The sequence below is a fragment of the Callospermophilus lateralis genome, chromosome 13 (genome assembly GCF_048772815.1).
Source record: "Callospermophilus lateralis isolate mCalLat2 chromosome 13, mCalLat2.hap1, whole genome shotgun sequence".
NCBI classification, from domain to species: domain Eukaryota; kingdom Metazoa; phylum Chordata; class Mammalia; order Rodentia; family Sciuridae; genus Callospermophilus; species Callospermophilus lateralis.
Window position 1 is genome coordinate 75,080,889 of NC_135317.1, and position 72,089 is coordinate 75,152,977.

Here is a 72,089-nt window from a genome sequence, read left to right on the forward strand (position 1 = left end):
TAACATTGTATTCATAAAGAGCAGAATATATTTTTGAAATGAAGGAAACATTTCAGTTAATAAAATGATTAAAAAACCACAAAGACAGGAAATAGTCTCAAAGGACATGGAGGAGAATGAGACAAATATGATGATATACGAAGCAGAGAAAAGTGTAGAAAAATTAGAAGATTGACAAAGAGGTCCAATAACTGACCAGTATAACTTTTTAAATAAAAGAAAAAAGAACTAATAGGCTGGGTTGTGGCTCAGTGGTAGAGTGCTTGCCTAGCATGTGTGAGGCACTGGGTTCAATCCTCAACATCACATAAAAATAAATAAATAAAGGTTAAAAACCCTGATAATTCTTCTTTGAGTACTTGGTAGAATTCAGCAGTGCATCCATCTGGTTCTCGTTTTGTGAAAAGATTTTTGGTTGCTTCTTTGGTTTCTTTGTTAGTGGTCTGTTCATGCTTTCTGTTTTCTCCTGATTCAGTCTTGGTAGGTTTTATTTTTTCTAGGAATTTACCAATTTCCTTTGTTAACCAGATATTTGGCAAGTAATTGTTCATAATTGTACCTTATGTTTTTTTTTTTTATTTCTGAGGCATTTATTGTAATGCCTCACTTTTATTTCTGATTTTGAGTCTTCTCTATTTATTTTTTAGTTTAGGTAGGAGTTTGTCAATTTTGTTTGCTTTTTGAAAGAAACAATTCTTAGCTTTATCAATTTTTTGGTTTATTTTTGCAAATGCTTTATTTGACATTTAAAAAATGTATTCTTAGTTTTCAGGATACAAAGTTTGACAAATGTCAACTATATATTTATTATTTGTTCTCGGTTTTCTTTTTTCTAAATTTTTATTCTAATTTGTTATTATATAACAGCAGAATGCATTACAATTCATATTACACATAGAGAGCACAATTTTTCATATCTCTGGTTGTATACAACATATATTCACACCATTCATGTCTTCATACATGTGCTTAGGGTAATGATGTTCGTCTCATTCCACCATCTTTTTAGGCTTTATCAATTTTTTATGTTTTTTCTCTACTTGATTTATTTCTGTTCTAATATTCTCAATTTCCTTCCTTTATTTTATTAAGTTTGAGTGTAGTTTGCTTCTTTCTTTCCTAGATCCTTGAAGCATAATGTTAGGCTAACTACTTGGGTTCTTTCTCCTTTTTAATATATACATTTATTGTTATTAGCTTCACTTTTAGAACTATTTTTACTGCATCTTAAAAGTTTTTAAATTTGTTTTTTAGTTTTAGATGGAAAAATACCGTTATTTTGTGTATTTATTTTTATGTGGTGCTGAGGATCGAACCCAGTGACTCACAATGTGAGACTAGTGCTCTATCGCTGAGCCACAACCCCAGCCCTCTCATCTTGTAAGTTTTGACATTTTCATTTGTCTCAAGATATTTCATAATTTCCTGTTTAATTTCTCCTTTTATCTAAACACTGATTATTTGGAGCTTGTTGGTTTATTTCGGCATATTTGTGAATGTTCCAAGATTTTTCCTGCAGTAGATTTAGTTTGAATTTGTTAAGACTTGTTTTTTGGGCTAATGTATGGTTTATCCTGAAGAATGATCCTTGCATGCTAGAAAAGAATGTATATTCTGCTATTTTTGGATGAAAAGTTTTTTTTAGAGAGAGAGAGAGAGAGAGAGAGAGAGAGAGAGAGAGAGAATTTTTTAATATTTATTTTTTAGTTTTCGGCAGACATAACATCTTTATTTGTATGTGGTGTTAAGGATCAAACCCAGTGCCGCACGCATGCCAGGCAAGCACGCTACCGCTTGAGCCACATCCCCAGCCCAGATGGATGGAAAGTTTTACATAACCTTGTTAGGTTCATTTGATCTAAAGTGTGGATCTAGCCTAATGGTGATACATTCTCTCAACTTTTGCTTGTCTGGGAAAGACTATTTTTCCTTCATTTCTGAAAGATAGCTTAGCTGGGTATAATATCTAGGCTGGAAATTCATCTTCTTTTTATACCCTTGAATATATCATTGCATTTTCTACTCAACTGCTAAGTTTCTGTTGTGGCTTTTCAGCCCAGAAGACGGGATGATACAGATCATCCAAGGCTATGTTTTCTTGGGAGAAAGGGGAGGCACCATGTAAATTGAGCACTAGGGTCATAGGTATTGCCATTGGCAAAATCTTTAGTTTCCTGAAACCAAGGCACCAAATCATTCAAGTAATAAGTGTCCATCGTTTCTCTGCTAAACTAGAGTACATAGTCTCAGAGGCAGGGCATTATGATCATGGTTAATCCTTCAACCCAAGCTCAGTTACTCTTGAAGCAGTGTACCAGGCTGATACAAGCATGAGTGGGCTTGGCTACTCCACCTGCTTGAGTGCAGTCTTCATGCAAAGGCAGAGTCTCTGTTCCTTGGGTATGATAGCATCATGTAAATATGAGTACTAGGGTCACAACCATTTCACTGGACTCTCTGGACAGGGCACAGAAGTCATTGCTATGGGAAAGATGTTATGCGTCCCAAGCAGCTTTTTGGAGCAAAGACCAACAAATAGGAAACAATAACAAATCTAAAGACTAATGAAACAATGCAGAGCCCAGAAATAAATCCAAGCCTAACTTTCAACAAGGACATTAAGAAGGAAGAGGGCACAATGGGGCAATGGTAGTCTCTTTCATTAATGGTGTTGGAAAACAGGTTTTCCATATGCAAAGGAATGAAACTGGACGCTTACCTTACCACATACACAAAAAATCAATTCAAAATAAATAACATATCTAAATGAAAGATCTGAAACTATAAAAATCCTAGAAGATACCATGTGTTAAAATCTTCCCAATATTGGCTTTAACAATGATTTCTGGATATCATACCAAAAGCACAAGCTACAAAAAGCAAAAATAAGTAAAGAGGACTACCTCAAACTAAAAATTTTTCTGTATAGCAAAGGAAATAATGAAAAAAGAAAAGGCAACATATAGACTAGGAAAAATATTTGCAAACTACATATCTGATAAGAGGTCAGTACCTAAAATTTATATTAGAGAACTCTTACAACTCAACACAGAAAGACAAATAGGCTAACTGAAAAATGGGCAAAGAATCTGAATAGCCATTTCTCCAAAGAAGACCAAAAATATCCTAAATAAAAAAGTACTCAAAATAACTCTCATCACCAGGCATGGTGGCACACACCTATAATCTCAGCAACTCAGGAGGCTAAAGCAGCAGGATCAAAAATTCAAGTTCAGCTTCAGCAACATAGCTAGGCCTTAAGCAACTTAGTGAGCACCTGTCTCAAAATAAATAATAGAAAGGTCTGGGGATGTGACTTAGTGGTTAAGTGCCCATGGATTCATTTCCTGGTACCTGGGACCAAAAAGAAGAAGAAGAATAGGAAGAAGAAGAATACGAAGAAGAATATGAAGAAGAGGAGGAGGAGGAGGAGGGGGAAGGAGTTCAATACCTGGTACTCCCCCCACACAACAACACAACAAGAAATTGTGTTATAATCTATGTTTTTATTAAATAAGTAGATTTGAGCTGTTCTTGTCACACACCAAAAGTAACTATATGAGAAGACAAGCGTGTTATTCTGCTTCATTATAGTAAATATTTTGCTATGTATATGTATTTCAAAGTATGTTGTAAACCTCAAACATACACAACAAAAAATGCTTTATAATAGAAAAAAACATTTCAAAATAAATAAGAACCTGAAGAGAAAATGACTGAACAAACTATAGCATCAAAATTTCTCAGAATAAGATGCTTCAGCTTCTTTGTTCAAGAGAAGGGATTTAAACACTCTTATGCAATCAAGAATTAAAATGGCTTCTGACTCTTCCATTGAGATATTAGAAACCATAAAACAAAGATGTTCTGTAAAAGAAAATTATTTTAACTCAGTTTTCTACACCCAGCCATTATTATCAGTCAGGTGTGAGGACTAAGAGAGTTTCAAATATGCACAAGTTCAATATTTTACTTCCTGTGCATCATTTCTTAGGCAACTCCTGCTCCAATAAAATAAGGAAATAAATCAAGAAAGAGGAGAACAATATCCTAGAAACAAAGACAGAATACTATGCTGAGTTTACAGACCCAAGAGCATCCACTGCATGGTGTGTGGCATGGTGCGTGGCATAGAAGACACTCCCAATGTCCTGTCAGTGTCACTGGGGCCCCTCCACTTCAGCACCCCTGGGCAACCTCCCCTCCTCACTCTTTGCTGTTTTGCCCAGGTTTTTAACCAGAACCAGGGACAGCTACTCTGACCTCTTACAGAGTCCCGGAAGTAAGGTAATTAACACCACCCAGAAGACCTCACTTTCCCTGGATGATGGAAAGTGTTTATCAGTATCACAGATCTTTTGCCCTTTGGATGACATAACTGTCCCATGTCCGTATGATACCTCTTTATAGCTTCCCTCATGAGATCTTCTTCTCCTTCTCCTTCCCCCCTCCTCCTCCTTCTCCTTTTCTTCTTCTTCCCTTCTCTTCCTCCTCCTTCTTCCTCTTCTTCTTCTTCTTCCTCTTCCTCTTCCTCCCCCTCCTCCTTCTCTTCCTCCTTCTCTTTTTTCTTCTTCCCCCACTTGATTAATCACATATCTGCAAAAATTTTTGAATATACACACAACAATCCACCAAGGATGTCTGAATATATAACATGCTTAAAATATCAATGATCTTGTTACCTCACCCCAAGGAACTCAGTGAGTTTTTGCATGCAAAAGATAATGATATGGTAATATAAATTACAAATTAGGTTTTCATTCCACTCTTGGAAAAACATTTATTCTAATGTAAATGAGCACTGAAATACTTAAAGATTACTAAAGATATAAAACCAATTCTATTAGCACTTAAAAAGGAGGTAAAAAAGAAGTTAACATTTAAAATTTTTATTTAATGAATGAAGACTTTCCTTGGTGAGGTGTGGTGATAGAAGAGGGAGAAGAGTGGGTGGTCACTCTTGGAGGAAGAAGGTGAGTAAGAATTAGTAAGAGTGATTGAGGGGAACAGCAACCCTGATTAACTGGCCAGTGTCCTCTCCTCCAGTCACTGGAAGCAGATAAGGACAAGCACTGCAAGAAGCCACAGACACAGGCACAGTGGATACAAATTTCACAGCCTTTGTTTACAACTGTGCAGTTCCTGCTATTGGAAATCTGTGATGGCAATTCAGTTTTTTGAAAGTAGTATATCTGCCCACCTCCTGGTGAAGCTAATGGTGATTGTTTTTCTGTACATTCTAAAATTTATTCAAAAATTTTAGTGTAAAATCTCCAGAACCACCTCCTTCCTTCTATTAATGAGCAATAAGATGAACAATTTCCTCCACCGTTAATAGTTTCATCCACTCTTGGTTTTTTTTTTTTTAATTTTTTTTTAGTTGCAGCTGGACACATTACCTTTATTTATTTAACTTTATGTGGTGCTGAGGATTGAACCCAGGGCCTCACATGTGCTAGGCAAGCACTCTACCACTGAGCCACAACCCCAGCCTCCATTCACTTTTTTATATCATATTTTTGATATATAATGTTCAAAGGGTGAAAACTACACTTCACAAGGCATTTAAACATTGAGAAGAAATGAAGATCCTAATAAGAGAAAGTCTGAAGTCAGGTGTGATGGCGCAGGCCTGTATCTCAGCAGCTTGGGAGGCTGAGACAGGAGGATCAAGAGTTCAAAGCCAGCCTCAGAAAAAGCAAGGCATTAAGCAACTCAGTGAGACCCTTTCTTTAAGTAAAATACTGGCTCAGTGGTGAAGGGCCCCTAGTTCAATCTCGGGTACTGCCCCCACCCCCAAATAAGGAGGAGGTCTGAGGTGCCAAGGAGGCTCATGATACATCCTCTTGCTCAGGAAAAAAATAAAAAAGCAAAGATGGGGGAATCAAGTTTATTACAGTAGACTGTTGACTTGTCAGTACATTTTAATTAAGTTGTTTTGTAGGCCTCTTTAATAAATTTTTTATTTGGGCCCAGAGCACAATGTGAGATGAGAAACTACACAGCTCACTCTACAAAGTGAAGCAATTGTGTCAGGGGAAAGAAAAGGCATAACGACCCCAGGATCTGACAAGGGAAATAAGATCTGTGCAGGGAGAGTGTGGTGGGCAGGAACAGCATTTCCATAAATAGACCACACAGAAAAGGCGACTGTAGAGGAGGCCCTCTCTGCCCTGCCCCTGGGCCCTTGGCCTACCCTGGAGGTCACTGCATATAGCCATGGGCACCACTGGCTCTCAGTGCCTCTGCCTGAGGGTGATCCCTGTTCCCAGAGCCTGCTCTGCTGGTGCACAGTGTGAGTCCCCTGTGCCTGTGGGTCAAGGCTGTTGGAGCAGCTCTTCTCCAGTCAGGGAGGGAAACACCCAGATCCTCAAGCTCAGGAGGGCAACTTGGGATGGATGCACACACTCCCTGAGGGCTGACAGCATGACCCAGCCTCTGTTAGCAACAGCAGCAGCCCCCTCCATAGCGGTTTCTTGTTAGCTTTCCGTCTTTCCCTGCTATCCAGTCACTCTGGTGCTTTCTAGAGCCACTTTCCAAAGAAACCAGTGGCCCATTCATTATTGTCTCAGGAAAACCCAAAGATGAACATCAAAGGCATTCCTGTAGCCTCGCAGGTAGTGGCTCTTAAGATCATGGGTTGATACCTTCCATGGTGGGTGGGATTCTCTAGCCCTTCAAGCCACAACATCACATCTGAAGTTCAGTGAAGCCTGCGAAACCATGGCCCCCTTTTACTATGCTTGGGGAAATTAAGTCAAAGAGGCTGATGATCTCCAGATTTCTGCATAAAGGAGAGAAGAGGCAGCAGGAGGTGCTGGCACAGGAATGCAAAGAGACTTCAGAGGCAGCAAGAGGCAGAGGGAGTGATGCCTGGAACAAATAGAAGTCTCCAGGGTACCCAGAGACATGAAGGAGGTTGGCACCAGGTTGGGGTTTCTCCTCATGTGTGCAAAGATTGCTCAAGAATACATTTTATTATTAAGGCAAGTGGTGACCAATTGGGATGGAAGATTTGGGAACAGGAGGTGGCTGACCTGTGGGCTTCACACCTACCTGTCCTTTGGAGTTTCCTCCCTGGGGTGGGAAGAAGGAGGTCAGACCCAGATGCAAATCCCAATTTTGGAAGTTGAGATGTGGTGGGAGTGAAAGAGGCGGCGTGAGTTCAAGGGGGGTATGACTCTCTAAAGTGGGGAGGAGTGGACACGGGTTAGGGTGCGTTGACATTCAATCTGTGTCCTGGAGGCCTGAGTGATGAGCACCTGTGGAACTGTGGAGTCTAGGGTCACATAGGTGTGACCCCAATTACATACTTCTTAAGTCTACGCAAGAAATAAAAACGTTAAGCTATATAATGGGATTGTTTGGGATAATCATTTGTTGGGATCTTAAATGACCACAAAGATAAAGTAGTTCTGACATATGAATATTTAATTTCTTGAATATTGGTGTCAAAGACATAGTAGGATTGCTAAACTGAAGTGATTCACATTGAATTGACAGGCAGCAAGTCAGTCAGCCATCTTTTTTTCTATTTATTTTGGGAAAATTACAGCGGTGTCTCCAGAATAGATTGTCTTGCTTTGTATCTCTGTAACTCTAGTAGTTCCGTCTCCAGAGACAGCTTATACATTTCCAGGGCCACTTTCACATCCTCTGGGCTTGGGAGACGCTGCATGAGTTTTCTGCCAGAAAGTACTTGCTCGCAGCCTTCAGGGACCTCCTGAAAGAGACAGAGATGGTGGGCGTGGTAAAGAATCATCTCACCAAACCATGAGGAGATACATCCTGATGGTCAGAACCGAGACCAATCCCAGACCTGTGGTAGAGCAGGGAAAACCAGAAATCCTGTTGGGGCCCACCAAAGTCTTCCCAGAAAACACAGGTACATTCTGAGATTGCTGCCCACATAAAAGGGGCAGAGGCTATTTCTGCTGACCATCCAGAAGGAGAACAATAGTATATTGTGTGGTCTCTAGAAAGTCCATAGGAATGGAGTCAGTACTTTTGGGTCCATGAGCCCTGCTCTTTATGGGGTTTAGTGTTTCCCATTCTCAAGGACTGGAAAACTTACCACTCCTAAAGGTGCTTCAAGGAAAAAACAAAGAGCTTTTTGAATGACTCAGAAAGGAATCCTAAAAAGCCAGATATTAGCATTACTGGCTGGGAGAGAGCTTGGTGGGGACCACCATTTCTATAGTTTGACAGCACAGAATTTCCTTGAATTGTGCCACTTACCCACTCACACTCAGGCACCTCCGGGTGCCAGGTTCTATTTTGTGAGCAGGTGATCCTTTGGCTACCCACCACTCGAAAGCCAGAATCACACTGGATGGTGACACTTTCCATTTCAAGAAACTGATTCTTATCCACAGACAGCTTCCCATTTTCAATCTCTGGTTTCAAACAGAGTGCTATAATGGAAACACATTTTTAGGCAATCTGTAAATCTAAGAAAAAAGATATAATAATAACAATGGTAGACAATAATAAGAATGAACTTTGTTTAGGTGCTAATTGTTCTTTTTTTCCATTTTTGTAACAATGATATTATTGTTATTAAGCATGGCTACCTATCAGATTCAGGTTAAGTACCTTATGTGACTGTTTCATTTAGGTCTCACAATAACCCTATAAATGAGTACTGTTATATTTCCATTGTTATCTAGGAGAAAATTGAAATACAGAGAGGGTAAGAAACTTTCCCTAAGTCATAGAGATTTTTAATAAAGGGATGGAAGGTAAATAAATGTATTTGACCCCAGGTTCTTAACTATCAAAGTAACTCTCCCTCACAGCCTATGTTTCAAATTTCCCCTCTTGTTTCTTATTCCATGTGCATTGGAGACAATGCTGGCCAATAAGTGATGCCTGCAAAAGTCAGACTCCATCGTGACTTCTCCTAACCCCCAATAAGCTGTGAACCAGAAGTCCCTCTCTCACATACACACCTGCATCATAGCAGGTGGTATCCTGCGTATAACTCCGATGGAAATATCTATCGCTTCATGAAATTTGGAATTATTCTAGGAGAGTCTACATTCATGTTTGAACAAGTTTCCTTGAAGATTTTTCCCAGGACCACAGGTACATTCGCATAAAAACTGATGCTTCTGAAATCAGGAAATATATAAGAGAAACCAAGAGCAAGAGCCATCTCGAGGTTCAACTTTGTGACTTGGAGAAAGAAGTAGAGGGGAGGCATATTTGTGTAGGTTCTTTGTGCTTTGTGCATGGTGTACCGTATGCATATATTATTTTAAATAAATCAAATCAAATCAAATGTTTTCATAGCTGCCTCTCATAGGAAGGGCTTTCATCTTGATTGTCTCACGACAGCTCCACCAGCATCTGTTATGGGCTGAGGAGAGAGCTGAGTTACCTTTACACTGAGGGGCTTCAGGAGACCACTGAGAAGAACTGCAGGAGAGTTTTGCTGGTCCAACCAGTCGGTATCCTTTATCACATTCATACGCAATCTCATATTTGAAGAAATTGTATGAAATAACTCGTTTGTGACGTCCGTGGGCAATGCTAGGTGGAAAATTGCAACCTGATGATGAGACATGAAAGTGAGAGAGTGTGAATTTCTAGAATATGCAAAACAGCACATCCCAGGGTTTGTGTAGTTCCTAGAAGGCTTCACTTTGTCCTTCCAACTTCCCCACCTATAAGATCACTTGGCCAAACCAGTACACTTGTGCTGCCCTCCTGTAAGCCTCGGGCTGAGGAACCAGCAAGGTTAGAGCTATGAGCCCTAAGGCTCCCTTTTGTTCAGTTGGTTCATGTATCTACCCAACTTCACCTTGTTTAGGAACCATTTTTAGCATGAAGGCTGGATTCAGCCCTAAGTCATATCCTACCAGGGGCATGGTTAATCTGTTTCAGGATAAAGGTAAAGTTGCTCATCCATAAGAAACTGTAAAGATGTTAAATCAATCCACAATGCCTGAGTCCTGGTTGCCCAATCAAAGCTGACCATGCACCTCCATCAAGAAGATTCTGGCTTTTAAAGGATAGCTCATAAGAGGAATAAAAATGGCAACCTGCACATTGGAATAATAAAGAAGACAAGGTGCAGAGCACCTCTCTGAAAGGGACCACTGTCAGGAGCCACAAACACTACATGAGAAAGCTAAGAAAACAGAGGAGTAGGAATGTCAGGTGAAGTATTTTGCAAGATTCCCTCTTAGAGTTGAAACCAAGTAACGATTGTTTCAGAAGTATAAATTTAGTAGAAACAAAAATTTAAAAACATTTTCCAGCACATTAATATTTATAAAAAACTTTCCTGGACTTTCTCATAGATACTTCAACCTTAAAGATCACTATTTTTATAGGTATCTTTTTCCTAGGTTAATTGATTCATCTAGCCATTGGTCCCAAGTATGTCATCAAATTCCCAAACCTCTACCTGTGCTCATATCTTCTCTCCTACCTAGATGCCTTTCTTCTTTCTTTATCTGCCCCTCAAGGCCCATTTATTCTATGAAGGGTTCTCTAACTTCTCCAGTAAACAGTCATCATTTATTTCTCCGAGCTTCTACAGAAGTTATTAGGAAGAGATTACATATTGTATCCAACTACTTATGACATCTCATATCCAACTACAGGGAGAACAGAGAATATGTGTCCAGTCTCTGTATATCTTTGTTCTTGACATTGAAGGTCCAAAATAAGTGCTCACCTATGTACCAGTCTCAGGTTCACAAATGGAATTTCCTAAACATCAAATGAAACACATTCAATAGAAAAGGCCTTTTTTTCTGAATTAATACAAAAAATATTTCTGTAATTCATCCACATAAGTCTGTTCAGCACTCAACAAGCCATACCCTTGCCATAATGTAAGAAAATAAGAAATGACCACATGAATAGTAAAACCACAATATGGGTCCAAAGACAAGGGTGGCCAGCAAGAAAAGTAGAAGGAAGGAAGGAAGGAAGGAAGGAAGGAAGGAAGGAAGGAAGGAAGGAAGGAAGGAGAAATAATGCACAAAGGGAGAAAAGGATAAGATAACATTTCCTAGAGGGGTCTGGAAGTATATTCTGAGGTTTAGATAAAACTGCTTAAATGGGTGAGATATGGCAGGTATTCATGCCTAGGTAGTAGTCTGAGCAAAGGCTTAGAGGCCACAGAAAGTTGGTATTGGTGCAAGAAAAGGAAGCAAGCTCAGAAACCAGATGGACACTGATTTGGGGATAACTTACACTGGTTATGGACCAGTGTAAGGTGGCACATTGAGGGAGTGGAAGGGTGAAGGATAAATGCAGAGAAATCTCAAGCATCACGCCACTCTGTGACCTGTTGGATGTATTCTGCCTTCCCTGACTTAGTAAGGAAGAGGAGCGCTGGAAAGTCAAGGGGTTGTTGCTCAGGGAAGACCACTAGGGTTAGACTGGATAAGGGTTTTGGAAGAATAGCAGATGCGGCCGTCTGAATTCCCAAGACAGCAGAATCATCCAAGGTAAAGGAATTATTTTACCTAACCTTAATTTTCCCTTAAAACAAAATTTATTTGGTTGTAAAAATCTTTCAAAGTAAAATATTCTTATGCCATCCTTAGGAAAATAGCTCTGAAGTCACTCTGTGATATTAGAAAAGTTCAAAGTCTGGACAACATAGAATTGTTCTGGGGCCCTAGAAATCCTGACAAGTTGTCTCTATGACAAAGAGACACAGAAAGACTCCAAAGGCTTGGCATTTAATTTTTGCATCATCAGAATTGGAAAATACCCTCTATTACTTGAATATGAATGGTAGTCTCCATAGGAACCAACACAGCTATTGATGCAATGTTTTCTTCTCTGTTGGGTGAGTTTGAAATCCAATATAAAATGATCTACTTTAAATGCTGTGATAGATAGCATTAGGGGTATGTATGTAAATATTTTTAATATGCTTAGTAATTTTTCTCTTAAAAAGAAATATCAGAAAAATAAAAATACTACTTTTTCTTATCATACTTCTATTTATAAATGAAAACAATTACATGTATTTATAACCAGTTCTATCCTCGTGGGACCTGTAGGTCCTCATAAACCCTTTCAGTATTTATCAGTTAGGGACAATTCTTCTCTAAATTATAACTCAATACCACACACTTAAACAATATAATCAGTTTATTCAGTGCCTTGTAATTTTACTCTAGTAAATGAACTAATTATTTATAATAACTTAAAATTTTACTTTCTCAATGATGAATATGTTCTGCACAATCCTTAATGTAAAAGAAATAGAGCCTACAGAAAAATTAACTTCTATATTTATGAGTATTCATTTAAATATCATACATTTACATAAAAATTATTTTTTTCTGCTATATCATTTCCTCAAGGATTTGTAAGCTTTTCAAGTAATTATAGCCTATACTGAAAGGACTAAAACTATTTAAATGCATTTCTTGATAATGTACTTCATTGTATTTATCCCAAATTGTACTGATTTAGAGCCATTTGGTTAATTCTTAATCAGAATTCTCCAGATATTGATTTAAACTATCTGCTCTTTCTCATTGTTCTGTACTCACCACACAGGACAGGTGGGCACCACAATAGAGACAGGACCCCAAGGAGCCATAGTGCTGAGAAAATTCTCTGGAATTTAGAGGGCATTATACAGAAACTCAGAGACAGAGAGCACCGGGGCTCAGCGTTCTCAGATGCCCTGAATCAGGCTAAAGTTGAAGCTCTAAACCACTAGCACATTGTTGCCTGAGTCAAGGAACTAAGTCCTGGCAAGGTCACAATAGTGAGTCACTGAAGAGGAGGGGCAGAATTGAGAAGACCAGGTACAAGACGGAACCCGATCCAAGCCATCCAATAAACCTAAGGGAGAATAATGTGAATTCGACTTGAGGGCTCTCTGGGATTCTGTGGCAATTGATACTCACACCCCCAAGATTTTCTCCCCTGGCAATATGAGCACTCATTGAGTTGTTATTTCCACATGTACCTCATTTCTCTCCAGGTAGTCGAGGCAGGGTGTGTGAGGCAGGTTCCTCAGGGAGGAGGCTGAGATGCTGAGGGAGACAGTTCTGCACCATTTCCTAGAGGTGTCAGCTCTTCAGTAGTGTGTGAATTCCCAGTAGGAAAATGGGATAGGAAAAGGTTCATAGCTAAGTGTGGCCCCTAAACATTTCACAGCCTAATTAGATTAGAGAATGCATACAAATTTAAAATTATGAAAAGGCAAAAGTTCAGTAAAAACAATTATTCTCTCAATATGTATGTGTTTCCTGAAGTACTTATTGCACCAAATTAATCAGCCTTGGGGCTACACTAGTTGGAAGGTAAAGGGAAATTTCTGAGAGTCAGATAAAGCATGCATGGAAAAGTAAAGAGGTAGAGTATGGCGCATAATTAATGGAGAAAGTTTCATGACAATTTTAAGAAATTTTCAGTAGTGCTGGGTCAGAGGGAAGAACCTTCCATACCAGACTTATTCCTCTGGTAAAAATATGAAGAGAGTTGTAGAAGACATATTTGTTAACCCCAAGTCTTAGTTCATTAATAACAATTTGTGTTAAAGCTGGTCTACTAAAGAGCTACCTGGGTCTTATGCCCAGATTATTTTAGTCGCCATGAAGCAGGAGAGGGAGTTATCAACCTGCACTTCATGTCTTGCTCTTTGAACATGCTATAGATATTGGTTACTTGGAAATACACAGATATTTATCCTGAGATGATGGTGAACACTAGAAAATGTCCGACAATGACCTTGACACCAAGTTGACCTGTCATGAGCGCAAAAGGGATATAACAACCAAATGCTTAGCTCTCAGAAATAAAGAGGAACATTCCCCATAAGTAAATGACTGGACTCCTCAGGAATATTGGTGACCGTGCAAATAAATTTCAAACTGTCTAGAGAAAAAGAAAAGCAATTAAACACATCATGTGGTCCCTTCATTTTATAAGGAAGAACTAAAATAAAAAAGAGTATGACATTTAAATAATTGTACAGAAAATCGTTTTAAAAACACAGTTTTTGCTTATTAATCATGTTCTAAACTTACTAAATCATTGCACTTAATTTCTTAAAACAAATTATAGCATCGGAATTACTAGTCACATTTTACAGATGAGGAAACTAATTCACAATGACTAAGTACACTTCCTAATATCTTTTTCATCAATGGCTAGGTCAGATTCTAAGTCTGGATCAAGTCCTAAATTCTTTCCATTATGAAAAACTGGTTTTCACTGAATCAGACTACAAAGGTTTCTTTTATGTGACCCTGAGCCTGTCACTTTCAAGAGTATATTCCTAGGAACATTCTGCTTCTAGTATGATGGGAAAGACTGTAGACTGCTCTATCAGGAAACCCAAACCACATAACATCTATCAGGAACCGTGTGGCTTAACCAGCAGTCCCAATAACTCAGGCTCTAGTATCCCCATAAATTAAACAGGGGTTTGAGACTACAATGATCGTTATGACATATTTACTTCAGAAATTCCTGCTCTGATACTTGAGTTGGAAACCTCCACAAAAAGAAATAATAATACTAATATTAGGGTTTTTTTTTTCTTAAAGTGCAGAAGGACAGGAATGGGGTTAAGATCTTGAGGGATGAAATGCTCTTCCAATAGCCCAACTCACCATAAAGGATCATATCAGGACTCATCTAAATGAGCAAAAGATATCAATGGAAAAGGTGCTGCTATTTGCTCTAGTCTGCCATCAAGCAGTTCTTGAAATGACTTGAATTCAAGAAATTTATCTGAGAGGTAATCCCAGAATGCACCATTAAAAGAAAAGGGATGAAAAAATGGAAGACAGAAAAATGAATGTGGTTTGGTAAGTTGCCTTTGCAGGAACTTATTGCTCAGGTAACCTCAGGCAGAGAGTGTAGAACATGTGACAGAGATATCTTTCCTGCTGGAAAAAAGAGCAGGCATTTTAATCTACTGAAATCCATTATTGCATCACATCCAAGGAGGCTGGTCAATCAGCTGATATCATGGCAGAAAGTGATTTGCCTTTGTAGAAGGAGGTTTTAGTCTGGATTTGGACTTACATCCTTGAGGCCAGGCTTCTTCCAGACATGCCAACTGTGAGCTTACTGAATGCCTGTTCCCTGTCATGGTAGAACAACAGCATTGCCTCTGATCAAGAAATTCACTTGACAAAAGCAAAAAGAAAGTCAATGGACAGGTGTTCAGGAGCTTCACTGGTCTTACCTGCTATCCCATACCTCAGAAGGAACTGACCTTAGAAGAGAGTGGGATGGCGTATTGAATGACCAGGCAACTGAGAAAGGATACCATGTGGATTGGAGTTTCAACTTATATAGACACTATATCTTCTAAAATAGTACCTGGTAGTAGGAGATCCCTGAAGTGGCCCAACTAGTGAGAACAAGGGCAGATGTCACATAAAGATGGAGATGGCTGTGGAGCCCTGGGGACTCTAGTCCACAGTTTGTGGAGTTTTCCAACTCAGGTATCAGATCTGCTAGTGAGTCATCCCATCTCTAGAAGATTCCATTCCCCAGTTTTGATAACACTGCAGATGATGCTGAGTAGAGCAAAGTCATCACCCACTAAGTGCTGCTCAAGTTTCATTTATGAGCAAAATAATAGTGTTACTATTTTAAGTCATAGTTTTGGGATTTACTATACAGCAACAAATAACATTAAAGCATTCTCTCCATGACCTGAAAAATGTTTTTGATCAATAGATGCAGAAGAAGCTTTTGATAAATCTCAACACACATTCATGAGAAAAGAAAAATCCTTTAAAAATTGTAAATGGAAGGGAACTTCTGCAATCTTATTAAGAGTTTCTACAAAGTACCTATAATAGACCTATAATAGACATCCTACATAAAGGTAAACGAGTAAAAGATTTCCTCATGAGATCAATAATAAGACAAGGGCTACTACAATCACCAATTCAATTTCATATGGAACTGTAGGTTCTATCCGTGGGAATAGAGTACCAATTTATAGGGAGAGATAGAAAAACAGACAGACACATAGAGAAATGAAGGGCAGAAATGGATTCTTGGTTGGCACCCATTTTCTTTCAGAGCTTGATATATGTTGTTCCAGGATCTTCTAACTTTCAGGGTCTGTTTGAAAAATCTGCACATGACCTAATTGGTTTCCTCCTCTCTCGTGGTTTTTAATATTCTATCCTTATTCTGTATGTTAAACATTTCATTATAATGTGCCTTGGTGTGGATCTATTTTGTATATTTGATGTCCTATAAGCCATTGAAGTTTGGTTTTCCAATTCATTCTTCATGTTTGGAAATTTTTCTGATATTATTTCATTGAATAGATTGTTCATTCCTTTGGTTTGGAACTCTATGTCTTCCTCTATCCCAATAGCTCTTAAATTTGGCCTTTTTATGCTATCCCATATTTCTGCAATGTTCTGCTCATGGTGTCTTACCATCTTCACTGTGTGGTCCACATTCTTTTCAAGATTATTTATTTTGTCTTCATTGTCTAAGGTCCTGTCTTCCAAGTGGTCTAATCTGTTGGTGATGCTTTCAATTGAACTTTTAATTTGGTTTATTGTTTCTTTCATTTCAAGGATTTCTGGTGTTTCTTTTTAGAGTCTCTATCTCCCTATTGAAGTAATCTTTTGCTTTCTTTATTTGTTTATGTAACTCTTTGTCGAAATAATCTTTTGCTGCCTGTATTTGCTCTCTTATATCATCCTTTAATTCACAGAACATTTTAATTATGTACATCCTGAACTCCTTTTCTATCATTTCTTCTGCTGTGTTGGCCATAGATTCTAATAATGTGGCATCTTGATTTGTTTGGGGAACTTTTCTCCCTTGTCTTTTCTGCCCTTCTAGCCCTGTGGATCCGAGGTGTTACTATTTTTACCCTAGAGACTTATAGTGTCCCTGTGGGTTTCCAATACCTCTCCTTTGAGGTATAGGACAATGTTAACAGATCCAAATATAAACAATATACAACCTTAAAAACAATTATTTGCAATTAAAATGTTTACAGTTTGATCGCATATACAGAAATGGTGAATTTAATTATTATCTATAATATACTCAGTAGGTTTATAAAAGGGTTTTCAGTTTCTGATGGTAGATGAAGAACTGGGGGTGAGATGTGGGATGATATGCTGAGGAGGTAGGAGGTGAGGACATAGAGTTATGATATCCCTGGAAGTGTGGAAGAAAAATCTAAAGAAGAAGGTTAATAGCAGGAGAATAGACAGGAAATAATTTTGGGTAGATAAGTAAGTGGGAAGACAGTAGAGTACATAAAACAAACACACATATATCTTAAAAAAATAAAAAATGTTATAATAGTAAAAATTGGAGGAAAACAAAAGAATATACAACACAACTGACATATACTATTCAGATGTCCCAGACCTCAAAATTCTAATTCACCAAAAGTACTTGGTTCCACATGTGTTGGAAATGTGGGGGCGGGAGAAAAGGAAGAAGGGGGGAAAAATCTCCAAGGAAGAAACAAGGATTGTTTTGGCTGGAGATCAGTATCTTTCCTGCTTCCCTTCTCATCCAGTAGGTGGGGTCCTCTGTTGTTAGCTGGTATCTCTGCCCTCAGGATGGTGAAGGTAACCAGGATGTCACTGTGCCAGGTTGGTGGCTTCTGGGGAGAAGGGGGAGTTAGAAATTGGGTACCTGGCCAGCTGGAATTCCAAACTGGGAGTGGCCCCCACCAAAGATGGTGATGAAGGTAGCCCCAAATGTAGGTGGCTGCTTTCAGCCATGGGGTGTCCTGTCAGGTGGCGGGGAGCTGGGTGATGGCTTTGGACATGGACAATGTGTTCAGAGAGAGCTCTGTGGCATGCAGTGTGTGGTTTCGGCTGTCTTCAGAGCCTGTGTGAGGTTCCCAGGTGCAGGCAGGCACTATGCATAGGGGACTATCTCTGTTGATGCAGAGTCCAAAATGGCAGCCACCAGGGGAGCCTCACATTGGTAGATGGGATCCACACAGGAATGCCGACCAGAGTTCCTGTGCATGGGTAGCTGCTGGGTGTCCTCAGCATGGGAGCGGCAACCGGGATTTCTGCTCAGGTGGGTGGCCAGAAGTTCTGCAGGTGCTAATGCAGTTGGTCTCGATCGGGCTCCTAGTAGTCCTGTGTGGGCCAGTAGTTGGGAGACTTAGTCTCATACCAAGGCCTGGAGCCCTGCATGGGCACGGTGGCCATGGTTCCTGCACAGGAGCAGGAATATCACTTGCAGAGAAACAATATTCTCACTGCTTTCATCCCAGGTCTTGAAGTGACACAGAATGCTGCCTTCCACTGGCCCGCCAACTTTGGCATTGTGGCATTTGTATAGCTAACCAAATTCATCAACAATTGACGATGCAGAATCAAAACCCCAATATATGTCCTCAATTGACTTATGACAAAGTGACTCCACAGAGCAATGACAATGGAAGGCCAAATCAATTGCATATTTGTAAGGAAGAAATGAATCTTGGTCCTTTGCTTCATACCATAGTAATTCCAGGTGGACCATAGACTGAAATGCAAAAGTAAAGTTATGAAATAATCCTAAAAGAAAACATGGGTAAATGTATGTGTTATATTTGAGTAAGTATAGATTTCTTTAATAGAATCCCCCAGAAAATATTAATCAAAGGGGAAACACTTGGCATTTTGTACAACATTAAAACTGGGAATTCGTGTTTATAAAACACGCACTATAAAAGTTGTATTGAAGTTAAAAAGCATGCCATAGGATTGTCAAAGGAATTTGCAATGCACATCTCACAAAGGAATTTAATCTAGACTGTATTAAAATTATGACAACTGAATTTGAGCGAGACAGATGCTGCACAAGAAAAATGTAAAAGATTGGAACTAGAAATTCACAGCAAAGAAATCTCTAAACAGTCAACGAATCTATGAAATATCATTCAACCTCACTTGTCATGGTGGAAGAACAAATTTAAAATACTGTTTGAAAACACTTCAATCCTTTCTAAGGAAGGAAAAGCATGAACAACAGCAAGTGTTGTATAGAATGCTCACTTTCAGCTTGTGCCGCCACACGCAACTGAATCAGAGTCACTCCAGGTGAATTGGTTTAGAGAGGAAAACCCACACAGACAAAGAAAATACATTTTTTGGAGTGCAGTGACGGCTCCTTGGCCTCAGCTCCCAAAAGGGAGGCAAGAAAGAGAGAGAGAGAGCACATTCCGAACCCTGGTTTTTACTGGGTAGAGCTGTTCAATAGAGCATTCCATCCAAATAGGACAAAGGGTCGGTTTTGGAGGGTGGAGTCTTGCTTGGTGATGTCTTGTGGTTAGCAGTTTGACTGACATCTTGGAAAGTCACACCCATCTCAGGTGCTGTGTGGGGATCCTAGGCTGAGGAGCAAAAAGGATACATATGTCGCACAGCCCAGTCAGAGCAGCAAGGTCAGTCCAGTCCCCTCTTGTGCTCAAATGCATATAGCTCACACACACAGCCCATGGATGGCTAGCGACATGCATGTGTGAGTGCAGTTTCCTGGAACCACTTTGCAATGTGCTGAACACATGCGTATGTGACCCAACCAGTTCATGCTTTATGTATGTAAATATATATGTTCAATAAAAGACATGTACAAAAATTTTCATAGAAGCACTATTAATAATATCCAAAACCACCCCTCAAATAACCCAAATGTCTATCACAATATTATAAGCAAGTAAATAGTGGCATATTCCAGATTGGAATGTTACATAAATAGAAATGGAGTGAATGCCTTTGAGTACATGCAATATGGATAATTCTCACAAATATAAGATTTAGAAAAAAGATATGAGTGAAAGGATGCATAATGTATGATTCCTTTTATATAAAGTGCAATAACATGTAAAACTGCTACAAGTGAGAATTCAAGTCTTGACAAGGGTGGATTAGAGTGACCACAAGGGGGCACCAAGTACCAATGCAATTTCAATGAGGTTCTTTTTCTCTGGTTTTTAATTACAAAGGCGTGTTTACTTTGAAAATCCATTGAATTTTGGGACCTTTTCCCTGAAGGCACAGACAGGCAGGTTCTGGACGGAAGAGATGTGCAGTAAAAGCACCAGGAGAAGGTGGTGGCTGGAACATTTTGAATTTTCTAGCTTTCATCCTTTCTGAAGGACATAAAGTTAATTATAGGCAATATAAGCAGCAGATTTGTGAACTGGGTGTGCGATATTTATGTGACATGCTAAGATGACAACACAGGCAAACTGATATTTGATGGATGATTATTTAACCAGCACAGTGAGTTAAGTAGACACTGGAGCCACAGCTGCAAGATAGTCAATAATTACCCATTTTCAGTGATGATAATCAATTAAATTCTCCAAGCCCAGAAACATGGTGCTCAAGGAAGAGTAGAATTGCTGAATGAAGTTTCCGTATAATGATTTAGAGGCAAAAATGACTCCTCTGCTTCCTCTTTCTTGGAAAATTTTGATTAGTATTCATCCACTTATTTTTTCGTATTCTAATTGTTCAATCTCTAGAGACAGTTTATATATTTCCAGGGCTATTTTCGTCTACTCTGGGTTTGGAGTTTTTGCATGAATTTTATGTTTATGACCACATGTTCACAGTCTTCTGAAAACTTCCTAAAGGGGACTGAAAGAAAGGAGTAGGGAGCCAGGCGCAGTGGCGCAAGCCTATAATCCCAGCAACTTGGTAGGCTGAGGCAGGATGGTCACAAGTTCAAAGCCAGCCTAAGCAAAAGTGAGGCATTAAGCAACTCAGTGAGACCCTGTCTCTAAATAAAATACAAAATACAGCTGGGGATATGGCTCAACGGTCAAGTGCCCCTGAGTTCAATCACTGATACCAAAAACAAAATAAACAAACAAAATCCCCAAAAACCTAGAGGAGGGGGTGCATTCTGAGAGGAATAACTGGCAAAAGTGAGATTCACCTGAGGACTGGTCTATGAAAAGGAATTGGGAGAGATTTTTCCTCTAGCAGGTGTTCACAGGCAGGCCAAACATTATGTCTTGGAATATGGCATCTCAGTGTTTGAATAGTAAGATTTTTACACCAAGGACTATGTTTTCCTCTTTCACATGCCTTCTCATTGTCCCCAGAGGTCAATGAATACAGTAAGTGATCACCAAAAAATTAATGACAATATCAAAAGTAATAAAAAAAGTCAAAGAAAATTATATCCATCCTTCCCTGAATAAATGATAATATGTCAAAAAATAGGTGAATAGAACGGAATTTCATTATTCTCTGATTGCCCACATCTGCCTACTCAGAATCCAGATGTCTATGTCATGCCATCTAACTTGCCTTAATCGAAACACTTGTTTTACTAATAAAAAGCATTATGTAAGATTAGATGCTTCAGGAGTCTGAGATTAAAAGAAGCCATTTTATTTTCAATTTTTGGATGTTTGGGGTTTGAATAGATTGCGTACTCAAAAATGAAGATTTTTTTCAAAAGCACCACATTGTGCCAAACTCTTGGGAAATAAAAATTTAATTTGACTTCCTTAGCAAGAATTAAAGTACTAAATTCCTTTTTAGAGGCCCCAGCAGATTTTCCCCACCTGTCCTACATTCTGCATACCCACACAAGTACTGAGCATTCTTGATGGTCAGACTGGCAGGTAATATATAGTTATTCCAAGTCATGATTGCTTTGAGGTTGAATTGTTTATAGATTGCTGGAGAGGAAGCTCTTAAAGAGAATATCAAAAACATCGATGAAGCAGCCTATTTGTGGGATTATAGCAAATTTCCCTAAACTCCAGGTCACACATATGCCCCACGGTGTACATGAAGGATATCTGTTAGGCATCTTTGAAAGTAGTTGTGCAACAAACTCATTGTGCTGTGACCGACTGGTGACCGTCTGGCCTGTCACCCCACTACTCACTAAGAACAGAATCCATCAGAGCAGCAACCAAGGTCATTTAGAAGCGAGTTGGGCCAGAGAACTTCCACAGCCCAGGGATGGGCCAGGCTGCCACTTTCCCTTTCTTGTGGAGAGCAGAGCTTTGGTGGAGCCCCCTTGGAACTCCTGGGGGAGTGTGTGATCTGACGTCTATTCAATGTTTTTCTGTTAAAAGAACTCAGCTTAGTAGCACAATTCACAATAGTTAAACTGTGGAGCCAACCTAGAGGCCCTTCAGTGGATGAATGGATTAAAAAATGTGGCATTTATATACAATGGAATTTTACTCAGCGATAAAAGAGAATGAAATCATGGAATTTGCAGGTAAATGGATGGCGCTGGAGAAGATAATGCTAAGTGAAGTTAGCCAATCCCCAAAAAACAAATGCTGAATGTTTTCTCTGATATAAGGAGAATGACTCATAGTGGGGTAGGGAGGGGGAGCATGGGAGGACTAGATGAATTCTAGATAAAGAAGAGGGGTGGGATGGAAAGGGAGGGGGCAAGGGATTAGCAAGTGTGGGAGACCAACCTTGCATGTGACTGGGTCACACTCCCAGGGTGGATGCTGAGGTGCTCAGTCACAGAAATGTGGCAGAGCTTTCCCCACCCTTCTTGGGTTCGAGGGTCCGGTGTCTTGTGCATGGGTGTGTCTTGCTACAGCCCATGGGTTAAGCTGTGCTCACATGTCCCTTTGTAATATAACCCCTTGCCCTGTTTAGGGTAGAATCTTCCATGGAAATATGTGTGTGTATATATATATATATATATACACACACACACACACACACACACACACATACACAACACGCTGTAATATACTATTCATCCCCTTCTTTTACTGCGCCCTTGGGTGTGACCTACCCAGATGTCTGTTTTTACCTTATAGGATTATAGTGCCCCTGTAGTGATCCAATACCTCTCCTTTGAGGTATAGAACAATGTTATCAGATCCCAATATTAACAGTATACACCCTAGAAACAAATGTTTGCTAGTAAGACATTTACAGTTTGGTCACAATATACAGAAATGGTAAACTCAATTATTATCTGCAATATATACAGTGGGTTTATAAAAGGGTTTACAATTTCTGATAGTAGAACTGGGGGTGAGGAGTAGGATGATATGCTGAGGAGGCAGTAGGTAAGGATATAGAGTTGTTATATCTTAGGTAGTGTGAAAGAGAAATCTAAAGAAGAAGATTAGTAGCAGGAGAAGGGAGAGGGAGTAATTTTGGGTAGACAAGTGAGTGGGAAGACAGTAGAGTACATAAAACAAACACACATATATATTGAGAAAAATAAAAAATGTTAAAATAGTAGAAATTGGTGGGATAAAAGAAATATATATATATATATATATATATATATATATATATATATATATACACACACACACACACACACACACACACACACACACACATACACAACACAGCTGTAATATACTATTCCGACATCCCAGTCCTTAAAATCCTAATTCTTGCAAAGTACTTGGTTTCACATATGTTGCGGATGTGATGGTGGGAAAATAGAGAGGGAGAGGAGGAAAAAATATCTTGAAGGAAGAAACAGGATTATTTTGCTTGGAGATCAGTATCTTTCCTGCTTCCCTTCTCATCCAATAGGTGGGGTTGTCTGTTGTTAGCTGGTATCTTTGAAGCCAGAATTAGACAGGCAGTCAGTGTAGATAGGTAAATCAAAGCAGGTCAAGTCAAGGAGGCCAATTTTGAGTGAGTCTGGGAAGTTGGAGACTGAGGGATCTTATCAAGAACCTGCCCCAACCTGTAGCCAAGGTAACCTGTCCCAAGAATTTCCCCGCCCTACAGGGAGCTATAAGGTTGTTACTGTGCCCCTGTCTACTCCATCCTGCCCTTCCCCCTTCAGCCCACCTATTTCCCACCTTTTGGCCATCCCATTGAGCCTTCCTGGGCCTAGTCACCTTCTCATGAAGGAGAAAGATATGGGGAAAGGCAGGAGAACAAAGGAAGCCTAGGACATATAAAAAGAGCAGAATACCTCGCTTTGTGGGATACCAGGATACCAGCTATGGCCCCTTCTCCCTCCCTCATAGGGAGAAGTCTGTGTTACCCCTTTTTAAATAAACCCTGCTTCATATGCTTGCCTCGGTGTGCTTCTCTAATGTTCAGACTTCAACATGTGGGGAAGCAGGGCTCATCACCGATAACCGCAATATCATCTTCAGCCTCAGGGTGGTGAAGTTAACCAGGGTGTCACTGTGCCAGGGTATGGAAGGAATGGGGGAATGGGAGAGTTAAAAACTGGGTACCTGGCCAGCCGGAGTTCTAAACTGGGAGTTACCCCCACCGAAGATGGTGATGAAGGTGGCCCCAGATGGAGGTGGCTGCTTTCAGCGATGGGGTGTTGGGTCGGGTGGGGGGAGCTGGGTGATGGCATTGGACATGGACAATGTGTTCAGAGAGAGCTCTGTGGCATGCAGTGTGTGGTTTCGGCTGTCTTCAGAGTGTGAGGCTCCCAGGTGCAGGCATGCTACCGCGCATAGGGGACTATCTGATGCTGCAGAGACCCAAGATGGCTGCGACCCAGGGAGGCCCATGTTGGTAGATGGGGCCCACGTGGGAGTGGTGGCCGGAATTCATGTGTGTGGGAAGCTGCCGGATGTCCTGCGTGGGAGTCGTGTTGGTGATTTCTGCTTAGGTGGTTGGCTGAAAGTTCTGGGTGGGTGCTGATGGTCCCGCTGGGGCACCCAATAGTTCTGTGTGGGCGAGTAGTTGGGAGACCTACTCTGACGCTGAGACCTGGAGCCCTGGGCAGGCATGGTGGCCATGATTCCCACGTGGGAGCAGGAGTTTGCTCACAGAGAAGCAGCGTTCTCATAAATTGAGTCCCAGGTCACAGAACGACACGGAATGCTGCCCCACTCTGGGCCGCCATCTTGGATCCCCTTCTCCCATGTTTTGTTTTAATAGTTTTATGGAGTTGGCTCATTTAGTTTTAAACTTATTTGGGGTTAATTTTTGATGCTTCTGTTTCTTCTAACGTTTTTATTTTCACTATCATTTTACTGCTCGTTTAGGTTCTGTTAAGGCTCAGAACACAATATACCGAAGAATGGCCTTGGCATGCTGAATACTTCCAACTAAAGGAAAGAGGCTCAGAAGCAAAATCTTTCTGGCCCTCCCCTGCCCTTCTTTCTCTTTTACCGTAAATGGTAGAAATGTTACTCTATCACCTGCCTTTCTTATAAGAGCTGTCCATAAAGTCATTCTCTGACCTACCTTGTCAGATACTAAGTCATGAGACTCTTATTTCAAGAAATTTTTCCCCATACTTCAGAGGAATGAATGACACACAGAGAGACCAAGAAGAATCCCAACATCTATGCTTTGCTGATTTCCCCACCCTTTCTATTACCTTTAGATCTAACCCATTTGCCCAATGACATTTCTATATGTGTGTCCATTCTTCAAGGCTAAGCATAAAAATAAGCAGTTTTCTATGAGTCTTTGATCTTCATTTCTGATGGTGCCTGTGTCATGTAAAACTTTAAGTACATTTTTTATGTCCACCCCCCGCCCCGGTTAATCTCTCTGTGTTTTCTCTTTCAAACCTCCAGGAACCTCATAAGGGTTGAAGAAATTTTCCCTTCCCTACAGAAGTCAGTCGAAGATTGACAAAGACAAAATGATGATCAAAATATCCCTGTGCTGTGCTCTATCAAGGGAGAAGGGAATTTTAGGAAGCAGCAACAGATTGCCAATTCTGGAAAGAGAAGGAGAGAAAAGAGGTGAAGAGGACTAATTTTATTGATTGAGAGAATGGGTACAGGTGACAGGTGTCCCTTTATCAAATCTAAAGATCTTTGTTCTCAAAGGCTGAGGGCTTGTGGATGGAGTCTCCAAAGAGAAACTTTATAATTCTGCTCACTGGAGTCTCTGAAAACCAGCATCCCACTTTCTAACTCCTCCACCCACCCTGGGAAGCCTGGTTTACTTCTTGTTTCTATTTCCAGCTATGGTAGGTGAGCTGAACACCAACCAACACATTTATATTTCAGGATGGTAGAAATAACAGCACCAACTTCTAATTCACTTTCCAACTGACTTCATTGGTAAGCATTATTATTTCCCCATTCACAAAAAACAAAAACATTACGTCACACAACTCATTTTCTTTTTAGCAAGTGATGCAATAATCCCAAAAGGATTTCTGATGAACATAAACTTGAGGATATCTCTCAGTCTTATCCTTTGCATTTTGCCCTCCTCAAAATGACCGAAGACTATTTTCCCCACAAGGTAGTTTGAGTGTTTAGCAAATCACTGACCTTTAGGTGTCTGAGTGAGAAGATTCTGTAGAGCTGCCTTGGGTTCTTTCTCTCAGAATGAAAGAATTTATTATGACATCCTTTCATTTCAAGCTCTACTAAAAATCCCAAGTTCCAGCAGTGTGGTTGGTGCTTAGCTGGTCAGGTGGGATGAGTGGGAGTGAAAAAAAAAATAGCAAGTCATTATCCCTGCAAATGATTAGCTACAGAAAAAAAGTCACAATGTGTGTAGTTATCTCCTTCTACTACTTAGCTTGTCTTCAATTTCATTAAGATGCTATAGTGGGGGCTGGGGTTTGGCTCAGTGGTAGAGTGCTCGAGACCCTGGGTTTGATCCTCAGTACCACATATAAATAAATAAAATAAAAGGTATTGTGTCCAGCTACAACTAAAAAATAAATATTTTTTAAAAAGATGCTATAGTGCTTGTTTTCTCTTGTGACTCCCCTCATCCATGAGAGGTAACTGGAAGAATATTTCCACTGATATATCCAAAAAGGAACATAATATTTATTGCACAAAAATATGGAAATAGAGGCTGGAAAAATTAGGTCTGTGAGATATTCCTGTCCTGTGTCTCTACCTTTTGGCTGAAAAATGAGAGTGGATCAAGGTACCAAGAAGAAGGGCGGGGGGTGGGTGGAGAGAGAGAGAGAGAGAGAGAGAGAGAGAGAGAGAGAGAGACTAAGTTCAAGCTCCCAAATACACTCCAAAGACAAGCTCCCAATGATCCACCTCCAGCCACACCCACTTGCCTACAGTTATCACCCAATTAATCCCTATCAGAGGATTAATGCACTAACTGATGCTAAAAGATTCTGTTTGCAGAACTAGCACTTTTATTTAGAACTAGCATTTTTATTTACCAACATCCATTATGATACCACATCCAGATACAATATTCCAGCCAATCACTTGATTTCCCATCATGGTGAATAATGTTGACTTTTTTAGCAGTAGGTTCTTTCTGGATTTAGACTTGCATTCCTGTGGCCATATTTCTTCCAGATATACCAAGTGTGAATTGAATGCCTGTTCCTATCATGGTAGGACACACAGTATTGCCTCTGATTAAGAAATTTACTTTAATAACAGCAAAAAGAAAGGCAATGGACAGTTGTTCAGGAGCTTCACTGGTCTTACCTGCTATCCCATACCACGGAAGGAACTGACCTTAGAAGAGAGTGGGATGGCCTATTGAATGACCAGGCAACTGAGAAAGGATACCATGTGGACTGGAGTTTTAACCTATATAGATACTATATCTTGTAAAATAGTACCTGGTAGTAGGAGATCCCTGAAGTGGTCCAACTAGTGAGAACAAGGGCAGATGTCACATAAAGATAGAGATGGCTGTGGAGCCCTGGGGACTCTAGTCCACAGTTTGTAGAGTTTTCCAACTCAGGCATCAGACCTGCTAATGAGTCAGCCCATCTCTAGAAGATTCCATTCCCCAGTTTTGATAACACTGCAGATGATGCTGAGTAGAGCAAAGTCATCACCCACCAAGTGTTGCTCAAGTTTTATTTATGAACAAAGTAATAGTGTTACTATTTTAAGTTGTAGGTTTGGGATTTACTATACAACAATGAATAACATTAGAGCATTCTCTCCATGACCTAAAAAATGTTTTTGAACTATAGATCAAATGCAGAAAAAGCATTTGATAAATCTCTACATGTTTTATGATAAAAATGGAAAGCACTTAGAAAATTCTAAATGGAAGGGAACTTCTGCAATATCTCTCTCTCTCTCTCTCTCTCTCTCTCTCTCTCTCTCTCTCCCCCCCCCCTTTCTCTCTCTGGTAGTGGGGACTGAAAACAGGGGTACTTAACCACTGAGCAACATCCTCAGCCATTTTTTGTGTTTTATTTAGAGAAAGGGTCCACTGAGTTGCTTAGGCCTCGCTGAGTTGCTGAGGATGGCTTTGAACTGTGATCCTCTTGCCTCAGCCTCTAGATTACAGGTATGCAACCATTGCACCCAGCTTCTGCAGTCTTATTAAAAGCTTCTACAAATATTCTACGTCAGACACACTACATGATAGTGAATTAGTAAAGAATTTCCTTCTGAGATCAATAATGAGACAGCTATCATTAACTATCAGCACTTCCATTTCACATGGAATCAGAGATCATATCCATGGGAATAGAGCACCAAATGATAGGCAGAGATATATAGACAAGCAAACAAACAACAACAACAACAAAACAGACAAATCAATAGCAGAGAGAGTGCCAAAAAATTCAAACTTTAATTATTCACCAGTGGCATAATTAGGGACTTAAAATATCTAAAAACATGTAGAAAATTTATTAGATTTTTAAGAGCTAGCAAATAATAGATCAATGATAAAAAATAAGTAATATACTTTTTAGAAATTTATATAAAAGAATAATAAAATATATAATTTTAAATTAAAGATGCCTAGGAATAAAACAAGTTAAGATGTATAAGGCCTCTTCACTGAAAGCTAATAGTAAAATGCATCCTAATGAAAATTTTCAGTAGAATTTTGGTGGAAGTTGACAAACTATTCTATCGGTGTAATTAAATACATCAAGAATTAACAACCAAGCATCAATTAATAAAACCCAAATATATGTGGTCATTTGGTTTATGACAACATGACACTACAGAGCAATGACAAAAGAATGATCTTTTTGATGAAAGATGCTACAGTTACTGAATATCCATATGGAAAAAAGACACCTGGTTCTTTACTTCACACCATAGCAAATTCATGTGGGTCATAGAAGTAAATATGAAAGTAAAAATCATGTATCTCATAAAAGAAAACATGAGTAAATATATGCCCTTGGAGGAAGCATAGACTCCTCTAGTGGGGTACAAGAAAATATTAATTGAAAGGAAAACACTTGAAATGCAGTTGTATCTTGATACATGTGGGGAATTGGGTCTAGGATTCTGACAGATCCCCATATCTGTTTAAGTCCCTTTAATAAAATGACATAATGTTTGTTTTACCAATGCATATCCTCCTGTATATTTTAAATCAGTTCTACATAATGTATAGTATCTCTTACAATATAATTGCTATGTAAATGGTTGTTACACTATTTTGCTTTGGGAAGAATAACAAGAAAAATAAGTTTGCATGTGTTCAGAACAGATGCCAGTTTGGGGGTGAAATATCTTTCACCCACAGCTGGTTGAATCCATGAATGTGGAGCCCACAAATATAAAAGATTGACTGCATTGTACTATAATCAAATTAGGAATTTATTTTTATCAAGAGACCTTAGGAAAGTCTTATGAAAGAAAAATGGATATCAGAGGGTAAGAATAAATATTTTAATACAAAGAACTTTTATCCAAATCTCTACAACTACATTTTAATTAGCCAATGGAAAAAAATAGGTGACATGAACTAATACTTAACAAAATATCTAAATATTCGGTAAACATGTGAAATATAGTTTATTGATTACCAGGGAGGTAAGTATTAGAAGCACAATTTTGTAATACTTTACATCCAGATCGTCCCTAAAGCAAAGGGGGACATTAAAACTTTCATGTCAGTGAATGGCTCCTTTCTGTTCCCCTAAACCTAGCCAAGTTAAGAAAACACTGAGAGCAAGCCTGGGCCCAAATGTTCAGCTGTATATTACCTTGAAGGACACTGGCTTCCTCCTATGCACACTGGGAATCAGGGCAAGTTAGTGTTGTCTGCAGAAAGCTATTTTCTTGCACGTATGCTGGGAGAGTTGCTTCTTGGGATAAAGGTCAGACAAGCTCATTAAGCCAGCTGATCTGACAATGTCACTGCTTCTGCAGCCAAACGTATAAGACCCCTGAGTGGGGGTGGGTGCAGAACTGAGGGCACTGTGTGGAAAGAATACCTGTCACTCATCCAGCTAGCGGCCACTGGACACAGCACCCTGAGGAAGAGGAGGCACTGCTTGACAAAGCACCCTGAGGGACAAAGGTACTATCTGTCAGCCTGTCACCACTGGCCTCTTCTTGGAGGAGCCACTGACCTCTTATATATGTTTCTCAATAAATCATGTCCCCCATGATGTCTCCAGGCGCTTTCTCTGGCCTCTCAAGAACCGGCCCCACAACTCTGGCACAACTGGCCCGTGGGTGAAACAACATCCAACAGAATTCTCTTAAAGAAGAAACACAATAACAGGCAAGTGTTGGCTAGAAAGCTCCCTTTCCAAAGGTTCCCACTTGGAAACACGCAGGTAGGGGCGACCACTTTGGAAATCTGCTGAGCAAATACATAACCACTATGAGCCAGCAATTTCACCCTTAGATTCAAAATGCATACATGTAGCAGAAGGCACATGGAAAAATGTTCATTGTAGCTCTATTCATAATATTAAAAAACTGAAAATCACCCAAATGTCTATCAAAAAAAAAAAAAAGCAAGTAAATTGTGGTATGATCCTGGAATACTGGACATGATCCTGGAATACTAACTAGAAATGAAAATATATGAATCTTAACCTTACGCAACAAGGATAAATCTCACAAATACAAGATTTAGGGGAAAAATAAGATTGAAAGAATGAATGATGTAGATTCCATTCATATAAAGTGCTAATCTCTAATGGCAAAATTGAGAACACAAGTCTTGGCCAGGGTAGAGTCAAGTCAGTGCCCTGAAGGGGATAATTTCACCAAAGCATCTGAACAATTTCAGTACGGGTTTTTTTGTTGTTGTTGTTACTGTCACTTCTTTATTTTTTTATATTTATTTTATTTTTTCAGTAAGGTTTTTCTTCTCTCTGGTTTTTATTACCAAAGAGTGTCTACTTTGAAAGTCTATTGGATTTGGACCGTTTTTCCTGCAGTCAGAGAGGCAGGTTCTGGACATGGGAGATGTGCAGTAAAGGCACTAGGGAAAGGTAGTGGTATGAACAATTTGAGTTTCCTAGTTTCCATCCTTTCTAAGGGATGTAAAATTAATTACAGGCATTGTAAACAGCAGATCTGTGTACTGGGTGTGTGATATTTATGTGGCATGCTGACTAGGATGACAACACAAACTGATATTTGATGAGTGATTATTTATTTGACCAACACTGTGAGTTAAGAAAAGTAGACGCAGTGAGATGATCAACAGTTAAATATATCTTTTTTTTATTTACAATAATCATATGAAATTTCCCAAGCCCAGAAACATTACTATAAGTGATGTGCTCAAGAGTAGAGTTGTTGAGGAGATTCTTCATATTAATTTAAAGGCAAAACTAACTCCTCTGATTTCTCTTGTTCAAAAATATTCTCCCTTAGCTTTATGCATTTATCTTTCTCTTGTTCCAAACGCTCAATCTGCAGAGACAGTTTATATATCTGCAGGGCCATTTTCACCTCTTCCGGGTTTGGAAGACACTGCATGAGTTTTCTGCCTATGATCACTTGTTCACAGCCTTCTGGAACCTCCTAAAGATGATTAAAAGAGAGAAATGAGGAGGGGGTGCATTCTGAGAGGAATAACTGGCAAAAGTGAGATTGACCTGAAGACTGGTCTATGAAAAGGAAGGGAAGTCAGAAGAGACTTTGCCTCTGATCAGGTGTCAGCTGCTGGCCAAGCCCCAATCTGCTCTTGAGCAGCAATCAGGCACAATCAAAGCCGAAAAGAGGCAAAGCAACCCAGAACACCTCCATCATGGCAGCTGTGGGATATTCTGCTGACCAACTAGAAATGGAGCAAATGCAGGACACTTACTGTAGAAGATGTGGAGTTAGGGGTCAGGGGATCTGGGCCTAGAGTAGAGATTTGGCTCTAGCCCCAGAGTCAAAAAACCTGCTTCTCCCAGCTCACCATAGTACTTTGAGATTGAAATGGCTAATTTTGATACATTAGGTAGGGATCCCGACAAAAGTCAGATCATTGTTGACAGGGACAGAACTTTGGGGGAGGCTTCCATTTTCAGGGATTGAAAGCCCAGAACTCCTCTGAATTGTTCCACTTACCTTCTTACACTTGGGCACCTCTGGGTACCAGGTTTTGTTCACTGAGCAAGTGATACTTTGAGAACCAACCACATTATAGCCAAAGTCACACTGGATGGTGATGTTTTCCATTGCAACATAATGATCCTTCTCCCTGGCCAGCCTCCCATTTTCTATCGTTGGTTTTGGACACAGAACTAAAAGGGAAACATATTTTGATTCTTGTGTTTTTTCAGAAAAAGGCATAAAAACAGTATAAGACAAACTTTGATCATAATTATACTTAGGCTCCTCAAGTTGTTCTAAAGTCTTTCATTTTTAGTACTTATAATAGTCATAAATATTTATTGAGTAATATAAGCATCTATTTTCTAAGTTTTTATTGGCCTTATCTCATTTAATCCTTGTTTCAACCATATGAATTAATTACTATTATTATTTTATCTTTATATGTACTTTTCATTGTCTCAGCCTTATTAATCTTCCTGGGTGCAGTGGAGATAGTGGCATTTGGTAGCACAACGTAGAGACAGATCCTATCTTTATTCATCTTCTTTCAGCATCAGTGACCAATCAGGATCATCACTGGGTCATCAAAAGTGGAAATGGGAAGATCATGGGGAAAATGGTGGCCATCATGAGGTTTTAGTGGACGTAATTCAACACCTCATAACTTGGGAATTTACACTTGACATTCCTCTCTCTTGGATAGTTGGAAAGAACTCAAGATTCTCATGAGAGTTTTACTAGCAACACAAAGATTCTCAAATAAAACACATTGTGTCTGGACATTCTGGAAAGATACAAAGCAACCTAGTTGTAGTGGCTGCCCTTAGAGATGGGATAATTGTATCCATAGGGTTCTGGAGTGGGAAGTAAATTTCATTTTTTAATGTCTTTGTCAATGGATTTTAAAGATTACCAGTCATGATTTAAATAATCCAAATACAAAATTAAAAGGTAAAATTTAGGAGTCTCTGATCAGCAGGAAACATTGCTCTCAATGTTTTGTAACTCTACCTTCAATGGACTATGAGTGGAACTGGAGTTACCTTTACTTTCGAAAGGTGAAGGTAGCCACCAAAAGTTTTGCATGAGTGATAGCAAATTCAACTAAAGTATATCCTTCAATACACTCATATGTAGCTTCAGGATAAGAAGGTGTCTAAGTTTATTTTCTGTTTATAATAGAATACTTCAGACTGGGTAATTTATAGAGAAAGAAGTTTATTTAGCTCATGGTTTTTGAGCCTGTGACATCCAAGAGAATGGGACCTGCATCCATTGAGTAACTTCATACTACATCATACATAATTGAAGGTGAATAGGCAAAAGAGGGCAGAGCCCACTGAACCAAGTTTTATAAAACCCTCTCTTACAATTGATTCATTCACTTCCATGACTAGGGCATTAATCTGTCCATGAGGTCTCTCTTCTCATGCTCAATTACCTCATGAAATCCTTACCTCATAATACTGTTGCACTGGTGATTGTTTTCAACACAAGACTGACTTTTGCTGTCCATATTTCTAACAACATTTTCATCACAACCACTTAAGTAATCTCTTAAGAAGCTCCAGACTTTCCCTAGTCTCTTATTTCTGGGCTCTCACCATAATCCCCTCTCAATGGTCAGTTCAGGACAATACAGGATTTTACCAGCATTTGTTTCAAGATTATTTCAATCTCCACCCATTAGCCAGTTCAAAAACCACTTCTACATTTTTATGTATTTGTTATAGCCACAACCCCATTCCTCAGTACTGATTTTCTATCTTAATTCATCATCTGTTGCTCTAACTGAATGGCATACACTGGGTGATTTTATAGAGAAAAATTGTTACTTAACTATATGGTTCTGGAGGCTGGCAAGGGCCTTTGTGCCATGTAACAATGTGGCATAAGATGAAAGAGTGTGAATAAGCCAATGAGAGAGAGCAGACCTAGTTGAACTCACTTTTATAACAACCCATTTGCCTGATAACTGAACCACTCACAAAATAATGGAACTAATCCATTCATAAGGGCTTCATCCCTTGGACCCAATCACTTCTTAGAGGCCCCATGTCCCACTGCATACTAATGTTGGACTGGAGATTAAATTTCCAACAAAAGAACTTTTGAGACAGATAATCAGACTAAAACAGCAGTATTTAAAGACACTTCTTATGATGTCTAGGGGAAATTCTGGAAGGTGAACTTCACATTTGGATGGTGAAAGAGAGGGAAGAGTTTGAGCTTATAGTTTTATATTAAGAAGACTCCTCCAAGTCTGATGATTTGGTTTTTATCCGTATTATTATTGTGTTATAATTAAACACAATGGTAGGATCCATTGGTACATATTTGTGCATGTTCATGGTTTAACAGTATACATTTGGCCAGTATCATACCCCAGTATTTTACCTTCCCCCCACCTCCCCTTGATCCCCCTTTTCTTCTACTCTAGTGATCTCTTTTCAATTTTCATGAGATACTTGTCCACTCCTGCACACAAAGTTTTCTTTTCCTTTTTCCTCTCTAACTTCCAAACACGAGAGAAAACATGGCCCTTGACTTTCTAAATTTGGCTTATTTCATTTAACATAATGTCTCCAGTTCCACTTATTTTCCTGCAAATGACATAATTTCATTCTTATTTATGATTGAATAAAACACCATTGTGTATATATGCCATATTTTCTTTATCCATCTATTTACTGATATAAAACAAGACTGATTTTATAGTTTGGCTATTGTGAACCATGTTGCTATACACATGGATATGCACATATCATTATTGTATGACGACTTTAATTCTTCAGAATAAATACTGGGAAGTGGTAGAGCTGGGTCCTACTGTGGTTCCATGCCTAGTATTTTGAGGAAACTCCATACTGATTTCCATTGTAGTTGTACTAATTTACCATCCTACCAACAGTCTCATCCACATTCTCGGGGCCCAAGTCTGGTGATATGTAGCAGGTTCCAGTGTTCCCATTCAAATTCTGTCCCCTTGGAGAACTTGGCAAAACTCAAAACAATCCCATTGCTTTCAATGTGAAATGCTCGGTGGATAAATACTTGGTGGGAGAAAAGCAACTTGAGTTGAGAGAATTCTCCCTTTTTATAGGAAATATTTTTCAACATGGATCACAGGAATTTGGGGATGAAAGGATGAGTTCAGCGACAGAGTCCTGGTTAAATCATTCTCAATAGACTTCAGGCTAAGTTCAGAAATGTTCATCTGTGGAAAGTGTAAAGACTTCAAATAGATGCAGGATCCCCAATCTTTCTCCGGCTTCCCATAAACACAGCACCATAAGGACATAACTACTGAGTGTTAGAATTTAGACAATGGTTACAGTGTTGAACCAAAGACTGTGAAATAATGGAATAGTTCCATTGGAAGGGCACTGTCTCAGGTTTCACAAAACTATGTGAAAGTTTTCAATGAGTTGAATGCACTGGGGGTGATAGTCCTATGTTGAAGGATGATTTCTGTAAATGCTGAAAAACTCAACAATTTTGAAATGCTGTATTTTCTAAAAATGAAATAATTTAAAAATTATGAACATTTATTTAAAAAAAAAACCTTTATAGAAGAACGATCCTTTATTTACCTGATTTTAAGAAGCTAACTCTTCTGCAGGACTATATTTGAAGGATCCAAGGAAATAATAAATTCTCTCAAAATTCTTACCTGGTTTACATTCTGGAATTTGAGGCTTCCAGGTGCCATCTTCTTGGCATGTACTCTTTCCATTAGAAGAAGCAGTGTAGTAGCCTTCTTCACACATATAGAAAATAAAGTCTCCAGAAACATAGGCACACACAGTAGTGAAATCCCTCTTTTCACGTACGATTTTGATTTTCTCCAGATTTGGTGTTGGGCAACACATTTCTGATAGATAAAAATGGATGTTCAAGTTTAATGAAATCACAAGGGAGATATGCCTTTGGCTAAAGCTCTGACTCTGATTCCAATAATCCAACTCATTGAAGCAGAAGGTCGAATTTTGGTTTTGGGGAGTTGAGGGAAAGATAAACCTCTGAGAATTCTTTTCAGCCAAAATGGGATGAAGTTCTGTCATTTGCAGCAAGTGGATGGAAGTGGAGATCATTAAGTATGAACTGCAGAGCCCAACACTGAAAATTCAATACCTCATTTTTAAAGACTACTAATGAAGAATAAGGTCAAAGGAAAATTAGGTAATAAAGTGTTTTGGAGAAGCCAGGCATTAACATACAAATATTGCATGATTTTACTCATAAATGGAATGTAAAAAGTTAGTCTCATAGAAGCTAAGAGTAGAATAGTAGTTACCTGAGGCAGGGAGAGTGGGGAGGTGGGAGAGATGAGGAAAAGTGGCTCAATAGGTGACCAAATTAAAGTTTACAGGAGAAATGAGTTCTAGTGTGCTATGGTAGAGAAGCATGGCTAGATAACAATAATACACTGACTATTTCTTAAAAGCTTAAGGAAAGAATTTTTAGTGGTTCTACCATAAAAAAGTAATAAATGAGATATTTATGCTTACTTGATTTAAATATTGCACAATTTATATGTATTAAAACATCACATGGTAACCCATAAATATTTCTTTTTTGTGGAATAATTTTTAAAAGGAAAGAAATTGAAGGAAAAGTTCTACCAAGGGGATCTTCTCCAATTCATGAAAATTTTCAAGTAATATAAAAATATCAAGTAATATAACTGTTTGGTTAAAGTGCTACCACTTAATTTGCCTTTGACTTCTTCATTATAAGTCTTTAAAATGAGGAATTGATTTTGCAGTTGTGGGCAATGTAGTTCACATTCTTCGTTTTTCCTTCAATGAGAAGTAGATAAACAGTGGGGGTGATGACATGAAGAATTAAAGACCCTATTAGAGTATGAGGTTGAGATGACCCATGCAAACACAAACTGAAATAAAGCTGTTAGAGGTAGACTAAATATAAAAGTAAAATTTAAAGATAACTATAGTATAAAGAGGGTTATTACCTATACACTAGTAAAAAGTTAAATTCATCAGGGAAACAAATCATTCTAAATATGTATTCATTTAATAATGCCATCTCAAAAAAGTTTATTTAAAAAAAACACTAAAAAATTAAAAAACAAATCCATAATTAAATAAATCTTCAGTGACAGAGAGACAAGTAAATAGGTATAAATTTGAACAGCAACATAAAAAAATTTAGAAATAACTGACATACATAAAAATCACAAAATCAACAACTACAAAATACATATATTTTAAAGAGCACACAAAACATTTATAAAAACTGGATATATCCTATGCAATGAAGCCAAACCTGGAGAATTTCAAGGATCATGCTTAACATTTTTAATAGACAAGTAGACACACAAGCACATACACCAGGGGGGAAAACAAAACAAAACAAAACAAAATTCACTTACTCTCACATCCTTTGGAAGCTGTCCATATCAAATTTTGCTGACAAGTCACAGTCAGCTCATCTGCTGCGTGATAGCCAGGCTTACACTGATATTTCAACTTTGTCCCAATTTCAAATAATTCCTGAGTTTTCTGAGCATAGATATGTTTCTCCAAGAAAGCACCAGGAATTTCTGGTAAGTCTGAACAACCATCTGATCATAAAGGAAACACAAATGTAAAAGAAAACTGTTATAGGGATTTCATGTCACACATGCAAAAAATAAAAGAAGATCACATACTTATTAATAAAAAAACAGATGGCAAGATTAATGGGAATATCAGAAAGAGACTTCACAGCATTACTGCCTGACAGATTGATGTCAAGCATTAAATGCACATAATCTTGACGTGGCTATTACTGAGGGATTAGTACTTCCTGCCACTGTACAAAAAGGAGACAGTTCTAGGTGTTGGTCCAACTCTATAGGACCTTATGTCTCCCTTCCAATTCATTATCATTCAGGATGACCCATGTTCAGGAGAGGCATTAGGATCCCTCAGAATGCACAGCAGACGTTTGCTCTAAGGAAAGTCTTTCACTGGTATCTTTGCCTAATGGGAAATGAAAATAAGAGGCATTTCCCTTGACAATTTGACGGTCACCTGGAATTTCAGAACTGGCCTCAAATCAAGCCCCATATACATATGTGCACCTGAGCCTATGACCTTGTCTTTCTTCTACTCAACCTTGCGTCAATGGTTCATGGGGATTGATGAGGGGATGGGTATCTGTCAAGTTACATATTCATTGTATTTCATTGCTGCACATTTTGAATGATGACTAACTTCTTGTGGTGGCAGAAGGGAATAGATAAGCCTCAATACAATGGAGACTTCCACCACTGATAACCATGTGAACTTGGGCCATTTCCTTAATGTCTCTCTCCGTTTTCTCCTCTTTGAAACAGGATTAAAAACAGTAACTCTTTTTTAGGACTGCTGTGAATGCTGAGTGAATTCATAGCTATTAAGCACTGAGATACTGTGTGCATGTAGGAAGTGCTAAGTCAATGTTAGCAAAGAGTGTCCCTAATGTTACCAGCGATCTGTAGATATTCACAGTGTCCAGATCTCAAGGCAAATGCTAGCCCATAAAGCACCTCTGTGACATTAAGAAAGGAAATACTAGATGGAATTTTATTTCCATCTTTCAAGAAATACTCATATTTTGTTCAATTCAGGGGAATGGGAAATTTTTCTATCACCTCCTGTAAAACGTTTACAATACATATATAATCTACAGTATGAACAAAGTCATTGACATGACAACTATATGATATATATTAAACCTTACAAATAATATCAAGAGATTATTAAGAAGAAAATCTTCCTTCTAACAAGAAAATTGGGGAAAAGTATATTTAATTTATATGATTATTGGGTTTTAAATAGCCTTGAGCCCAGAAGGATGCCCCCACACTCATGCTTCTGATAACTTCACATGACAAATATTACAGTCCCTTCATAGTTTATACTCACTGAGTTCACAGGTGGGAACAGAGGGGTACCACTCATTATGAGCTTCACAGTGGATTAAATTACTCCCTCGGAGGACGTAACCTTTCTTGCAGCTTATCACAATAGAGTCTTTGTGAGTATAGAAGGGTTTGAATCCAGAGATAAAGATTCCCTTTGGAATCTGTGGCTGATGGCAGAATATTTCAACAGGAGTATAGAAAAAGATATCTGAGAGAGAGAGAGAGAGAGAGAGAGAGAGAGAGAGAGAGAGAAATAAAGATGTGATGGTGAGTTTTGGTATATCTCCAAGGAAGGTCTTATACAACTTTCTATTGAGTAGGTACACATAAAATATTTTAAAGCTTTATATATTCCTTCAGTCTCTCAAGGAATCTCAGATAACTGAGAAGTCATTGTATTGGTCATTGTAGATAAAGTGCTCCAACTTTCTCATTGATAATAACTAGCAATATCTAAACTTGCAGCTTGAATCTCCAAGTTCCCAGATCTTCCCATTATCATGGCCTAATTTCCAGATTGATCACTACAGAAAGCAGTATGGAGATTCCTTAGAAAACTCGGAATGGAACCACCATTTGACCCAGTTATTCCATCCCTCACTTTATATCCAAAGGACTTAAAATCAGCATGCTACAGTGATGTATCCACATCAATGTTGACAGCAGCTCCAATTCACTAATAGCCATGTTATGAAACCAACCTAGGTGCCCTTCAACAGATAAATGGATAAAGAAAATGTGGTATATATACACAATGGAATTTTAGTCAGAAAAAAGAATGAAATTATGGCATTTGCTGGCAAATGGATGGAACTGGAGAATATTATGCTAAGTTAAATAAACCAGTTCCCAAAAAACCAAAGGCCAAATATTCTTTCTGACATGTAAATGATAACCCATGATAAAGGAGGGTGGGGAGAGGAAGAATAAAATTCTATTGAATTAGACAAAAGGGAATGAAGGGAATGGAGCAGGGAGAGGAGTAGGAAGGAGAGTCGAATTAATTGGACATAATTTTCCTATCCTTGCATTTGAATACATGACCAGGGTAATACCACATCATGTACAACCACAAAAGGATCCTAATTAGTATAAGTCATACTCTATGTATGTATAATAAGCCAAACTACATTCTACTGTCATGTATATCTAAAAAGAACCAATAAAAAAAATTTCCAGGTTGATTTTGGTTGTGGATGAGTGGCCCATAGTAATGACATGGTGATCATGAAGAGGCAACTAGGGCACCTGAGAGCTGCCTCCCAAACAGAAAAAATGCCACCCATGTCCCAATCCCCAACCAGCCAGGCATCGAGTCCCGGCAATCCTGCCCCATGGATTTCTTTTGACTTCTTTCCAGGCCCACTGCCATCGCTATAGTTGAAGCCCCCTTTACTTCTTGTCTGGATGGTAGCAACAGACGTACCTGTCAGTTGTGTTGGCCCCACTTAAATTACCACGTATTCAATGCCTCCCCTTCACCTTACTCTGAACTCCTGAGTGGCACACAGGCTGTTCATTGCAAGACCTTTGCCAACCTTTCCAACTTCAGCTCCTGCCTTACTACCTCCCACAGACCTGACTCCAAGCATTTTCTACTCTTTTCACGAGGAAGCTGTCCTGTTCTAGTGTTGGTGGATCCTGTACTGAGCCAGGAAGGAGTAAATGATACAGAGTTTTTAAAGCACTTTGTCAAAAAGAAAGATGGCTAAACTGCAAGTTGAGTTATTACTGAAACTGGCTGGACATCTCTTTTCGCTTCCCTTGACAGTTTGGAGTCAGGTATATTCTTTATCCTTTCCTATTAACCTGCTGAAATTGATACAGTTCTGTTAGCTCCATAGGCATGAGTGGTTGATATTACTAGTGTCACCCTGTGTCTCCATTTCATCCAGGATCAACAGAATTTCTTGGCATGAGGCACAAACAAGTTTTCCAGACTAGCAGTGCAAAGAAGAAAGAGCTTGAGAAACTTTTGCTATAAAAAGTGCAGGAGATATTGCTATGACTTCTTATCACAGCATAGTCTATGCAACCCCGACTAACGTAGCATGTAAGAAGGCTGAACCCGAGTCATTTTATCACTGAAACATTTAACTCTGTCTCTAAGACCTTCTATTTCCTCCTGGAAATACATTTCCCATTTTTCTTTTAAACAAGAGAACAGAGAATTCAAATGCATTATGTGTCTTACTTTTACATACAGGAGGGTTTGGTCTCCAGACACCTAATGTTTTATTCTCTACCATGCAGTAAATGGTGGCATTGCCTATGAGTGAGAAGTTGGGATCACAGCTGTAGGTGACAGAGGATCCAAATGTGTAGAGGTCTTCATCTCCACCACCGTGCTTCCCGTTACTGATTTCTGGAGGGGACTCACACTTGACAACTGAGAAGAGTGAGTGAAGAGAAAGAAATATCAAAAGAGCATCACGACAAATCTAATGTTTCTGAAAATGAAAACAGAGAGAGGGCCCAAGGGGAATTGGAGGTTCAGAGAGTGATAGACCCAATAAGGTTTAGATTTGTATTGAATAGGAAAGAAATCTCTACTTAAAATCTTTACTTACTTACACATTCTGGGAGAGGGTCACTCCACTCAACCTCGTTACCTTGGACCTCACACTGACTATTCGTTGAACCAATGAGGACATACCTGAAAGAGGTCAAAGATTCCAGTGGAATTTATCTTACTACAAACAGTAAGATAAACTGCCAACGGGCTTCAGACAAGTGGGAGTTTTATCCACGATTAAAAAAATAAAAGCAACGTCATCTTCTTGATTATTTGGGGCAACTTGCAGTTCAATTTCATCGTATCAGTCAGAGAGCACATTTACTCATTTAAAAAACTTTTCTTATTCATTTAAATATTATTACTAATATTTAAATATTATTGGACATAATTTCTCAAACATCAGATAGTACCAATCCCTAACCAAGCTGTACATCCCCAGATCTTCATACTCAGATATTATACATGTTTCCTAATAAGCTAAAAAACAAAGAGTGCATAGCAGGAAAATGGTTCACTTGAGCTTCTTATATAATTTCTTTGGAAATAAACGATCAAGACACATTACAGATAAAAACTACTTTGACATCTGATTCAGAGCTTTCTTCTGATTTCTGAAGCTCAGCTTACTCTCATAAACCATTAGCTGCCTGATTATCATCTCATAGTTCTTGCTCTTGACAAGTCCCAGTCTTTCTTCAGGCTGTTTTCATAAAAAAACTGTTTTATTTTATTTATTTAGGGCTGTTTTCCCTGAATATCAATGAAAATTTTATGAATAAAATATTAATCAAAAAACAGAAACACTCTAAAAGAAAAACATACCATGGTCAAATGAATTTGTTTGATTAGGAAAGGATGCTTTAAAATGAGGAATGATATCTTATACATTGTTATAAACCAAATATATGTGCTTGCCTCTTAAATTCACATGTTGAAGCCTTATTATGAATGTATTTGCATATGGAAATAATTAAGGTGTAGGAGCATGGGACTCTGATCCTTATAAGAAGAGACATCACTGAGCTCTCTCGCTTGTGCTCTCCCTCCACCTCCATCCTGTTACAGCGCACAGGCCCGGTGACCAGCTGAGGCAGCCACAGCAGTCCTTTCTCATCTGGGTTCTTGCCCAGAAATATTGCTCAAAATAACAGGGATGTTTATTAGAAGGGATAGGGAAAAACCATGGGGGTACATGCCTATAATCCCAGCAGCTTGGGAGGCTGACGCTGGAGGATCCCAAATTCAAAGCCAGCCGCAGCAACTTAGGGAGGTCCTGAGCAACTTAGGGAGACCCTATCTCTAAATAAAACATAAAAAGGGCTGGGGATGTGGCTCAGTGGTTAAGTGCCCCTGGGTTCAATCGCTGGTACAGAGGAGGAGGAGAAGATAAGGACAGCATGCTCCTCCTGGCCTTCAGTTTTATTGGAGGTCCCAGGGAAGTTTCCACAGAGTCCTTCCCAGGTCCACATTTTGACTTTTGACTGACAATGTAGAATCTGCTTGGACGGCCTCAAAGAGAGAATGGTGTGGGGCTCACAAAGTTGAAGTTTTTGAGGAAATTGAGTTCCTCTATTTTTTGCCTCAATTTCCTGTCCCCTCTATCGTAATTTATTACCTTTTGAATAGCTCCCAGAGAACTTTGTGAGGTCTTGATGTTGTGGTTGCCAGGGTGATTGGGGATTATGACACAGTTTAGGTGATAAGGGAGAGTCCAGGCTACCTGAGGGAGTGTGACATGACCTTGAAATGTCTGGGGGAGGTCTTAACATACTAGACCCCCCATCTTCCTCATCTTCCAGGTGCTTGTCTCTCAGCTAGGGTCCCCTGTGGTTCTCAGTCACCTGTAAGTGTCCTTTCCATCGTACCCTTTATGACTGACTAGCTATCTAACAATCCTTCACACCACACACCAAGGAAGGGCCATGTGAACCAGGCGTGGAGGCGCACACCTGTAATCCCAGCGATTTGGGAGCCTGAAGCAGGAGGATCACAAGTTCGAGAACAGCCTCAGCAACTTAGTGAAGCCCTGAGCAACTTAGCAAGAATCTGTCTCAAAATAAAAAATAAAAAGGCCAGGGATGTGGCTAAGTGGTTAAGTACCCCTGGGGTCAATATCTAATATTAAAAAAAAAAAAAAAAAGCCATATGAAGTCAGAAAGATGTCTGCCGTCTGAGAGCTCTCACCTGGGCCTAAACTTTGACAGACCTTGACCTAGAAGCTATGAAAAAGAAATCTCTATTGTTTAAGTACTCAGCCTGTATTTTGTTAGGGTAGCCTGAGAAATAAATATATAACATGATATTATTATATCTAAGACAGTCAGTCTCTTGATAGACATTAAAATGATATTGAGAAATAAATTGACAATTAGCCTTGTCAAAAATTTTCAATAAAATAGATTAGGCAGAGATACAGCACAACCAAAGTTAAATTTAAAAATGCTAAAATTAAGAATAATAAAACAATGTCTAGTGTATCAGTATATTACTTGAGATAATTGCTAGCATAATCAATACGAAATTTAAAAAATAAAATTGGGAAAAAAGAAAGTAACAAAATCATGTTCACATTACACAATTACGGTACATGAAAAACACAAGAAATTCCAACTAAAAACTAGTGCAAATAATTAAGAGAATGCAGAATTATCTTGTATATGAGATTAATATAGAAATCAATAGTTTATACATATAAACATAAAATTTGTTAGTAGGTATAATGGAAAAAAGGACACCATTTGCAATATCACAAATAAGATAAAAATAATATGAGATACCAAAGAGTAAACATTAAAACTGAAAAATGTGAGTTGGGAAATCTTTAAAACTATCCTGAAACTCACTCTCCTCTCTCTCTCTCTCTCTCTCTCTCTCTCTCTCTCTCTCTCTCACACACACACACACACACACACACACACACACATACATTACCCCCCACATATACATGCACACAAAAGACTAGAACTGACATATAGGCATAATAAAGCTTTGGTTTTGAAGCTTCAGCATCATACTATGTCTATTTTTCCAAAGGCCATTTAAAACTTAATCCAATTTATTAAAAGTAAAAATCAAATAATTGAAAAGTTTGTATAGGAAAATAAATATAGTCAGAAATACTAGTAAAAGCAGAAGAGAAAGAGGGTATACTTTTAAGTTATGTTACATACTATAAAACTCAGAAGAGAGAGGAATTCATTGTGTGAATTTAGAGACAGACTAGAATCATTGAATAGAAAGTCCCAAACAGAATCACATAACACTTGAGAATTAAATATATTGTTTTAAAAAATTAACCCATATTAATGGATTAAATATGTACTTTTAAATAAATGATGCTGAAATGATCTGAAAACCATCCAGAGAAAGAAAATTGACAAAATTCTACAGACATTCTTTATAAATACCTCCTAGCAAACGAGGGATACAGGAACATTTTCTCAACTTGATAAGGGGCATCTATAAAATCCTACAGCTAAGGTATATAATGGTGGGAGATTGAAGTTTTCTCTCAAAGTTTGGGTACAAGGCAAGGATGTCAACTCTTAACAATGCTATTCAACATAGGGAAAATATGAACAGATATTTCACATAAAAGAACATAAAATAACAAATAAGCACATATAAACATACTCAATCCGACATCATTAACTATTACAGAAATGCAAATTAAAAGCATAGGTCCCTATCATTATATTTGTCAGAACAGTTAAAGCTAAAAATTTTGAAACCACCAAATGCTGGCGTGAGTGATATGGATCCACTCATGTATTTTCTGGTGGGAATGTAAAATGGTACATCCTCTCTAGAAAACAGACATGCAACTATATGATGGTTACTAGACTTGAACCACTGTGTCTCATAAGTTGCATTTCTTGACATTTGATCCAGACAAATGAAGACCTAAGTTCAGACCAAAAAAAAATCTGCAGATGAACATTTACAGCTGCTTTATTTATAATAGACACAAAGGAAAGAATTCAAGTTTCCTTCAATGGATGAATGATGAAGAAAATTCCATAGAATGGAATTGTTTCAACAATAAAATGTAAAAACTTGATGCACATAACACCACGGGTGCATATCAAGAGAACTGTGCTGAGTAATAAAGAGCCGATGACAAAAGGTTACATTCTGTGTGATTTTGTGGATATAGCACATTTGAAATGACATAATCATAGACAGAGGAAATGGACTAGAAGATTCTCAAGGTCAGAGAAGAAGAAGGGAGGGTGTTTGCTATGGAAAGACAAAATCTGTATCTTGACCGTGGCTGCGGTCACACAAATACACAAATAAATATGTTTAAATTACATGGAATGAAACACACTCACAAATGAGTGTGTGTAAAATGAGTGAAATCTTAATAAGTTTGATGGATTGTATTAACATCAACTTTCTTTTCTCCATATTTTTATTGGTACATTATAATTGCTCATAATAGAGCAACCCATATCAGGTTCCTTCATGCTCTACTCTTTTATACTCATTCTTCCTTGTCCATGGATTTCGTTCTTCAAATTTCTGAGACAAGAGGGGCATGGCAGGTGGCTGGGATCTGCAGCAACACTACAGCAGCTGAAAATCTAGTTTCATCTTTGGGGGCTCCTTCAGGGTCCTTTGGAAGGCATGATCCCTGACCTAAGTACCTTGTCTAGTCATCCACCAACTGCCACACCGTGGATCTCTGGACTTCCCTCATGTGCAAGATGCCCAAACTACAAATGGAATCCAAAATGAAATCCCCACCTACCAGGGGCCCCTAGATAGACTTCCATCAGAGGATCCTGTGCTTGTTCAATACCCATTTTCAGCCTGAAACTGCCAGAGTGTTCCTCCCTCCTTTCCCCTAATAGCAGTTAGGGGCACTTCTTCAGAAGGGGGATTGAATAGGCTGGTACAGATAATGGGCCCCAATTAAAGACCTTTTAAAATGTAAAGACCATTCCATGAAGTTAACCTGTAGAAAAATTCCAAACATTCCAGCCAATTCCCTTGTTCTGTGGAGAGGTAGGGAAAAGGGAGAAGGGACAGACCTGATCGAAGGCTACCGAATCCTAGGCTAACAGTAGCCTTAACTCTTTTCCAATACCTGTTTAACATAGATTTTTGACCACTAGCCTTGGTATTTTCCCAAGACTTGATTAGCATAGGTATTGACCAATGTCCCTGCTCAGTAGCTATATAAGCCCCCCTAAACTAGTACAGCTAAGTGGCAACCCCTATCTGGTTCCCTCTTGCCTTGTGAGAGTTGCCTTTTCTCCTCACTGGAATAAATCCTACTCTTTTACACTCAATGAACATTAATTATTATTATATACAATAGTGTATAATTATTACCAATTTTAAAGGACACAAAACCCTTCGTGAGAGCTCTAGTCTCATGACCTAATTGCTTACCAAAGTCCCTATCTCCAAAAATGATTACATTAGAAATCAAGATGTGAATTTGGGGGGAACATACTGTTTTAGAAATAAAATATTGTTTATAGCAATATTATTAAGAGAAAAAAAAGTAACAGTAAAATTCAAAATAATGCATGCAGTCAGATATCTTATATGTAAAAAGGAGGCAAAATATTGACAAAAATATTTGTACTTGGTTGTATATATATATAAATAAACCCCAAGAAGATAAATCAGAAAATAACCAAAGTCACTTACTGTCAGAAGGCAGAGAGAAACAGGATGAATGGGACTGGGTAGAAGCAAGAATTCTTGATGTAGACATTGATACCCAACTTTTATTCTTGAAATACAAATGAATTAACTCCTTATGAAAATTAATACATAAGGAGAATTGCTTCTAGTCTACCTTACACTTACCCCTTTGAGCAGCTGAATTGTATGGTTGAACCAAAAAGAAAATCAGTCATAACGTCCACTTTACCATTGGTTAACTCTCCTGGGTTCCTGCATTGTTTCTCTAGTAAGCAAATTAAATTAATGATTAGTGATTCCAAATGTTCACAAGAAATAACATCAGAAAAAACTCTGGTAGATTAACTTTAACTCCTGCTTCCAGATACATCGATATATGCTTCAATGCTTACTTCTGATTGTGGCTCATTGAATTTGTAGTATGAGGGGAAATAAAAGTAAACACATTCTGATGTATTTTCAAAGAAAAACTCTGTGCTTAATTATATTGGCTTAATTAAATCTCTGTGATTACACAATATAGGCTGTGACATATTGGCCTGATGTACACATAGTTGTATTTTCTCAAACTTGCATGCCTTGGCCATAGGAAAATAAAAGAAAAAAGAAAATTCTATTTCCTTACTGTTAGAAAAATATCTCATAAATTGTTTTTAAAAGAAAAAGAGAAAAACATCTCACGGTGTATCCTCAATTGACTTCTTCCATGTAGTATAGGTGTTGTTAATTTTCAACACTACTTACAGATTTTCATATGACTTTGACTTTGACTTTTTTTATGACTTGACTTTGTCAAGTTCCTGTTCAACTTTCTGGAAACAAAGTAAGAAGAAATGTTGATATTTACTGATACAAAAGATACTGTAGATCCATGCACCATAAGCACCGCAAGTGACGCGACTGGAATTGACTCTCCTGTAGCCAGAGTGACAGGCGTATTTCAGAACAGTTCCAGCTTTGAAGTTGGACTCATACAAGTGGCTGAGTGGAGAAGCAAACTGCAACTTGGGTGGAAGACCGCAATCACCTGGACACCAAAAAGACAAGGAGCACCAACCGGAAGTTATATCTTGCAACATGACATCTCAGTGTTTGAATAGTTAAGATTTTTAGACCAGGTAGTGGATTTTTTATCATGCCTCCCCCATTGTTCCAAAGGTTAATGAATACAAAGAGTGATCACCAATGTATGCTTTTTAATTAATGACAATATCAAAAGTAATTTAAAAAAGACAAATAAAATGACATTCATCCTTTCCTGATCAAATGATAAACTGTCAAAACAATAGGAGAATAGAACTGAATTTCCTTATTCTCTCAGATTGCCCACATCTGCCTACTCAGAATACAGGTAGGTGCCTATGTCATGCCATGTAACACTGCCTCTTGCCTTCGTAGAAACACTTGTTTTATTAATAAAAAGCATCATATAAGATTAGTTACCTCAGGTGCTGAGATAAGAAGCAGCCCTTCATTTGTGTTCTTTTGGACTTTTGGGTTTTGACTAGATTGCCTACTCAAAAATGAAAATGTTTTTCAAAGCATCACAATGTGGAGAATGTATGAAGCCCTTGGAAAATAAAAAAAAATTAATTCTACTTCCCCAGCAAGAATTAAATAAATTACTATATTATCTTCTAAAGGCCTCAGCAGAATTATCTCCATGGGCCCTACATTTTGAAAACCCACACAAGCAGTGAGAGTTCTTCATGATAGTCTGGTAGGTAATAATACGTTTATTCTAACTCATGTTTATTTGAAATTAGATTGTTTACAGACTTCTGGAGAGAAAATTCTAAAAGGGAGTATCAAAAACATGTATGAAACAATCCCTTTGTGGGTTTATAACAAATATCCCTAAACTCCAAGGTCATACATATGCCCCACAACATATCTGAAGAATATCTGTGAGGCATCTTGGAAAGTAGGGTGTGTGATGAACTCATTATATGGTGACGATCTGGCCTGTCACCCTACTACTCACCCAGGACAGTATCCAGCAGAGCAGTAACCAAAGTCAACTGGACAAGAATTGAGCCGAAGACCTTCCACATCCCAAGCCTGTGGGGCGTGGTGCTCTGGTGGGAGCGCATGATCTGAGCCTCTTTGATATTTTTCTGTTGAAAGATCTCAAGTAAAAAAGCAGTCAGTGAACTTCCACTTGTCACAATGTACTAGGAAACATCATCTTCAAAGAGATTATAATAAAAGCGTAATAAAAAAAGTAAGAAAACATGTAAGAAAAGACACTAAATAACACTATTTTCAACAAATAGCAGTTAATATTATCTGCCTTGGGGGCCCCCCATCAGGTGACTAGTTAATTCTGGATGGAGAAATGACAATGGTTTTCTGGTGGTGTTCTTCATCTGTGGTAGATGTTGTGAAACTTGAATTGTTAGGTGAAGGACGTTCTATGCCAGATACAAAAGTCAAGTAAAGACAGAGCCTTGAGGTGGGGGGTCACGTCTGGAAAACAGTAGCTAGCACTTCATTTGCCTAGAAGGAATGTCAATGGGAGGTGACAGTGAAAGATAGGGAAAAGTGAGTTACAAGTGGGTGTGATTTGGTTCTCAGTGCCAAGATTAGAACTTTGAATTGAGGAAATGGAGAGCCATTTTGTTTACTGATTGATTGATTAACGTACTTATTTTTGAGTGACATAATGACTACACTGTCAGAGGAATTAGACAAAAGGAGTAAACGTGAAAATGGAAAGACAGGGATGAGACAGGAATGAAGTTGGAGATGTGTCTACAGTATCTGCCTATATGAGTATTCTATAGCGAGGGTCAACCAAAGCACAATTAATGGGGCCGATTCAGAACTTTCAAAGCATGGTTTAGCCATGAGATAAGTATTACTATTATCTCCCTTGGTTCTGACCATTTATTAATTAGAGATTTCTTCAAAACAATATCTCTGCAATGTCATTCTTATTCCTATGTGGGAAAATTCCTCAGATATTAAAACTTTACTTAAGAAATAGTTCTTGTACCCAAAGTGACACATAAATAGAACTTCCAATGAAATGCAGAATTTTATCTTTTACTCAAACTTTATGCAGATTACAATGGTTCTCTATTCTCATCTATCTTTATTTGCATTAATTGACATCATATGTCTTTTTAGCTCAAGACAGTTTTCTCTCTTTCTCACAAATCTGTCACTGCTTGTTCTCTGTGGGAGGTGGGGAGGGAAGCCTATGATTCCCTTCACACTCACCATAAGCAAGGGCTTAACCCAATCATTGAGCAAAAACTCATGTCAGATTCTTCTTAAAATTTCTGATCATGTCACTGCTACTCTACTGCCTGCACACGCAAGTGGCCTCATCCCACGTGCCCTAGTTGTGTCTTCAAGCCCAATTCTGCCAACAAAATCAATTGATTTTATAAGTAATACCTAACTTATTTTGAGTGGTCAGCCTGGCAGAGAGGTGTTGTGAAGAAACAGTAATTGAAGAAAATGAAGCATTCACACTGCCCTTATTTCTCCATCACAGTGTGAGTAGTTGTACCAATTTTCTCATCATTGAAGGGCTTCCCAGGATGTGGGACTTACAGGACTAACCCCAGAAGACCCCCAAGGTAAATGAGATGGTGGGCAACCCTACTTCTGGCTCCCATTCCCCATTCTATCTAATTCATGATAAAATGCATGTGGTAAACACATGAGGAGCTGGGCACTGTGGTGCACGCCTGTAATCCCAGTGTCCTGGGAGGCCGAGGCAGAAGTATCGCAAGTTCAAAGCCAACCTCAACAACTTAGTGAGGCCTTAAGCAACTCAGCGAGACACTGTCTCTAAATAAAATGTTAAAAAGGGCTGGGGATGTGGCTCAGTGGTTAAGCATTCCTGGGTTCAATCCCCAATACCACCCCAAAAAAATTTTTTTTTGAGGAAGAAAATCATTATAAGAGTCATTAAAAAAATAAAACCATGAGAACTCCAAACTCCATCTGGCAAACAGATTGAACATTCTTAAAATGTTGCTTAGAAAGTACAAATTCATGGCTCTCTTCAAGACGAATACATTTATACTTCGATTATAGTTTAAAAGAATATTTCTGAAAACAATACAAAGTAAATTAATGAATTTGATAAATTCAGCAAATTCACTTTAAGGCTCTGATCCTTTGGGATTTCACATTTGTGCAGTAGATTGATTGCTTTTTGTCAAGTCTGTTTCTGTAGTTTGATAGCCATCCCTGTGCTCTGGCTGCCCCCAGAGAGTTTGATATTCTGGAGAGCTCCACTTCCCTACCCTCCTCATCTCTGCTTCCTCCCTCAGCCCTCCAGCCCCCTCCTCCATCAATCCCAATTCATTTGTTACCCAGACAATTCTCCAGTGCCCCTTCTGTACTTCAGCAAAAACTCCATATTCCAATTCCAATTCTTTTTTTCTAACTGTTTTTATTATGATTTGGATTATAGCCAAAGTCTGCAGTCTGTCTTTCCACCTGTCCACAAGATCCTGAAGTCTGAGGTTGAATTATTCATCTCTGCCTTGCTGGTACATTCTGCCTTATACAGAAGAAGTAATAACTCCCCACTCTTACTTTCCCCTACCCTGAGAACCACTGTCTGATTTTCTGTGTCTATGTATTTGCCTGTTTTAGATATTTTATATAAATGGAATCATAAAATTGTGACCTATTGTGGCTGGCTTCTTTAACTTAGCATAATATTTAAACATATATCAGTATTTCATTTTTGTGACAAAAATTATATATATAATATATATTATATATAATGTTATATATAATATATAATATATAATATATAAATATAATACACACATTCACTCCACATATTGTTATATTATTTATCCATCTTCATTTGATTTACCTTTGGGTTGTTCGTAGATTTAAACTTTATATTTCCACCAATAGCATATGATGATTTCAATTTCTCTACATTTTACCTCAACACTTGTATTTAACTACTTTTTTTTTAAATTTAGACATCCTGTTTGGTATGTGAGAGTATCTTATTATAGGTTTGATTTATATTTCTCTAATTTGACAAATGATATTCAACATCTTTCATGTGCTTGCTAACTACTTGTGTATGTCTTTGGAGAAATGTGTATCAAATCTTGCTCATTTTTAAGCTGATTAGTTGCTTTTTACCTTGAGTTTTTTTATATACTCTAGATACAAATTACTTTTTCACTGTATGCTTTCTATTTTCTCTTGATAGTATCCGCTGAAGCACAGAAGTGTTTCATTTTAATGAAGTTTAACTTGTTTATTTTTTCCATTTTTTTTTTGGTACCAGGAATTGAATTCAGGGGCACTCGACCACTGAGTCACATGCCCAGCCCTTTTTATATTTTATTTAGAGATAGAGTCTCACTGAGTTGCTTAGCGCCTTGCTTTTTTCTGTGGCTGGTTTGGAACTCGTGATCCTCCTGTCTCAGGCTCTTGAGCCACTGAGATTACAGGTGTGTGCCACTGTGCCCTGTTATGTTTTCTACTTTTTAGTATCATATCTAAAAAAAACCATTGTTTAATTCAAGGCATAGATTTATTCGTATGATTTCTTCAAAAATTTTACAGTTACCGCTCTCCTACAGAGTAGGCCCTAAATATAACTCAAATCCTTTAAGAAGCAGAGACGTATTGCCAATTCTGAAAAAAAGGCGGGAAAAGAGGTGAAGAAAACTAAGTTTTTTGATTGTTAAAATAGGTAGAGGTGATGGGTTTCCTTTAATCAGATCTTTGCTCTCAAAGGCCAATGGCTCGGGGTTGTAGTCTCCTAAGAGAAACTTCATAATTTTGCTCTTGGTAGACTTTGAAAACCAGGTCACCTGCTTTCTAACTACTCCACCCACCCTGGGAAGCCTGGTTTACTTTCTGTTTCTATTACCAGATATGGGAGGTGGGTAGAGAAACCAATCAACACACTTATATTTCAGGAGCCAGAGAAATAACCACATAAGTATCTAATCTACTTGACAACGGGCTTCATTGATAAGCATTATTAATTTCCCCACTCACAAGTAAATAATTAAGTCTTCAAAAACTAATATTTAGCCTCCCATATCACACGACTCATTTGCTTTTTACCACAAAATTCAATAGCCCTGGAAGGATTTCCGATAAGCATATACTTGAAGACATCTTTCCATCTTACCCTTGAATTCAGCCCTCCTCAAAGTGACAGAAGACTCTGCTTTCCCTCAGGCAGGCTGTTTAGTAAGTGGCTGACCAGCAGGTATCTAAGCAAGGAATAGAAGACCTCTGGAGAGTTGCCTTGGGTGGTTCCCTCAGAATGAAGTGCCTTTGATGGCTCACATTCTTAGCCCCTCCCTAGAACAGAATTCACCCCGACATTCTTTTCTTTTGGCTTAATGCTTTACCCCCAAATCCCAAATTCCAGCAGGGTGGCTTGGGTAGGCTGGTTAGGTGGGATGGGTGAAATTTAGACTACAGATTAATTTAGACTACAGTGTGTAACTAACCTCCTCATTCCCTTTAGCTAGTCTTCAAATTTGATAAAATGTCATCGTTTTTATTTTCTCCTTTGCCTCCCCTGACCCATGAAGGGCAACTGACCTCTCTAAAATTAACATACAGTTCAGTCTTCTACTTACATGAATTCAACCAACTGCCATTGGTATCCTAGGGTAGTCAGGCCTACAGTAGTTGAATAGACTAAACAGGTACAGATTTTTTTTTCCCTTGCCATATTCCCTAGATGATACAGCTTAGCAACTATTTACATGGTACTAATATTGTGTAAGTATTATAAGTAATTTTGAGATGAGGTACTCTGTGTCATTTTATATAAGGAAATTGAACATCTTCATATTTCCCCAAATCCCACAAATGTAGCATTGGAAGCTCAGAAAACTGAATATCCTATGGTCTCCACTTTTTTTTTTTATGAAGAATGAAAATATTCTAATCTGCCACTCCTAACTAATCAGAACATGGCAGATCTGAAAGATTAGACCTTATAATTGAGTTTGAACTACCCATAAACAATCCAGAGATTAAATCCAATCTCATCAGCCGTGATTTAATTGTTCTTCTTGACCACAATTTTAGGGAATAATGAAACAACCCTTTTGTAATGTATGTCACTTACCTTTTATAAGTGAGTACTTCTGGGCACAAATTTTGTTTATCAAATAATACCCTGGAATCCAAATATTTGATTGCAGTGATTGGTGACAGCTTCCAGAAAAACATCTTGGTTTGAGACACAGAGATACATTGAAAAATTATTTATAAGCATCTTGAGTAGAACAGGAAAAAATGTCAGAGGAATGTAGGCCATTTAAGAGAGAGGAAAACTAAAATTATACTTGGGTACCAAGGACTATTATTGTCATCCATTTTTACAATGATGTATGTTTTCACCTGCTGATATCATTTTTTAATTTTTTAACATTGCATCAACCAGTCAGTGGAAGAGATGGCCACATTGAGTGAGGCAGCTCCCAAATGCCTTGTGCTTATTTAAAAATGCACCTTCTTGGGCCCCATCCCCGAATCAAATATATCTAGTAAGACTTTAAGATGATTCTTGAATGCAGCCAAAAGGGGAAACAGTAACATAAATGCTATCCAATCATTTTTCTATGTCTTCCAGCCTCTGTCTGGCTTCAAAATGGAGCTTTAGTACCTGTGTCCGGATATCAATAGTTGCTTATTTCTTGCAAAAGCATCAACCAACCTTTACATGTTTAAATGAATCAATTCAGTTCATAGATGAGGATGAGATATTTGATTATTTAGATCAAAAATAGATTTTGTATTCTTGTTGGCATTGGCCTTTAACAATTCCCTGTTTCTTACAAAGTAATCTATGAGATGAATTTTAACTTTCTATTTTTATTTTTCTATTGTAATAAGAGCAAATAAATTCCTCTTTTCAGAACTGTGTTTCTTTTTATTTACCAGAAGAAAATATATAATCCATTGTATTTCCCTTTTTTCCTTGACTCAAACTCAAGCAAAAATTACTATATAAATCTAAATTTTAATAAATTTGCTGCTATTTCAGTGCACTATTAAACTTTAAGTGGTTGTTGAGTTGTTTTGACTTTGCATTTTTACTTTAGCAGCTTTCAGTTATGCATGTGGTGCTAGTTATCACTGAATTGCCTCTCAGCTCCAAATTGACCAAGCTCTGGGTAATGGAAGCATTTCTTTAGGCATTACTTCATCACCAATCATTCTTTAGAGTGATTACCAGGTTAAGCTTTCTCAGTTGAGGGTGCTAAAGGGACATTGCATGAAGAAGGGACTATCCCTCAAAGATCCATGTGGCATAGGCTTCTTTTCCAGCTTGGCACTTTTGGAAAGTAGAGGAAATTTTAAGAGGTGGAGACTAGTGAAAGATCTTCAGGTCATGGGTAGTGTGCCCTTGAGTAGATAATAGGGTCCCAGCCCCTTCCTCTTTCTCTTTCTTGCCTCCAGCCATGAGGTGAATGATTTTGCTCCACCATCTGCTCTTGTCATGATGTGCCATCACAGGCCCAAAGCAATGGAACCAATGGATCATGGACTAAGACCTCAAAAACTTTTTTCTTTCTAAGTTGATCATCACAGGTATTTGTTACAGTGATGGAAAGCTGACTAACACAATGTGTTAGCAGGATGTCCTGTGGTGTTGTACCCCAGCCACACACCCAGAATGCATTGCCCATTGGTAACCTTTCCACCCTGGGCAGACCTGGCTATCACTTTCCTGTGGTTCCCCTGACAGGGGTCCTGCACTAGGCCTCTCACCACACCAGGATTCCTTTCACTGTAGGCATGCACATCTGGCCACCATCTGGATTTCACCTCACAGACTCTGAATGCCCCAGTGCTCCTATTGTATCTGCAGGCCCATGTCATCACCAATTGCAAGTCCCCTGTACCCTGCCTGAATGTTCAAGGGCTGATTTCTGCTCGCCTAGTGACTGCAGGCCAGCTCTGTTTCAGACAGCGAGTGAGCTTCTCTAGTATCTAGTGGATTGCAGCTACATCTTTTTGAATGAGTTTAAAGACCTGCCTCAGGAAGGTCCCCTTTGAAACTTGTCTCCCTTAAGTAACCTTCCCTCAGCTTTTGGATATCTCATATACTTTTCTCACATCCTACAATATTCTTTTATCAGAGTTTAATAATTCTTTATATTAAACTTCCCCTGTTTAAATCATCATGTGGCTTCCATCTCCTGACCTAGACAGACATACCTACTTTATGATATAATCTAAAACTTATAATAATTAAGCTTTTATTTGGCACTTAGCAAGATGACATATGTAGTTTCTAGACAAATGTGTTTGACAGAAATATTTTTTTAAATTACATGAATCCATTCACATCATTTCTATTTTAATAAAGGATAATTCATCATAACTTTAAATCTGAAAACAGGGTCATTATCACTATCAGAAAGTCAGTAATTTGGTTAAAATGAATGGAAACATGATACTAGGAACAGTAATTCCTGGATTCAGAAGAATTTTAGAAAAGCCCCCCGCCCCCGATTTTTGCTTCCATAAATACAAAATAGCAGTACAATCATATAGTTTCTTTTTAGTTATAGCTTTTTACAGAGCCTCTGGTTTACCAATGTCTTTCTCCCCAGGTTTATAAAACCTTGTATGAAAATAATTCACTTAGTTCTCAATTCTTTTCCTGTGGTCAGAGACCACACAGAAAAGGCGACTGTAGAGGAGGCCCTCTCTGCCCTGCCCCTGGGCCCTTGGCCTACCCTGGAGGCCACTGCATATAGTCATGGGCACCACTGGCTATCAGTACCTCTGATTGAGGGTGATCCCTGTCCCCAGAACCTGCTCTGCTGGCACAGTGTGAGTCCCTTGTGCCTGTGGGTCAGGGCTGTTGGAGCAGCTCTTCTCCAGTCAGGGAGGGAAACACCCAGGTTCTCAAGGTCAGGAGGGCAAGTTGCCATGGATGCACACACTCCCTGCGGGCTGACAGCATGACCCAGCCTCTGTTAGCAACAGCAGCAGCCCCCTCCATAGTGGTTCCTTGTTAGCTTTCCATCTTTCCCTGTCTTGCTAGCCAGTCACCCAGGGTTCTTTCCAGAGCCACCTTCCAAGGAAACTATTGGCCCATCCATCCTTGTCTTGGGGAAGCCTCTCATGAGCAACCTATGCCAATAACATAGACCAAACAAATTTGTGTCTTTCCACAAAGTCAGAATTTATTGAACACCAATAAATTCACAAGTTACACCAAGTTCATTGTTGGCATTCACCACTTGTGGGTCACCTGGGAGTCATAAGATGAGAAATCACCTGTTCTTTTATTCCAGTCTTAATTTCTAATGTCTATAACACTAAAGTATTATAGTCATATAAATCATACTACACAAATGTGTGTGTGTGTGTGTGTGTGTGTGTGTGTGTGTGTTACAGGATTGCTAAGGGTAAAAGCAGCGGTAGGGGTTCAGGATGCTGAGCTGAGAGCATATGTAGAGAGCAGATAGCAAAGAGTCACTGTATGTGGTCAGATATAATTACAGACCAGCCAAAGAACTTGTTCAGGGTGCAGAACTGTCAAAGTGCAGGAACTTATTCTAGGCCAAGTTTCAGACAGATGGCACTTTCAGAGTGTCCGCTTGAGATGTCAGTTTGGAGTGGGCCATGCATGGCCATGGAGGGCAGAAGATAGGGCACTCTGCTGGAGCCCAAGGACAGAAATTTGGAGGCTTGTTGCTGTGGTGATCTTCCTGGACAAAGCTCTTGATAAGGAATGACTAGATGACAAGGTCAGGATGCCACCTGTCCAGACACAGGTGCTCCTCCTTTTATAGACCTCGAGTGAGGGGTTTGCTTCATTTGATGGCCTAGTGTGTTCAACAAGTTCATGGGTCTGGTTTTTCTGGTAGGAGGGTGATTCGTCCATATGTCCATGTGCTTAATTAATTCAATAAGTTCACAGCTGGTCATTTTTATTAGTATGAACAATTTATCAGTTTGTGCCTTATGATAGATGGCTGCATTTACGTGTACAAAGTGGAGAGTCATTCTACTTCAGCACCTAAACTCAAAATGGCATAGCTATGGTAAACTACTGCTTTATCAAATGGAGTAACAGGTTTAGGCACAGCCTGGAAACTGCTGTTCTATCCAGGGAGTCACTCAGAGCAGGGCACAGACTGCTCTCCACAAAACCCAAAGATGAACATCAAAGACACTCCTGTAACCTGGTAGGTAATGTCTCTTAAGATCATGGACTGATACTCTCCATGGTGGGTGGGACTCTCTAGAAGTTCAAGCCCCTTGAACATATCTGAGGTTCAGTTAAAGCCTGCGAAACCATGGCCTCCTTGTAGTGTGTTGGGGGTGATTAAATCAAAGATGTCAGTGTTCCCCAGAGATTTCTGTTTAAAGGAGACAAGCGGCAGCAGGAGGTGCTGGGACAGGAGTACAAAAGAGACTTCAGAGGGAAAAAAAAGATTAAGAAAGCAGTTTATAAAAGGAATAAAACTTTCCAGGGTACCCAGCGACTTAAAGGAGAGATTGGCACAGGGTTGGGGTTTCTCCTCATGTGTGCAATGGTTGCTCAAGAAACCATCTTATTATTAAGGCAAGTGGTGACCAAATAGGATGGAAGACCTGGGAACAGGAGGTGGCTGACCTGTGGGCTTCACACCTATCTGTCCTTTGGAGTTCCTTCCTGGGGTGGGAAGAAGGAGGTCAGACCCAGATGTAAATCCCCATTATGGAAGGCAATACTTGAGATGTGGTGGGAGTGAAAGAGGCCACGTTGAGGTCAAGAAGAGTAAAGTGGTGGGGAGTAGACAAGGTCTTGAATGAATCCTGAAAGTCAGGTGTCACCATTATTGACTGAGACAAGGACAAATGTGCGTTGACATTTAATCCGTGCTCTGGAGGCCTGAGTGGAACTGTGGAGTTCAAGGTCATGTGGGTGTGAACCCAACTACATATTTCTTATGTCTACACAGTAAATAAAAACATTGAGTTGTGTAATTGTATTGTTTGGGACCCTCATTGTAAATGACCACCAAGACAAAGTAGTTTTGATATATGAATATTTGTTTTCATGAATATTGGTGTCAAAGACATAGTAGGATTGCTAAGCTGAAGTGATCCACACTGAATTGAAAGGCAGCAAGTGAGCCAAGCACCTTTTTCAATCTCTTTTGGGAAAGATGTGCACATGTGGAGTCCAGGGACATGTGGGTATCAACCCAAGTGCATCTTTTTTACAGTCCATACAGTAAAAATAAATGTATTAATTTTATGTAATAGGTTTGTTTACGATCTTCATTTCATGGAGTACTAAATGACCACAAAGACAAAATAGATTTTGACATGAAACTTTTTAATTGAAAATAAAATGTACTTTACATCCAGAAAAGCAAAATTATAAGCCACAAGATGATCAATAATTCTGTAATCTTAAAGCTGTGAACTATCCCTTCTAGATGTTTATTACCATGAATATTGTTGCCAAAGTGACAAAAGAGTTGCTAAACTGAAATGATCTACATGGCATTGAAGGCAGTGAGCCAGGTAGGCATATTCTTCTCCCTCCTCTGGGAAACATTATGGTGATGTTTCTATACTAGTTTGTCTTTCCTTGTTTAGTTGTAGTTCTAGTAATTCAATCTCAAGGGATAGCTTAGATATTTCCAGGGCCATTTTCACATCTGCCGGGTTTGGGAGACACTGCAAGAGTTTTTTTCCTGTGTATACTTGATTGCACCCTTCCTGGAATTCCTGAAAGAGAGAGAGGTAGTGGGTGTGGTGGAGCCTCTTCTCTCCAAATCATGGAGGAGGTGCACCCTGAAGATGGAGGGCTCCAGACAAGAACCAAGACCAGCTTCAGATTTGTGGTTGACCAGAGAAAACCAGAAATCTGAAGCCCCCCAAAGTTTTCCTCAGATCAGTGTCTGTTCTGAGATAGCTGCTCAGAAGACTTCCATGAGGGTTAGGGTACCCTGTTGACCACTCAGCAATAGAAGAGTATATTATATGATGTATAATATAGAAGAATATATTATATGATATAGAAATAGAAGAGTATATTATATGATGTAGAAAAGTAAGCATCAGTACGAGACCAAACTAGATTTTCCACTTTTGCTGGTAGACTGGATGTGCTTAAGGGGTAGTCTTCTGTGGTCAGTAAAAGCCCATTTTAGTGTTAGCAGCTAATCACAGCAGGGGATGCTGGGCAGCATCAGCCTGAGGGTCACAGCCAGCAAAACTGGATTCTTTTCTGCTATTACCAAGTGGCACAGTTGCAGTTCTTTGTGGCAGGCTATGCCTCCAGTGTCTCAGCAGACTACATCAGCTAACTACAGGTTTCTTTCCAGGTTCTTGTCTCACAAATTTGAAGACTGAAATCCACAGACAACAGAGGAAGGCAACAGGGAAAGGAGTAGGATTTGTTTAAGAAGAAAAGAGAGAGCAGGACAAGAGAGGCCTCCATACCAGGCTGCCATTTAAATGTACTGGGTTAGGGATTTATATAGCTACTGGGGAGGAGCATCGATCAATACCTATACTAATCAGGTCTTGGAAAAGTACCAGCACTACTGGTTTGCTCCAAGATCTTCTAATTGGTTGTGCCCTTTCAGCCCTTAAGTTTGAACTTTCCTGTAACCTTCATTTGGGTTCACCCCTACTTCTGTGCATCAGGTCTTCAGGGGCTGTGTAGTAACTTCTGTAGGGCTAAGTCTAGGACCAAGCTCCTTGACCAACTTAAAGGTAGAAGAACCCAGACAGATAGAAAAAAAAACACACTTAATTGGGGCCCATTAATTATTCTACTTTTTTCAGTACTATGCCACCCTGGCCTTCTTGCAGTGCATTTGGGGAAATTAAGTCAAAGAGGTTAGTTTCCCCCACAGAATTCTGTGTAAAGGCGAGAAGAGGCAGCAGGAGATAGCAGTTCTCTCATGGGCTCTGTTTATGTTGCTCTCAAGGAAGAACAGGAAAACTTACCACCTCCAAGGGTGCTTTAAGGAAAAAAGAGAGAGTTTGGCTGAAAGACTGAGAAATGAATCCTGAAAATCAGCTGTCACCATCATTGTCGGGGAGAGAGCTTGGTGGGGACCACCATTTTTACAGTTTGATGGCACAGAATTTTCTTGAATTATGCCACTTACCCACTCACACTTGGGCACTGCCGGGTGCCAGGCTGTGTCCTCTGAGCAAGTGATCATTTGGCTACCCACCACTCTAAAGCCAGAGTCACAGTGGACAGTGACACTTTCCATTTCAAGATACTGATACTTATTCACAGACAGACTCCCATTTTTAATCTCTGGTTTCCGACAGATAGCTATAATGGAAACATATTTTTAGGCAATCTGTAAATCTAAGAAAAAACATGGCAATAGTCTAAGACAATAAGAATGAATTACATTTAGGAGCTGCTAATTGTTCTATATTTCATTTTGATAACAAAAATATTGGGCCAGGCGCAGTAGTATACGCCTGTAATCCCAGTGGCTCAGGAGGCTGAGGCAGGAGGATTTTGAGTTCAAAGCCAACCTCAGCAAAAGTGAGGTGCTGAGCAACTCAGTGAGACCCTGTCTCTAAACAAAATAAAAAATAGGACTGGGGATGTGGCTCAGTGGTCAAGTGCCTCTGAGTTCAATCCCTGGTAACAAAAAGAAAAAAAATTATATATATTGGTTATCAACTTTATTGAGCATGATGGTCTAAGCACTTTATATGGCTATCTCACCTCTCACGATAACCCTCTAAAGTAAGTACTGGGAGAAAGTTTAGATACTGAGAGGGTAAGGAACTTGTCCATGGTCATCACATTTTAAGTAACATGACAGGATATTCTTTAAAGGGGATGTGACTCCAGATTCTCAGCTAGCAGAGTAACTCTCACCCACAGACAAGATTGCTGCAAGATGCTAGGCATGGAGTTTTTCTTCTTTTATCCTGTGCCTCCTGTGTGCTATGGAGACAATGGTGCAAAATACATTCTAAATTATTATAAATATAGTATTATTATTGTTGTATACATGTAAAAATCAGACCCAATCTTGATTTCTCCTGTAACGGATAGGTTGGCATGAGGAATCCCCTCCATACACACCATTTAATTATAGCAGGCAGCACTCTGCACATGACTCTGATGGAAATATCTGTGCATCCATTCAATTTGAAATTACCCTAGGAGAGCCTACATTTATGCTAAAACAAGTTTCCTTGAAGATTTTATAGAGCCTGCAGGTAATACTCCTTAAAATGTGATGCTCCTAGGACATCTGTGGAAATGTTTACAAGAAACCAGGAATAGGGGCTACCTCAAGAAGGCTGAATTTTGTGACTGGGAGAAAGAAGTAGAGGGCAGGAATTTTTGTGTCCATTTTTTTTATGCTTTTTGCCTGGAGTACCACCTGCATATATTAATTATTTAAAATAAATGAAATCAGATCAAGTGTTTTAGTGCTGCCTCTGAAGGGAACATCTTTGCTCTTGATCGTCTCCTAACAGTTCCACCAGCATTTGTTATGGGTTGAGGAGGGAGCTGAATTACCTTTGCATTGAGGAGGTTCAGGTGACCACTGAGAATAGTAGCAGGAGAGTTTTGCTTCTCCAACCAGTTGGTATCCTACATCGCATTCATACACAACCTCAGTTTTATATAAATGAAAAGATGGTTTATGATGTCCGTGGGCAATGGTAGGAGGGAAATTGCAATTTTGATGGTGAGACACTAAAGTAAGAGAGAGTAAGTATGTGAGAGAGTACATCCTGGGATATGTGTGGTTTGTAGAAGGATTCACTCTGTCCTTCCATCTTCTCTGACACACTTCCTTTGGGGAACATACCTTCCCCATACCAGCACAAGAGAATAATCTTTATCACCAGAGAATAAAATTTGTTGCTGCAATGAATCTGTACAATAAACTCTCAAACATAAACCTAATCTTCTACTAGCTTTAAACCCCTTACATAGCTCCTAACAACTTCCCTAGAATTTATAACCCCTAGTCCAGATGGCTCTGTAATGTCATTTCTTCACAAACCTATTGATCTGTTTCTAAAAATTGTAAAATGTCCTGCATCGGCTATTCTTCCAGGTCTTCACTTTTGTGAAGGCAAAAATAAAAGAAACATGTTTTTCTTCTGGTCTCATGTCAATTTGGCTCCTAGATCCCATTTAAGAACTAAAAGGGTAGAGATGTATAGTGGGGTCTACACATAGGATTCTCTACATCCAACTAGAAGACCCATTCATGGCAATTAAAAGAGAAAAAGGGTGTGGCATTAGTACCCTGGTCATGGAATCACTACTCCAAACACATAGTATATCACCCAGAACCTGCTGGCTTGTTAGAACATTGGGATGGCCTGAAAGGCAACACTGAACAGGGATAGGCACCATCTTCCAGAATTCACTTTGAACCAAAGATCCATCTTTATATAGCGCCGGGTCCCCAGTTAAATAAATGCATGGGGTCCAGAAGCCAAGGGAGGGATGGCATCAGTGGCCCAGCTTACTACTGCTCTAAATGTCCCACTTGCTTGAACATGTCTAATAGGGGAGAAAGTAATTTTCTCATTGATTTATAAGCTTTAACTAATGTCTGGCGTCTTTGGGGCTTCTTTAACCCTCTTGCTCAGGAGGAAAGAAGCATCAATAGTTAAGGCTATCAAACACATTGAGGGAAGGGAGGAATGTGTTTAGCACAGTGAGTGCCCCTTGATCAGGGAGAAGAAGGTATCTCACAGGGGATGACAGACTGACAGGAGAGCTTAGCCAGAGGATGGCTGTTGAGGCAGAAGAAAAAAGGAAGTTCAGGAAGGTTTAAGCAGGTCTTAGTTTACAGATTAAGATATATACATCAGAAATGAAGAAAAGAGAATGTAAACAAAGAAACAAAAACCAGTCATTGAGAAGTTCAACTTATCTATTAGATGTGATCTATTTTTACTGAATCAAAAAAGAAAAGGAAATTGAGAAGGCCAAGAGCATTGGAACAAAACAGGAGGGTCAGAGAGAAAGGGAAACCTGGGTCCACTCCATGAAATGTGGAGTATATGATTCTTTTACCTAATTTTAAACCTTCTCATAATAATCTCCATCATATTGCTATAAAGGCACTCCCTAAATAACATGACTCTTTAAGTTCTTACCGTGGTCACATGATGGTGTTTGGGGACTCCATGTGCCATCTGATCCACATGTAGCTGAAAACTGTAGCCCATAACACGTGTATGAAAGTTGGTCATTGTAGCTATAAGAACACTTGTTGGTAGGGTGGTATCTTTTAGGGTGAATGATTTTACCATTCGCCAGCTCTGGTACTGGGCAACATACTTATAAAAAATTAAAAGTGAAGATAACAGTTAATAAAAGCACCGTGAAGAAGCTCCTATGGCTAACAACCTCATTTCTACTTTTGAAGGATCTTAGTACTGAAGAGATGCTGGGGAAACAATAGAGACTCAAAATGTTCCAAGTATGTGTTCCCTGTCCCTGATTGCTAAAGAATTCTAACCCAGTCATTTCCCTCCAACAAAACATTCTCATTAGGAGCCTCCAAAGGAGAAGTTGTAACAAACCTGTGTGAAAAACATAAATTTTCAAAATTATTCAAGAACAATGACAAATAACATCCACTTACTGACTTCCCTGGGGTTACATCATAATTAAGTTCTCTGCTTAACACTTCTCCAGACACAAAGAAGAAAGTTCTCAACAGTTTATATCCACCATACAGTTCATCCATAGATATAAATTGATATTATTGCTTATGGCAATAAAAAAGAATTTTTTCTTTTCTGATGTAAAATTTTAAAAAATAGCTATTCAGATTCTTTCCTTTTGGAAATAATAATAACTGATCAGAGTTTTAATTTTTCATTAATTAGTAGAAATAAGGACTTTAAATGGAACTGGAGCCAGGCACAGGTGTACACCTGTAATTCCAGCACCTCTAAAATGGCCTAATGCTATTAGATGGGTAGAAGGAGACATTTTCTCCATTTTTTTTTTTTGTCAATTTCACTGAGATGCATAAAATAGCATCTACCTAACCTATCTGTGGGCCCCTCCCTGGTTCCCACAAGTAGAGGCGGCACCTCTCCTACCAATGAAACTGGACAAAGTCTCCTTTGTATCCTCCTGAGGTAAGAATATTGGGCAGGGAATCTGGATCTGTCTTCTAGAGGCAGGTAAGGAGATCCAACTCTGTCTGCCTGCTGTCTTTTAAAATTAAAAGCAACTTCTCATTTCCCATTAACTGTTTTTCTGCATCTTGCATTTCCTCATACTGAGAGTAAAAACTGGAGGGAATCTTACTCTGGGGATGCCAAGGAAGCTAAGAAGGGAGATGCCCCCTATCCTGGCCTGATTCACTGATGTGTTCTTTGTCTCATCACCTAAGTAAATCTGCATATGAATCTGCCTTTTGTCCAACTTTGCTGCCTTTTCCCCTTTAAATTTTTTTTATTTGTTCTAATTAATTATACATGATAGCAAAATGCATTTCAATTCATTGTACACAAATGAGCACAGCTTTTCATTTCTCTGGTAGTATATGATGTAGGGTTGTTGCACCATATGTGCAGTCATCCATACCTAGGGTAATGATATCCATCCCATTCCACCATCTTTCCTACCCTCATATTCCCTCCCCTCTTCTCCCTCCCTTTTGCCCAATCAAAGTTCTTCCATTCTTCTCATAGCCCCTCACACCCCATTATGGATCAGCATCCACTTATCAGGGAGAGCATTTGGCCTTTGTTTTTGGTGGGGGAGGGGGATTGGTTTACTTCGCTTAACATGATATTCTCCACCTCCATACATTTACCTTCAAATGCCATAATTTTATTCTCTTTTAATACTGAGTAATATTCCATTGTGTATACATACCACAGTTTCTTTACCTATTCATCTGTTGAAGGGCATCTAGGTTGGTTCTGCAGTTTAGCTATTGTGAATGGAGCTGCTATGAACATTGATGTGGCTGTGTCAACTTTCCTGGCCCTTAAGTTTTCCAAAGAGGGAAATTTGAAACAAAGGTATCTTCTATTTTCATTCAAAGCCAGCTTTGAATAAAACCACTTTTCCTGCCAATGTGACTCCAAATTTTGTGGAGGCATGAATGGAGGAGCAGTTCTACAGAATAACAGAATGGACACTGAAAGTATTGAGCGTGCCTATCGGCCTCCATTGTAGTGTCAGGCAATCTCTTAATGTGCAGACATGTTTTATTCTGTTCTGATGTTTTGTCTCATATCAGGCAATATCATCACAAACCATCTTTGTGTGTGTGTTTTACTGGGGACAGGTTGCTTCCAAACCCTCTCAGACTGCACAGTGCTACTAACTAAGCACAGATTAAGAAGCCACAGGGAAAATATGATACGAAGTACATTTGGAATTAAACTCAACACTACACAACAAGCCAACATCCCAGGTCACATTGTCAAGGGACAGTTGCTCACTAAACTACATCTGTACTCTCATACATGCACTTAAATTTTATTTTATTTTATTTGTTTATTTTTATGTGGTGCTGAAGATCAAACCCAGTGCCTCACATGTGCCTCACAAGCACCCTGCCACTGAGCTACAGCCCAGCACCCATACTCTTAATTTTTGAGACAGGATCTCTCTAGGTTACTGAAGCTGGTCTCAAACTTAGTATCCTCCTGCCTCAGTCTCCCAAGTTGCCCTTCTTAAGATGGCTCCTCTTATGGCATCACAGGCTGGGAAGTGCACAGAAATTTTTCCAGTGCCAACTTGCTATGCAGATGCCAGGTCTCCTGTCTGCTCAGACTGCATTCATAGAGATATCTGGAACTCCCTCTCCTTTATGAATAACTCTACTAATAGGGTGTTTCCCCTTTCCTAGAAAGCCACTGAGTGCTTGGTGTCAGGCTGTCTCTCACATTATTCTTTTTATCTTTTTTAAATTAAAACCAGTATTTCTGGATTTCACCAGGTCACTAACTCTCTCCTGTTACATTCCAGCCCTTGACTATGACCCCCCACCACCACCACAACATTCAATCTCATGGAACAGCAGGTTAGTGCTGAGTGCCTTTAATCTGCCATCTTTCTCTCTCACCTCATGCCAGCAATAACAGAGATAAATAACAATTGCTGTGGCATCCGACCCAGCAGAGGTTGCTTCCAAACCCTCTCAGACTGCACAGTGCTACTAACTAGATTAAGAAGCCACAGGGAAAATATGATATGAACTACATTTGGAATTAAACTCAACACTACACAACAAGCCAACATCCCAGGTCACATCATCAAGGGAAAGTTGCTCACTAATAAGATTCTCACATAAAAGTGGAAAAGATATTCATCCCAACAGATGCATAAATCTCAACCCAGAAATATAAGACATATGAAAATACAAGGCAATATTACTATTCCAAAAGTTCCCTAGTAACTGAATCCAGAGATTGAAGTAGATGAAATGTCACATAATTTGGAAGACTGATTGATAAAATGATCAGTGATTTTAATACAAATTAATAGCAGAATGAATTAAGGAAGACAATGCAAGATATGAAAGAATAATTCAATAAAGAGACAGATTCTGAAAAAGAACCAAATAGAAATCTTGGAAACGAAAAGCTCAAAAATCTCAACTGAGGAGCTGGGGATGTGGCTTAGTAGTAAAGTGCTTGCCTGGCATGCATGAAGCCCTGGGTTCAAATCCCCAAGCACACACACACACACACACAAACCCTCAACTGAAAGTCTTACAATAGACTAGATAAAGTAGAAAAAAGACTATCAGGGTTTAAAGACAAAGTAAATACACTGGCAAATTCAGATAAAAGTAAAGAAAAAATAAGAAACGGTGAATAGAACATATAAGGTCCTGGGACAAAATTAAGACACCAAATATTCAAATCACAAGTTTAAAGGGAGAGAGTAAAATTATAGGCTAATTGCATAGAAGACATAGTAGGTGAATTAACAGCATAAAATGTCTCAAATATAGGCAATATTGTTGACATCCAACTACTGGAAGCATTTAGAACCTCATATAGAAAAGTCATTCACCCAACAAATGCATAATGATAGGAACTAGTACACATTTTTCAATAATAACCCTGAACATAATTGGTCTGAATTCTCCAATTAAAAGACACAGACTAAACAAATGGATTTAAAAACAAGACCCAACTGTTTAATTTCTTAAAGAAACTCAACTAACTACCAAAAACATACAGACTGAAAGTGAGAGGATGGAGAATGTATTTCAATCAAATAGAATCCAAAAGCAAACAGAAATAGCTACACTCGTAGCTGAAAAAAAATAGACATCAAACCAAAATACGTCAGAAGAGACAAAGGAGTTCATTACATGTTGATAAATATTATAACTCATCAAGAAGATAAAATGGTTTTAAATATATATGCATCAAATGTTAGAACATCTAATTTTCTGAAACAAATTAATGAGCAATAAACAAACAAACTAGAGTCATTTCCTCATTCAGACAACACCAGGAACTTGTCATTAAGGGACTTACCACTAGACATGTTTTGAGCCTGAGCCCTAGCCTCTTCCCTTTCCTGACATTGCTGATTCAAATGATATGGACAGATGCCAAGTATCTACCAAGTTAGGTATTTATTACATTTTGTCTTCAAACATTTGAAATGGCATGTAGACTAAGGTCCTTTAGAAAGAACAATTCAATGTATTTTTAGTATATTCACAGAATTGTGCACCATCATTACTATCTAATATCAGAATATTTTTACAAAAAAAAAAAAAAAAAACCCATCTTAATTACCAGTCACTCTCAAGTCCCACCTTTCACCAGGTTCTGTCAAACATGACTCTACTTTTCCTCTCAATGGATTTCCCTTTTCTGAACATTTCAAATAAATGGTTCATACAATGTGGTGTGTGTGTGTGTGTGTGTGTGTGTGTGTGTGTCTTATTTTACTTTGAGTAATGTTTTTTCATCCACGTTGTGGCATGTGTCAGCCCTTCATTTTTATTGTCAAATAATATTCCATTGTATGAATGTGCCTCTATTTATTCAGTTGATGAACACTTGGGTTGATTTGCTATGTTGAATAATGTTGTTCTGAACCTTCTTGTAAATTTTTTTTGTATGTATGAACATCTGTTTTAATTTCTCCTGGGTAGATACCCAAGAAAGTAATTTCTGGATCACATGGTAACTATATACTTAAAATTTTGGAGGAATTGTCAAAACTGTTTTCTAAAATGGCTGCACCAATTTGTACTTACACCAGTAATATATGAGAGTTCTAATTTTTCCACAAATGTTAGTGAGAATGACTATTTGTTTCCTGTAGCCATTCTAATGGATGTGAAGTGATACTGTTGTTGCTAGAGAGAGAGGACCATTCTTACAAAAATAATAGAGAAAATTCTTTAGACTGAAAGCAAGTGACACCAGACAGTAATCTAAATCCATGCAGAAAAACAATGAGCACCCAAAAAGGTCAACAAAAATTGTGTTGGTAATTATAAAGAACATATGAAATCATCTCTTGGTGTCCAAGGAGATTGGTTCTAAGATTCCCCTTGGGTACCAAAATCTGCAGATGCTCAAATCCCTAATATAAAATATTGTCCTATTTACATAAAACCTATGAATTTCTTCCCGTATACTTAAAATAATTTTATCTCTTTCCTAGTTATATACCTAGTACAATGTAAATACTGTTATATTGTATTGTTTAGGGAATACTAATAAGGAAAAAGGAATGTACATGTTCAGTGCAAACAATTTTTTTTTCAAATACTTTCAAGCCACAGTTGGTTGAATCCCTAGCTATGGAACCTGTAGATACAAAGGGCCAATTGTAATTGCATATTTCATCTCCTTTATTCTTTTAATTGATTTAAATGGCACTTGCCATTTAAATAAATTAATATAATATATAAATAAGTGCATTATTAAGTGTATAACATACAGAAATGGAGTACTTTAGGCAGTAACCCAAGAGTGGTAGGTGTGAACAAAGCTGCATTGGAGAATAAAAACAATACCAGGTGGTTACTTGAAGCCATAGGAAGAAAAGAAGAAATACAAAAATGGCAAAGAAGATTAATGTAATAAATTCTATAAATATATACTTGTGTTCCTTTATTTTTCTCCACTACCAACAAAAATATGAAGTGTAAAAAATTTTAATCAATAATTATAACAGTGTATTATAGGAATTCTAACAAATATAAACCATGAAATATTTTGCTAGATTCTTGGCTGATGATTTTCTCTTTCTACATTTTGAATATATCATCTCACTGTCATTTAGCCTTCACTATTCCTGATGAGAAGTCAGATGTAAATCTTATTGGGGTCATTGTATATGACGTGTTTGTTTCTTCTGTTTTGCTATTTTCAATATTTTCTCTTTATCCTTGACTTCAACATTTTGACTATGACGTGTGGATGCTGGAGCCTATTTAAGATAAACCTTTCCCAGCATAGGACTTTGGAAAATGCACAATGTTGAAGAGCTGCTAAATCTAGTCCACTCCAAATACTCCTTCTACCTCCAGGACGCTGGAAGAGATGGGAATTGCCATTGTCAGCCCACCAAAGCAGTTCTCCAAAGTGGTGATTTAGGGAGCTGAGATCAGTTCTCAGTTCTAATGTAATGGCCCACCACTGTTTGTATCAAGTCTGTTTGTACAGAGTTGCTGAATAAATGATTCTCAATTGGTTGTAAATCCTTTGAACAATCTCTAAGAGACCTTGAGTGGTTTTCTTTGCTAATTTTTACTAGCTTAATAAATACCACTCTGAGGAGTAGTCCAACTTCTAAGACCACTGTTTCAGCAGTCCCCAGAGTAAGGCTTCTGATGTTTCAGCATTAACGACTTTCTTACCAGTTTTATGATCTTGGGCAAGTCATTTAATCTGTTTCCTCTTCTGTAAAATGAGGATAAGAGTGCCCATAACTGTTGGGAGGATTCATTAAACATAACTCTTATTATGCACTAAGATTACTACTTACTCTTATCACTATTTTTAAAATATATGTTTAATTAGTGTATTATAAGTACACACAATAGTGGGATTTGTGAATATATATTTCTATATGTGCACATATATAACAATATATTTAGTCAATTTCATTCCCCTGTACCTCTCATCCTCTTTTCTCCTGGTCCCTTTCCTCTGTGCTACTGGTCTCCCTCCTGTTTCAGGATATCACTATTTATAATGATCCACATGAGTTTAGAATTTCACAGAATCAGAATCAGCTCATTCATACAACACCTTTTTTTGCAAGTTAGAAAAGGTAGCTTTCCTCAGGACACTTTATTGCTTATCTTTCAAAGTAATGATCATAATATAATGACTTTGCTAAAACAAGACAAGTTTTCTACCAACTTAAAGAAAAGTGTTGAAATAAATACAGCCAATCCATCATGTTTACAATGTGAATGCTTCCCCTTCAGACTAGAGTAGTCATGACCTACACAAATATCTATGGTAGCCTTCTCTGGTGATGTAGGCATTGCAGAGTGTACTATAATCATTTTTCTTTCCAACAAGAAAAAAAATGAAGAAAATTATTAATCTAAATTTAATTTTTTTTCTGGGATTCAAAATGAGTCTAGATATACAAGTATACTCACAATGACATTTCTGGGTACCTTTAGATGCCAAACATTGAAATTCCTTCATGGTCCATACTTACTGGGCTCACAGATGGGAGGAGAAGTATTCCATTTTTTATTAGCTTCACAATGGATTGAACTGCTGCCTTTAAGGTTAAAACCTCTCTGGCAGCCAAACACTATAGAATCTTTGTAAGAATAGGTTGGTCCAAATCCAGAGATGATGATACCATGTGGAACAACTGGTGCAGGACAGTTGATATCTAAAAAAAAAATCACGAGAAAAAAAAATCAAGCAGATTTTAAAGGATAAAC

The 72,089-nt window shown here is 38.6% G+C and overlaps 2 protein-coding genes across 2 annotated transcripts in view; both read right to left on the reverse strand.

Moving 5' to 3' along the window:
- Positions 1–7,549: 7,549 nt before the first annotated feature.
- Positions 7,550–49,301, reverse strand: LOC143412096 (zona pellucida sperm-binding protein 3 receptor-like). Its single transcript, XM_076872916.1, has 11 exons — positions 49,193–49,301; positions 48,056–48,235; positions 47,374–47,473; positions 41,600–41,685; positions 41,224–41,418; positions 39,031–39,213; positions 37,512–37,703; positions 35,790–35,990; positions 9,383–9,553; positions 8,239–8,414; positions 7,550–7,723 (listed from the first exon to the last, which is right to left on the reverse strand). Exons 1-11 carry the CDS (start codon positions 49,299–49,301, stop codon positions 7,550–7,552), a joined length of 1,767 nt encoding a protein of 588 aa, XP_076729031.1.
- Positions 49,302–59,751: 10,450 nt separating this feature from the next.
- LOC143412097 (C4b-binding protein alpha chain) overlaps positions 59,752–72,089 on the reverse strand; it is a 22,906-nt gene continuing 10,568 nt past the window's right edge. Inside the window, exons 6-10 of the mRNA XM_076872917.1 lie at positions 71,855–72,037; positions 64,318–64,500; positions 62,714–62,893; positions 61,320–61,495; positions 59,752–59,925 (exon numbers count right to left, since the gene is read on the reverse strand). Coding sequence (XP_076729032.1) covers positions 59,752–59,925; positions 61,320–61,495; positions 62,714–62,893; positions 64,318–64,500; positions 71,855–72,037 — 896 coding nt within the window. The remainder of the gene's footprint in view (positions 59,926–61,319; positions 61,496–62,713; positions 62,894–64,317; positions 64,501–71,854; positions 72,038–72,089) is intronic.

Coding starts and splice junctions, on each gene's coding strand:
- LOC143412096 (XM_076872916.1), bottom strand. CDS start 49,301: ATGCGCTCCCACCAGAGCACCACGCCCCACAGGCTTGGGATGTGGAAG. Junction 41,686..47,373: donor CAATTCAGCTGCTCAAAGGG/GTAAGTGTAAGG, acceptor GACCTCTTTCAG/GTATGTCCTCATTGGTTCAA. Junction 7,724..8,238: donor AGGTGCCTGAGTGTGAGTGG/GTAAGTGGCACA, acceptor TGTCTCTTTCAG/GAGGTCCCTGAAGGCTGCGA.